The sequence below is a fragment of the Protopterus annectens genome, chromosome 1.part2, assembly GCF_019279795.1.
Source record: "Protopterus annectens isolate FY-2018-M chromosome 1.part2, PAN1.0, whole genome shotgun sequence".
Taxonomy (NCBI): domain Eukaryota; kingdom Metazoa; phylum Chordata; order Ceratodontiformes; family Protopteridae; genus Protopterus; species Protopterus annectens.
This window is the reverse complement of record NC_056727.1, coordinates 1,231,819,655-1,231,891,743: the sequence shown is the minus strand read 5'-3', so window position 1 is coordinate 1,231,891,743 and position 72,089 is coordinate 1,231,819,655. Positions and strand designations below refer to the sequence as shown.

General features: G+C 41.4%; 1 protein-coding gene across 1 annotated transcript; it reads right to left on the bottom strand.

The window, feature by feature from the left end:
* Window positions 1–21,284: 21,284 nt before the first annotated feature.
* LOC122792313 (CD276 antigen-like) lies at window positions 21,285–48,563 on the bottom strand. The gene is made up of 5 exons (XM_044060100.1): window positions 48,216–48,563; window positions 44,694–44,764; window positions 39,246–39,593; window positions 33,497–33,781; window positions 21,285–22,356 (listed from the first exon to the last, which is right to left on the bottom strand). Exons 2-5 carry the CDS (start codon window positions 44,743–44,745, stop codon window positions 22,193–22,195), a joined length of 849 nt encoding a protein of 282 aa, XP_043916035.1. The 5' UTR covers window positions 44,746–44,764; window positions 48,216–48,563; the 3' UTR covers window positions 21,285–22,192.
* Between the last annotated feature and the right edge of the window lie 23,526 nt (window positions 48,564–72,089).

The following is a 72,089-nucleotide window of genomic DNA, read 5'->3' as shown; positions in this document are numbered from 1 at the left end:
ATCGTACATATGCTGATAGAGTCTATCTCTAAACCATTTCTGTGTTTTCCCTATATAGAAACATATACATTTAGTGCACTCTGCCATATATACTATGCCAGTTGTTTTACAAGTAGCATAGAATCTGGGCTGAAATATAAAGGGTAAAGTAGGTTGTTTAAACTCTTGTGCAGCAGAAACATATTGACACATTTTACATTTGTTGCAAGGATAAGTTCTAAACTTCAATGAGAACACAGTGTTCTTTTGCCGATCGTTACATAGTAACTGTTTTAAGTTGCTCTTGTTCTTATATGCAAAACTAGGAACTCTGCCTATACCATTTCCTGTTTCCTTATCAGTTATCAGGAAATGCCAATTGTTCTTAATTATATCACAAACTTTGCTAGTGTCACTAGCATACTTAGTGATGAAACGTACTTTGTTACTATGCTTAATATTCCTTTCTATAATTGAAGATATTGCTGGCATTGCATTTATAAAATTAATTCCTTTAGTATCTGCAACAGTTTCATTCTTTACAGTTTGAAATACAGTTTTATCATACCCCCTCTCTAAGAATCATCATCTTCTTTCAGTTGTTCCCGTTAGGGGTCGCCACAGCGGATCACCTGTTTCCATTTCTTCCTGTCCTCTGCATCTTGCTCTGACACACCAACCACATGCATGTCCTCTCTCACCACATCCATAAACCTTATCTTAGGCCTTCCCCTTTTCCTGTTACCTGGTAGCTTCATCCTTAGCATCTTTTTCCCAATATACTCAGCATCCCTCCTCAGCACATGTCCAAACCAATGTAATCTTGCCTCTCTGGCTTTGTCTCTAAACCTTCCAACCTGGGCTGACCCTCTAATATACTTATTCCTAATCCTGTCCACCCTCATCACACCCAGTGCAAATCTTAACATCTTTAACTCTGCCACATCCAGCTCTAACTCCTGCCTTTTTGTCAATGCCACTGTCTCCAACCCATATAACATAGCTGGTCTCACTACCCTCTTGTAGACCTTCCCTTTCACTCTTACTGGTACTCGTCTGTCACAAATCACTCCTGACACTCTTCTCCACCCACTCCATCCTGCCTGTACTCTCTTCTTCACCTCTCTTCCACACTCACCATACTCTGAACTATTGATCCCAAGTATTTAAACTCATCCACCTTCACCACCTCTACTCCTTGCATCCTCACCATTCCTCTATTCTCCCTCTCATTCACACACATATATTCTGTCTTAGTCCTGCTGACCTTCATTCCTCTTCTCTCTAGAGCATATCTCCATCCCTCCAGGGTCTCATCCACCTGTTCCCTACTCTCACTGCAGATCACAATGTCATCTGCAAACATCATAGTCCACGGGGACTCCTGTCTGATCTCGTCTGTCAACCTGTCCATCACCATTGCAAATAAGAAAGGGCTCAGAGCTGATCCTTGATGTAATCCCACCTCCACCTTAAACACATCCGTCACTCCCATCGCAGACCGCACCGCTGTCACACTACCCTCGTGCATATCTCCACTCTTACATACTTCTCTGTCACTCCTGACTTCCTCATACAATACCACAACCCCTCTCTAGGTACCCTGTCATATGCTTTCTCTAAGTCTACAAAAACACAATGCAACTCCTTCTGACCTTCTCTGTACTTTTCCATCAACACTCTGAGAGCAAACATCGCATATGTAGTGCTCTTTCCCGGCATGAAACCATACTGCTGATCACTAATCATCACGTCCCTTCTTAACCTAGTTTCCACTACTCTTTCCCATAACTTCATGCTGTGACTGATCAACTGAATCCCTCTGTAGTTACTACAGCTCTGTACATCACCCTTATTCTTAAAAATCGGTACCAAAACACTTTTCTCCATTCCTTAGGCATCCTCTCACTTTCCAAAATTTCATTAAACAATCTGGCTAAAAACTCCACTGCCATTTCTCCTAAACACCTCCATGCTTCCACAGGTATGTCATCTGGGCCAACAGCCTTTCCATTCTTCATCCTCTTCATAACTATCCTTACTTCCTCCTTGCTAATCCATTGCACTTCATGATTCACTATCCCCACGTCATCCAACCTTCTCTCCCTCTCATTCTCTTCATTCATCAACCCCTCAAAGTACTCTTTCCATTTGCTCAACACACTATCCTTGCTTGTAAGTATGTTTCCCTCATTATCCTTTATCACCCTTACCTGCTGCACATCTTTCCTAGCTCGGTCCCTCTGTCTAGCCAATCGGTACAGGTCCTTTTCTCCCTCCTTAGTGTCCAACCTTTCATATGCCTTATCCTTAGCCTTTGCCACCTCTCTCTCTTTGCCATGCACCTCATCTCCTTATACTCCTGTCTACTTTCTTCATCTCTCTGACAATCCCACTTCTTCTTTGCCATCCTCTTTATCTGTATACTTCCTGTACTTCCTCATTCCACCACCATGTCTCCTTGTCGTCCTTCCTCTGTCCAGATGTCATACCAAGCACCTTTCTAGCCGTCTCCCTTACTAGCTCTGCTGTAGTTACCCAGCTATTTGGTAACTCTTCACTGCCACCCAGTGCCTGTCTTAACTCTACCCTGAACTCCACCTCACAATTAACCTTTTTCAATTTCCACCATTTGATCCTTGGTGCTGCCCTCACACTCCTCCTCCTCTTCTTGATCACCACCGTCATCTTACAAACCACCATCCTATGCTGCCTAACTACACTTTCCCCGGTCACCACTTTACAATATCCAATCTCCTTCAAACTGTCCCTCCTACATAAAATACCCCCTCTCTAAGAATAGTTGCTCTAAATAATTAACTTCTTTCTCCTTGTCAGTTTGCACATTGCATATGTTACTAGCCCTGATTAATTGCCCTTTGATAATATTTGGGAATATGTGCTTGGGATGCATGCTATTACAATCTAAAAGACTATTTTTCCAACAAGCTTTTCTAAAAAGCCTGGTATTAATATTACCCAAGCTGTCTCTATACACAGAGACATCTAAGAAGTCTATTTTCTCAAGAGAGAAAGATATTGTGAATTTCAGAAAATCTGCTGTACATTCTAAATACTTAAAGAAATCAAATAATAATGGCAGCTCCCCATCCCAAAACATAAAAGTGCCATCAACAGAACATCTATACATTTTGATATGTTTACTATACACACTATTAAATAAATACTGTTTCTCCCAATAACAGACTACCAGGTTCGCATATGAATTTGCACAGGGGGGGTTTTTTGCTTCATTGATTTTCATTTGTGGATGATCTTTGGATTGTTGCTGGTAAATTTGTGTTTGTGCTTTTTGGCTTAAAATATAGATAAGTGCTAGGTGATGCCATATCTCAACAAATTGTCCAATCTTGAGAGTCACATGCAATTGAAAAACATCCATATTTGTGTAATTACTAATGTGGTTTAAATGTAAAAAAAAAAAAAAACTCCCGCCATAGTTTGTTTTTGTTTTTATGCCTGACAGGAACTGTGGTGGAGTCTCCATATTTGTTCAGAACCATATCATCTCTATATACAGTGGATATAAAAAGTTTACATATCCCTGTAATGCCAGGTTTTGTGATATAAAAAAATGAGACCACAATAAATAATTTCAAAACTTTTCCCACCTTTAATTTGACCTATAACCTGTACAATTCAATTGAAAAATAAATCTGTTAGGGAAAAAATATATAAAAAATAAAAAAAAAGTACAATACACTGGTTGCATGTGTCCACACCCTTAAACTAATACTTTATGTGTGCACACCCTTACACTAATACTTTGTTGAAGCACCTTTTGATTTAATTACAGCATTCAGTCTTCTTGGGTAGGAGTCTATCACCATGGCACATCTTGACTTGGCAATATTTGCCCACTCTTCCTTGTAAAAGTGCTCCAAATTTGTCAGATTGCGAGGGCATCTCTTATGCACAGCCGTCTTCAGGTTACCCCACAGAATTTCTATTGGATTTAGATCTGGGCTTTGGCTGGGCCATTCTAAAACTTTAATTTTCTTCTGGTGAAGCCATTCTTTTGTTGATTTGGATGTATGCTTGAGGTCATTGTCGTGTTGAAAGGTGAAATTCCTCTTTATCTTCAGCTTTCTAGCAGATGCCTGAAGGTTTTGGGCCAAATGTGACTGGTATTTAGAACTGTTCATAATTCCCTCCACCTTGACTAAAGCCCCAGTTCCAGCTGAAGAAAAGCAACTCCAAAGCATGATACTGCCACCACCATGCTTCACCATGGGGATGGTGTTCTTTTGGTGATGTGAAGTGTTGTTTTTGTGCCAAACATACCTTTTGGAATTGTGGCTCAAATGTTCAACCTTGGTCTCATCAGACCATAACACATTTTCCCACATGCTTTTGGGAGACGATGTATTGTTTTGCAAATTTTATGCAGGCCTGGATGTTTTTCAATGTAAGAAAAGTCTTCCGTTTTGCAACTCTACCCCATAGTCCAGACATATGGAGAATACGGGAAATTGTTGTCACATGTATTACACAACCAGTATTTGCCAGAAATTCTTGCAGCTCATTCAGTGCTGCTGTAGGTCTCTTAGCAGCATCCCTGACCAGTTTTTGTCTTGTTTTTTCATCAATTTTGGGGGGACATCCAGTTCTTTGCAACATCACCATTGTCCCATATTCTCTCCACTTATCGATGACTATCTTCACTGTGTTCCGTGGTGTATCCAATGCTGTGGAAATTTTTTGTACCCTTCTCTTGACTGATACCTTTCAAAAATGAGATCCCTTTGATGCTTTGTAAGCTCTCTGTGAACCATGGCTTTTGCTGTAGCAGGCAACTGAGTAAATGTCAGGAAAATGCTACTAGGGCAGCTGAACTCTATTTGGGGTTAATCAGAGTCTCTTTAATTGATGTCAGGTGTGTACCCAAGAAGACTGAATGCTGTAATTAAATCAAAAGGTGCTTCAGCAAAGTATTAATTTAAGGGTGTGAACACTTATGCAACCAGCATATTGTACTTTTTTATTTTTTATATTTTTCCCCTAACAGATTTGTTGGTTTTTCAATTTAATTGTACAGGTTATAGGTCACATTAAAGGTGGGAAAAGTTTTGAAATCATTTATTGGGGTCTCATTTTTTTATATCACAAAAACCTGGCATTTTAACAGGGGTGTGTAAACTTTTCATATCCACTGTATATTCCCCAGAGACCCACAAATGGAACTCACAGAACTCCACATCACCTTAAACAGGGCAAACTATAAAGTTATAGCCTACTGCAGGACATCCTGTACATCCCCCTGATAGTCATGCAAAAACTCCATTATATTATAGCAATAACCCACGCCTGGGTGTGGGTAATGCTGGATTTACCCACGGTTGGCGTGGTTTGGTCCCGAGGAGCCCGAGGACCAAACAAAGACAACCATGGGTAAATCCAGCATTACCCACACCCAGAAGTGGTTATTATATTAATGCCATTATTTAAGAAAAGAAATAATTACTTTTCTTAAATAATGGCATTGTATAATGCCTCTTTGCTGCCCTTCCGCACCTGTCTGGTGTTCCGCGGCAGTTCTGATGTACTGCGCATGCCTCGCAGTACATCAGAGCTTTGGCAAAAGCAACGGAGAACGCAAGTTCTCCGTTGCTTTACTCGCTATGTTAAATGGGTTTAACATGGCGAGACAGTTTAAAATAAGCAACGGAGATCTCCGTTGCTTATTTTAAAGCTGTCTCGCTATGTTAAACTCATTTAACATAGCGAGACAAGTTTAAAAAAAAGCAACGGAGATCGCAAGATCTCCGTTGCTTTACTGTGTCGCTATGTTAAAGGAGTTTAACATAGCGAGACAGCTTTAAAAAAAGCAACGGAGATCTCCGTTGCTTTTTTTAAATCTGTGTCGCTATGTTAAACTCTTTTAACATAGCGAGACAGTGTTTTATACTAACGGAAAAAGTCCGGGTGACCGGACCTTTTTCCGTTAGTATATTGAGGGATTTACCACGGGCACGCTGGTTGGGCTGGCCAATCAGCGTGCACGTTTTTATGGTAGGCATTGTATAATAGAAGATAAGTACCCCTCAATAAACTGGTGTACCTATAACTCTAATGTAGTAGGGTATACCCAGAAGTTTTTAGATTAAAAAAAACAAAAACTCCTTATATAAGATAATTAGCAAACCCATCCAGTAGAGGACATAATATTCTCAATATAGTCCTTACAAATATAGCCGCCTCTTGCCCTGTTCCTGTGTTATCTCCTTATCAGGTTAAGTCAGACCATAGACTTGTCATTTTCACCTTCAAAATCTCCAGAGCCCCAGCATGTCATATCTCAGAATTCAAAGATTTAAAATGTGACAAACTTTCAGATTCTATGACGAGGCTTCAAAATTCACTCATGGCAGTGACAGCATCAGCTCTAATGATGACATAACTGGTAACATCTTGAAGGAGTCCTGTGCTCATTTACATAAATGTATAGAACTGTCAGTCATACCTAGAAAAAATATATAACGGGAAATTCAAAAACAAAAAGGAAGAAAAACATAAATTACACAACAGATCCAAAAACCTCACATCAAGGATATTACCAGAAATATTACTAAAACCTTGAAAAATACTATTAGGTCTACTGAAGCAGCCCATGAGCATAGGTTAGCATCTGAAGCCAAGGACAATTATAAATCTCTTCAGCTATGTTACAAAACTAAGAAATTGAACCAAACTTTGTTATGAACTTATTCACAATAGTATTACATATTCAGACCCAATAAATATTGGCAATGTACTAGCAAACAAATTCAATGTTACTTTAACAGCAGAAACTTATTTCCAAAGCCGACATATCCCTGAATCCCTTAAACTGCCTATTACAAAGGAGCATGCACTGAAGGTGCTTTTTAAGATAAAAAATACTGCTTCCATGGTGCCTGACAATGCAATTGGTTGATTAATAAACAGTACTAAGCAGGCCCTGGCACAGCCACTTCTCACATTGTTTAACTTAAGTTTGGTTTACAGGTTTTTGTCCCTGAAGTCTGTCAAACTGTAGTGGTGATGCCACTCCACAAGGAATACCCTACCACTGATCCCAGGAGTTACAGATGCATCAGCCTGACAAGTTTTATCTGCAAAGCCATCGGCCATATTATAATTGAACTTATAAGCTACAGTATCAAAATTTCAGTAGAACTGATGCACAGCAGTTTGGCTTTATCAAGGGAAGATCCTGCCTAATGAATTTGATTAACTTTTTCAAGGGGGTTACACAGGCTTTTGACAGTGATCACAGTGTGCATGCAGTGTAACTTGACTTGGCCAAGGTGTTTACACCATACCCTATAATGGCATTATAAGTTTAACACCTTAAAAATAGAACCCTGTGTGGTAAGATGGATAGCAATCTGGATAAAAGACAGAACCCACATAGTGAGAGAGATGAGTGCCTCGTCAGAATGTATAAAAGTACCCAGTGGTGTTCCCTAGGGCTCACTGTTGGGACCCCTCCTTTTTGATATTTGCTTTTCTAATCTCCAGACTGGAAACCAAGACCTATGGCTTACTAAGTTTGCAGATAACTCCAAACTAGGATTTATTATTAAGTCTTCCTCAGATACCCTAATTCTTCCTTAAGAACTTTCACACACAAATAACCGGTGTACTAGAAATGGGTTCAATTTAAATGCAAAAAAGTACAATATTGTCACATTTGGTAGAGTACTCTTCCCCTCAGCATACGGCACAAACAATACTCTACTTTAAAATGGGAATGTTGTTAGGCACCTTGGATCATGGGTTGATAATTTCATCTCTTTGATCATCATGTGACAACAGTAGTCAGAGAATCTTTCTTAGTGTAGCTAATCACCAAGGGAATATCATCCAGATCTAAAAAAAAATCATTGTTCCCTTGTACTTGGCATTCATTAGGCCAATTAGTCAGCGTTCAGGATATACTTCCCTATACATATCAAAACTACAGAGACTACAGAGGTTCTTAACAAAGAACTACCAAGTGAGACTGAAAAGCATTACCTCTTTATTTAGGATCATATATTCACTTTAGGCCAGATCTGTCATTAGAAATCCAATTGTTCTGGATCACTTGCATCTTCACTAGTCTAATACTTCTACAAATACCAGAACCAGGGACCTAAATCATCACCAGCAGGTAAATAAAATATTACGGAAAAGCAGATTCAGCACACAGCACCTCCACCATCTCTGGAACAGACAACCCCTGCAGATTACTATCATCTTTCAAGGGGACATAGATTCGGATAGGCTCCCACAAATTCACCCTGGTTTGATTGGCCTAACCCTCCTAGAGAAGTATGGCGCAAGACTGGAAACGAGCAAGGTGAAAATGGTCACAAAACTCAGTTGCCTTGAAATTCCTATGAATCCTATGAAAAAGACAAAGTCCAAGTTAAAGATGCTGCGCATAAAAACAGCTGTGTTTTTAAGTAAAATAGTTTTTTTCTATGAAAAGGCAAACTGTGGCTATAAGAGGAGAAACAGTTAAGTATCTTTACTTGAAACTGTTTTTCAAAAAAGAATAGCAAACTTAGTATGAATAATTGATGAAAAGATGTGAAATAAGTTATGGAGCATAAATATACAGTAATAACCACCTCAAAGTAGTTGGATCGACTGCTCTTGTTGAAACTGTTAACACCTGAAAAGCTAAAAGCAATAAAAGGAGTGTTGAATGGGAAATTTGGTCTTCTATCAGAAATATACAAGGCACTATGGGAAATAACAGATGAAAAGCTGATGCAAGAGGAGGAGCATTACTTCAGAAAGTAGATGAACATTTCAACAATGAAGTGTTTCTTAAAGAAACAAAACGTTATTTTAAAAAGTCTTACTGCTCTTCTTAATACAGATATTATGTTAGGCACAAGGACTGCTAAAATATAACTTAAATTTGGGGTTGGGCTTTGGCATAACGGCTAAGGTGTTTTTTCTCAGACACATAAGGTACAAGGTTTGATTCTCAACTTTGAAAAGGAAGTTGACTAAACTTAAAATGGCCTGCAAGAACAGTTAGTCTAGTAATTGCCAATGAAATACTAAAATGAAGTATCACAGCACTCCTACCAAGTTCTAAGATAATTTGGTGCCCGTTATTAACACTTATTTGTTTGTTTCATATGGCCCATTTCAGTCTTCCTTGATGGAGCAGCCATTGCAGTGTGCCTCTCTTCACAATTCTCTTGAGAAGGGAGATGTAGAAAACTGACATCAGTAGGTCTCCACATAGCCAAGTGTACCCTCAGTGCTGCAGATGCATAAGCTAGGAATGTAGATTTTGGCTTCTGCTTCTATAGTATGGCCTGGCCTCCTTCCACTCAGATGTGATATGTCAACTAAGCTCTGCTTTACTGAGACATACTCTTTAGAGAGCCCTCTAACATTATCACAAGCTTTTTAGTTTTAAAGGACGTTCGGTATATAACATCCCGACTTTGCTCTTGCATTTTAATCAATCATTCTACTGGGCCTAGCTTTCATTTGTGGTGTAAAAACTTTTATCTTGTACTTTAGCTCAGTTGGGTGGTTTAAAATGTTAGCCTCTAATTTCCTACACTTTCACACTTCCCAGTTTATTCTTATTGGATTAGTGTAGAGTTTGCTATTTAAAATCAGAACATAGATTATATAATGTACTATAGTCTATTAGCCAGTTTTTGTTTGAAATGCTGAACTCACAATGTTGAAATACTGCGTTCTAACTTTGGTACAAGTTTGTTTTGTTTAATAGGATTGTCACTATCTTCCCTCCTTTATACCTATTGTAATGGATTTTGTTCTGTCCATATACTAATATTTATTTTATTTAGTATATTCTTCAGCATTTCCTCACTTTTTCTTAATATTTTCTTGTGTGAATTCTATTTTGTAAAGGGATTTATAAAGCACTGTAATAAAAGTGGAGTTAAGCAAAGCAGAGATTTTTTAAACAAGTTGCCTAGAATAAATCATTAAGTTTTGTGGTATTAATGGGTTAGAATGGACATTTGTTGTATTTTGATGACTTAATCTGAAAATACTGATAAAGAACATCATTTTTCAGTAATTTAACTGGAATCAAATTGCTAGATAGACTACACTTTTGGCGAGTGCCAGACCTACAAATCAAATACATTGAAAACCACTCTCAGCAAACACTAAACTAAGTATTTTTTGCAGGGGGTAAGCCCCCCCCCCCCTGCATTCCCCATGTAGGGATGGCACCCCAGCACCTTCTAAACATACATATACCAGCTCCACAGTTGTATAATAGTGTGGTCAAAAGCATCCAATTCATAGGAATAACACTTGCTTAAAGAACGCTTGATCTACTGATATGCTCCTGTATATCCATGCAAAAGTGTGCAAGTAAAAGAATTTGTTTCTGCAAGAAGATACTTGTGTAACTGTACAATGGGTGCAGTTTTCATTAAGTTTAAGGGAGAGCCATATTGTTTTATCACAGGCCAGTTGGCTGACAATTTGCAAAATCAAACCTGGAAAATTATGTCCTCCCTGTGTTCACGTGGATTTCCTCCGGGTGCTTCAGTTTCCTCCCACATTCCAAAGACATGCATCTGGAGCATTGCATCTGGAGCATTTCTCCCCAGGCCACTGCTAAAAATGGGTTCTGTCCCAAATGTTAAATAAAATAAATTATATGTAGCTTGGGGTGTGGGATCTTGCCCCTACATTCGGTCACTGTCACTAGTTACACGAGTTCTTAGGAAATTTAAAATTAGCAGCACAATTAAACAAAAATAAAGAGATGTTAATTATTCCAGCCTGCTACCATAAGCAGATATTTTTGTTTTGACAAAAATTAAATACAAAGAAGTTATGTACCTACCATAACGTTCCATGTTAGTTGTCTTCATCTCGCCTTCTTTCTTGCTGGTTGGGATCGGAGCCAATCCTCGGCTCCGAATCGGCCATCTTCTATAGCTCGAGAGCGGTTTACTGGCTTGAGGCTACCCCTTATTCCATGATGCCTAGCAATAGCTACCCAGATCTCGTTTGAAATAGCTAACCCCAGGCATAGCCAGGGAATAAACCTGTCCAAACAAATAGGTTGAGTATACCTGTCATACTCTCTAAGTCAGTAGAGGAAACAAAACAGAGAACACTCAGCCAGTGAAACCAGAACTCCTCTCGGTCCAATAGGACAGGGGGACAGAGGGTGGGATGCAAGAAAGAAGGCGAGATGAAGACAACTAACATGGAACGTTATCGTAGGTACATAACTTCTTTATGTTAAGTTGTCTATCTTGCCTTTGTTCTTGCTGGTTGGGACAGCGTCCCTAGCACCTACAATCCTGGGCAGCTCATTGGAACAGACTCTTCAGAACAGTGGAGCCAAAGTCAGCTCTGCTCCTTGAGACCATATCTAGCTTGTAATGAGAAATAAAGGTATGAGGATTTGCCCACATAGCAGCTGCACAGATAGAATCCATGAGCAACCTAGATTGGAAGGCTACAGACGTGGACAAGGCCCTAGTAGAATGACCTTTTGGTTTGATAGGTAACTCTTTGTTCCTTAATTGACAAATGAAAGTAATAGTGAGAGACAACTACCTGGATAAGGTCACCTTGGAAACTGGGAGACCTTGTTTGCCTAGAGCATAGGAAAGGAATAGTTGGTCCGACTTCCTTATTTCCTTAGTCCTGTGCAGGTAAAAACGCAATTGTCTATGAACGTCCAATTGGTGTAATTTGTACTCTGCCTTGTTGGTGTGGTTAGGGAAAAACACAGGAAGGTCTACAGATTGGTTTAAATTATTTTCTGAGCAGACTTTCGGACGAAACAAAGGATTAGTCCTCAGAGCAACCCTGTCCTTATGAAAAACCAAGTATGGAGGACGAACACATAGTGCCTGAAGTTCAGAGACATGTCTGGCTGAAGTAATAGCTACCAGAAAGAGTGTCTTCCAAGATAGAAACTTAATGGAGCAGGGCGCTGCTGGTTCAAAAGGAGGTAGAGTTAAGGAAGTTAGTACCAAATTGAGGTCCCAAGGAGGAGGGGGATCTCTCACTGGAGGCCTAAGGAGAGTGGTCCCTCTCAAAAAAGCTTTACAGAGCTTATGAGACATAATGTTTGAATTTGACAAACCAACATGAAAGTTAGAAATGGCTGGTAATTGAACCCGGATTGTAGCAGAAAAGGACCTGGAATGAAAAAGTTGTGCTAGGAATTCCAGAATTTCGTGGACTGGGGCTGAAAAGGGATCTACGTTCCTAGCCTCTGCCCAACAAGAAAAACGTTTCCATTTACTAGCATAAGTTTTTCTGGTTGTGGACTTGTGAGAGTTGACAATAATCTCACGTACAGCCGGGGAAATGCTGGGAAGCCTGGCTAAGGTTGGAAGTGGAGCAACCAAGCTGTGAGCTGGAGAGTTTGGAGGGATTGATGCAACCCGCCTGATTGATGAATCAGTAGGTCTGGAATCGGATCCATAATCCAGGGCTGATCGAGAAGGTAATGGTGCAGGAACGGGAACCATATCTGTCGAGGCCAGTAGGGTGCAATGAGGATCATTTTGCAACCCAACGATATTGCTTTCTGTATGAGTTTTGGAGTCAGGGGAAATGGAGGAAAGGCATAAAGAAGTCCCTGAGACCAATCGTGGACTAGAGCGTCTTTGGGTGAGTGACCTGGAAGCGGAAGAAGGGAGAAGTAGTTGCTGCATTTGCTGTTGAAGGAGGTGGCAAAAAGATCACAGCAAGGCTGTCCCCATTTGCAGAAGATAAGATCCGCAACTTCCTGATTCAGAGACCACTCGTGAGGCATGAGGATAGCTCTTCTGAGCCTGTCCGCTATGACGTTGGACCTCCCAGGGATGTGCGTCGCAATCAGAAAACGTTGGGAGGAAATCGTCCACTGCCACAGTCTGAGTGCTTCTCGACACAGGGGGTAGGACCTGGTTCCACCTTGCTTGTTGATGTACCACACCACTGACATTTTGTCTGTTTGAATTGCAATGGTCCCCAGAAGGAAGAGAGTCCTGAAGGGCTTGCAACTCTAGGAGCATGGCTCTCATTTCTAGGACATTTATGTGCAGATAGTACTCGTGAGGCTGCCAAGTGCCTTGGACTGTCCTGCCCTAATAATGCCCCCCCCCACCCTATCAGGGAGGTGTCTGTGGTCACTGTGGCTACCGGTGGGGGCTGAATGAAGGGTCTGCCCTGAGTCACTAGTGGGGAGACCATCCACCAGGAAAGGTGCCTTTTGCATGCTTCTATAATCATGATCATGTGAGACATGGGTAGCTGTTGGAAAGACCACTGTATGAACAGAAGCCACTGAAGGATCCTCATATGAAAGCGGGCCAGTGGGATTAGAAGAATGGCTGCTGCCATGGAACCCAGAGTTTGAAGGACGAACCTGACTTGGATTCTTTTGCTCTGCATTAGAATTTGTACTTGCTGGCGAATTGTAGACACCCTTTCTGGCGGTAGCCTTGCGGACATGTTCCTTGTGTCTAAGTCTGCTCCTATGTAGGTGATAGATTAATAGGGCAACAAAGCAGATTTTTCGAAGTTTATTGTAATGCCTAGCTGAGAGCAGATTGTGATTGTGTAGTCCCTGGCTTGTAGAAGTTGATGCCTGGTAGTAGCAGTGAGGAGCCAGTCATCTAGATATGGAAACACCTGGAATCCTCGACGTCTCAGGCGAGCCGTGACCACTGCCATACATTTGGTGAATAACCTGGGGGCTGTGGTGAGACCAAAGGGCAAAGCTCTGAACTGGTAATGACTGACTCCCAGCCGGAAGCGAAGAAATCTCCTGAAACGCCTGTCCATCTTGATATGGTAGAACGCATCCTGAAGATCTATCGAGCACATCCAATTGTCCTGACCCAGAAAGGGTAGAATGGACTGTAGCGTGACCATCCGAAACGTTGTTCTTTGTACAGACCTGTTTAGTCTGCTGAGATCCAGAAACGGTCTCCAGTCCCATGTCTTTTTTGGTACCAAAAAGAACCTTGAGTAAGTTCCGGATCCGTGCTGGTCTGCCGGGACTTCCTGGATGACTCTTTTTTATAGCAGTTTTGAAACTTCTATTACTGCTTGGTCCTTCAGATAGGGTGGAAAATCTGGAAGGGATTTCTTTGACGGTAAGGGGGGTTGACAGAAGGGAATTTTGTAACCTCCGGATATAATGGACCGTACCCATCTGTCTTGCGTTAAATTTTGCAAGGCTTTTGGGTACAGTGAAAGCCTTCCTCCAACTGCCTCCAGAGGTGAGCAGCCAGGCAACCCTTCAGGGATGCTGAAAGGGCTTATCAGAGAAAGATTCTCTGTTGCCCTGGTTCTGCAGACCCCCTCTGCCACGAGGGTGGCGTCTGTTGTTAATGTTTCCCCTTCTGCCCCTGGAGGAAAAATCGCTACGTGTGTCAAGCAAGGCTCCCTGGGATTTTCGGAACCACACTTTGCCACTCTTCTGACCTTTGGGGTACGGTCTAGAAGGAGTGGAAAAATGGACTCCCACAGCAGAGAGAGTCTTGCCTTCTTGCTCACACCTAGTCAAAGTGTCTTTCACCTGTGGTCCGCAAAGAAAGGAACCATCAAAGGGGGTGTTGGTGAATGACGCTCGAAAGGGTTCCGCAAAATTACACAGACGTATCCATGCATGCCTCCTAAGGGCCAAACCCGTACCTGCGGCTCTACTCGCACAATCTGCTGCATAGGAAATGAACCTCATGGAGGAGTTAACTACAGAATTAAGCGTCGCCAGCTGGAAAGCTACTTTAGCTTGAGCCCCCTCAGCTGATGGATCTTGAAGGATATCTCCAAGCTCTTTAAGGAGATCCCTCTGAAGCCGGGTAAAATGACATAAGTAGTTCAGTGACCTCATAGAAAAGGTCGCTGAAGAGAATATTTGCTTCCCGTATCTGTCCATGGTCCTAGACTCCTTGTTAGGAGGATGGACAGACCAAGAGGTCTCTGCTCTTTTTTGGTGGCTGCTGCTACCACCATGGTATCAACAGGAACACCTTTGGTAAGGAACTGCTTATCCTGGAGTGCTGTGATGAATTTGCCAGGTCTCCTCGGAGTTGGTTCCACTGTATCCGGAGCTGACCAAGCCTTTCGAGCCACCACTGCCATAAGTGGATCGAAAGGCTAAGAAACCCAGGAGGTGGAAGGTTGGGAGTCGAACACATCCAGAAATACAGACTCATCCTCAGTAGGGGCTAGGGGATTCCAGTTCCCCCTCTGCTTAAGCATTTCTAGGATGTCCGAGAAGGAAACATCTTCAGAGGAGGATCTCGGGGACCCTTCCGAATCATCTAAGTCTGTATCAGAAGTGACAGACTCAGGGGAGTCAATGTGCTTCCTCTTGCACTTCTTCTTACGAGGGAGCTCCTCTGAATAATCAGGGGAGACCTCAGAAGAAGAGGAAACACCCAATGGGGTGCCCTGGAGCACCGGTTGCCAGCGCTTGGGGTCTGGAGGAGGGGCAGAGTTGGCACAGGCACTACAGGGGATGGAGCTGGTGGGGCCAATAGTGGAGCTGACTCAGTGGCCAGCACACTCCTCATGACATCGAAGGCATCCCTGCCACAATGCAGAGAAAGCTCCACTTCTGAGGAAATCAGAATCATTCTCCGCACCGAGGGAGATTGCTCTGAGGCCGATGTAGGAGCTGAGCTCACCTGCGCTGAAGCTCTGAGAGGGAGAACGGGGTCGGACAAGGGTCCGATGCCACTTGCCCCCTCGGAGCCGACGAGGGAACCCCGACGCACAGATCCCTCATTGGACGGCACCACCTAGGGGATCGGAGCCATCGGAACCAAAGGAGATAGAGTTATCGGAGCTGACGGTTCCACTACTCGAACCCCAACAAACTCCAGCTCCGAACTCATTGGAGTCGGAGAAGGAACATCGATAGAGGAGGGCTGGACAACATCTTGGCAAGTGCCTGCGACTTTAGCAACCTACTGACTACTCTCTCCACATCGTGATCCGACAGCCTAGAGGATCGAGAGAAGTGAGAAGAACGGTGACTGCGCTCGCTCTGAAGCAAAGGAGACCGAGGAGCTGAATGTACAGATTCCAGTGAAGGGGACCTCAGACTCTTGTGGCTCCGTGAAGGCTCCGAAGTTTCTGATGGAGCCGACGGGGAGATAGTCTTATCGGTGCCAGCCGGAACCAAAGTAGAAGGTAGAGTCTGAACCCAGGACGGCTCCGAACTTGGAGCCGACGGCTTGGTAGATTTAGGGGATTTCACAGGCTGAGAGCTCTTGGCCGGTGAATCCTGGGGTTTTAAAAGACCCCTAAGAATAAGCTTATTCTTACGCTCCTGCAGGACTCTTGGACTAAAGGCATGGCAGATAGAACAAGAGTCCTGCAGGTGCACAGCGCCTAAACAATAGACGCAAGAAGTGTGCCCATCTGTCAGAGACATTTTCTGACAGCATAAGTCACACTTCTTGAATCCAGACACTTTGGATTCCTTTGACATCCTGAAAGAAGGAAACAACAAATACAACCACAGTTACCAAAGCAAAATACAGTCTACACAAAAAACACACTGTACTACAAGACTATAGCTAAAGGTTATTTATTTATTTTTTTTAATAGGAAAGCCTCTAACTTAAACGGCTAGCCTATGAAAGAAAGGTAGAAGCAAAGCCTCTAACCTAAACAGCTAACCTGACAAGAAGAAGACGGGGGGGAGGGGAGGGGGAGAACTCTCTAAGTTAAACGAGTTCTACAAGGAAAGGAAGGGATACTACAACTAAACACTAGCTATCACAAAAAACAAGACTAATCGTTAATAATAAAACACTGAAAATATAAAATTCTACTGTAAGAAAGTTATACAAAAAAACTTTATACGAGCCTGAGCCAGAAAAACGATACCTCGCAGCTGAAGCGGCAAACGAGATCTGGGTAGCTATAGCTATGCATCATGGAATAAGGGGTTGCCTCAAGCCAGTAAACAGCTCTCGAGCTATAGAAGATGGCCGAGTCGGAGCCGAGGATCGGCTCCGATCCCAACCAGCAAGAATGAAGGCGAGATAGACAACTTAACATTTAAGGTTTCAGGACAATATGAGGACTGTGAAGAATAAGATGAATTGTGGCAAATGATAAATATTTAACTATTTATTTGGAGTGAATCAACATGTACACTGTTAATAGGCATCCGATCTTCCTAGGAGAAATTGTTATGTATCCAGTTTGGCAATTAAAAATACTTATTCATGAAGAAAAAAACTAGTGGTTGGATAATGATTACACTGTTCACATTATCAAACTTGTAAAAAGTGCATGAGCATGGTTATTAAGATTTATTAATGTTCATGTTAAGCACTGTTGCAGCAATTCTTTCCACTCCTTTAACATAAGACAGAGGACTTCATGGTTTTGATATATACCGGAAAACTATCAAAACATTGTTAAAAGAGAGCTGCTGGGTCTACTAAACCTGGTCATCTTTTGTAATTTAATAAAAACTAATTTTCTGAAGAAAATTAAAATGATAGGGAGAGAGTTTCCAACTGTTATTTTAGAACAAGGAATGATCAATTAAGAAAGGAAAAAAAGAAAAGATAAATCATGGAAAATAGTATTAACATATGAAACCAAACAAGTGTTCGAAATGCAGGAGACCAAAAGAAATGTAAGAAAAGTACAAAAAGAAAGCAGATTAATTAGGATGGGAGAAAAACTGTACAGTACAATTACACATTTTTGTGGAGACTCCAGGATTATGAAAAGTAAAAAGATCAAGAAGGGTATTCATTGACTTAAGTATGCAAGACTGACATGATCTGACTTTTTTAGAATACCCTTGCAGCCCGAGATGCCAATGTGTGCCCTAGACAGCAGGGTTTGGTGCAGCATATGTGAATGTGGCACTCCATGGGAAGAGGGCTATTTAAATTACCATGAATGCAAGCCGTATTATGCTTTAATGGAACATGTGCGTGCATGCGTGTGCATATTGGTGGGACACTGTATGGTTGTCTCCGAGTGCTGTGACAATGAGGGATTGGATCTGTGGGTGGCTGTGTGTGAATGGCTATTTTAAGTGCCACATTAGTGTGGGGGGTGACCGTACACATGCACTGGGATGAAGACTCAATACCTGTATGTGTTCCTCTTAGTACCTGTACTAGAAAAGGCAGTACGTGTTCCACTATGTATTTTTTAAACTGCACAGTGGAGCGAATCATACATGAGAATTCCCCAGTAATGAGATATTGTTCTTTAGGGAATTTGGAAGAATGTGAATCGGTACTTAGCACTGCTGCAAAAATCAATTTGTTAGTGCAGCGTTACTTGCACCTCTATGCTAATTATTGTGAATCTTGGCCCAGAATGAATGAGCTGAAGGGTATACCTTTACCTAAATGCATATGAAACATTTTAGGCATAAAAAAAAAAAAAAAAAAAAAAAAACATGACGAAGGAAAGCTGGAACATGAAATCTTGCAAGAAACATGTCTTACAGCAGAATGTTAAAATGCAAAAGAAATTTGTGAACACTATTACTATATGAAAGGTTTATGCGTACATCCAAAGTGTTTTTATATAAAGGAAGCTATGTATTAAAATGTGGACTGTACATGGTGTTAGAAGTCAAAATCAAGAAAAGTACTGGCAGAATAAAATAAATCAGCCATGAAACAGTGTACGTGGTACAAAAGATTCTTGGTCTTGTTACGCCACACAAAAAACTACAGATACATTTTGTATAAAGTGTATTTGAAAATGTGGAAGATTAGGTGCTATAAGGAATTTTGACTTCAAGCATTTTAATGGGAGATTCTTGCTAAATATACATTTACTCTTTTTGAGTAATGCAGTGGATTATTTCACCTCTGCCTGAACAGTACCAGCATTAAGAAATGAATCACCACCGTAATGTCTTGTATGTCTGATGGCCCAGACCACCCTCTTATACTAAAACAAACACTCGCATGCCAATGAGTATTAAGCGGAATCTCAAGTCTCATTTCCTGAAGGAAGACACCACCAGCACAGTACCCCTCCTTACCCAAATGCCAGTACCCCAGGTAAGGCTTCAAGCTATATGTAGGATTAAAACCTGCAGACTTAGTAGCTCATCCATTTCCAAATAATAATGGAGCCACAGAAATGTCCTGACACTGGGCACGTGTGTGTGTGTGTGTGTGTGTGTGTGTGTGTGTGTGTGTGTGTGTGTGTGTGTGTGTGTCTGTGTATATACATCCCTGGTGGCTGAAGTGTTAAGAGTACATTTCAATTCTGGTTGTTAAACAGCACACAATCAGCAGCCATTCTTGCTGCTGCTTGGGAAAGATTAGCAAATCCCATTATAGGTTCATAGGTTCATACTAGGCTATCTGCCCTAGGGCATTTATAAGCCTAGCCAGAATGTGTTTGGCTTTCGCCACCCATTTTAAATTTATTTTGCTATGCCCTTTTTCGAGGTTAGTATACTGTGCCTCTATCTAACAGTGACACAGAAGTGATACCCGGGGTAAAACCTACGATCTCCCATCCACTCATCAAGATTCCTCTTGAAGAGAGTCAATGAGGGACTCTGCCTAACCTGGACTGGGATTTTATTCCAGAGTGAAGGGAGCCTCTGGGTTATGAATCTGTCCCTCCAGCATGTCCTATTTATTTCAGTGCTGAGGTTCAAGTCTCTCGAGCGCGTAGCTCGATGGGATTTGGATTTTCTGAGCTGCAGCATGTCCATTAATTCCGGGTTGGACATGGCTTTATACGTCAGGCACAGATCGCCTCTGAACAGGCGGTATGCCACTGAGTAGAGCTGGAGTTTCTTTAACCGGGCAGCATATGGCATCTGTTTGAGCCCTTTGATCCTCTTGGTGAGGTACTTTTGGGGTCTTTCCAGTTGCTGCAGGTGTCTGGTAAGGTACATCCCAAAGGACATTGTACTCAATTATGGGCCTGATGAGGGATGAGTAAAGAGGCACGATGACCTCCCTGATCTAGATGTGAATCCCTTCATGATTAGGTGGGCTATATAAAATGTTTTTCTAACCACTTTGGCCACGTGGTTGTCAAATGAGAGATTGCTATCAGCTTGGGTCCCCAGGTCCCTAATTACTTCTTCTGTACTTAATGGATTTCCACCTATGTGGTAATTTGTGGGCACTTTGTTTTTGCCAAAGGGGATGACTATACACTTTTTGGCATTTAGCTTGAGGCCATGGCACTGGCACTAGTTGTCTGTTTCTATGAGGCCCTTTTGGAGGATGCTTGTGTCGGCTGGAGAGTCGATTATGGCACCCAGTTTGCAGTCATCTGCGAACTTGGTCAGCCACAGTCCTTCTGTGTTGGCCTGTACCTCCGAGAAATATATACCGAACAAGAGAGGTCCCAGGACTGAGCCTTGTGGGACACCACTTGTAACTGGTTTGGAGTCTGACATGGCTCCAGCAATTCTAACCATGTGGGTTCTGTCCTTGAGCCAGTTTGCAATCCATCTAGTGACATAGGGGTTTATATTTAAGCTGGTGAGCTTATCTATAATGCCCGAGTGGGGTATTGTATCGAAGGCTTTTGCGAGGTCCAGGTAGGCTGTGTGGACCACCTTCCGCTCGCCAATGGCCTTGGTGACTGTTTCAAAGAAATCAACCAGGTTTAAGAGGCAGGATCTGCCCTTAACAAAGCCGAACTGGGTAGGATCCAGTGTTTGTAGGTCCCCAATATCTTTATTTATGAGGTCCATGATGATCCTTTCCATAGCTTTGCAGACCAAGCTAGTCAGGCTTATGGGGCGATAGTTTTCAGGATCCGTTGAGGCACCACCTTTATGGAGAGGGACCACTGTTGCTGTACGCCACTCTTTGGGCACATATCCTGTAGTAAGGCTGAGATTGAACAGTAGTTTTATGTTTGGGTTTAGCTCTTCTTTGAGTTCATGTAGGACGCAGCCCGGGACACCATCTGGTCCCATTGATGCTGTGTTTTTTGCTTTGGAGAGGGCGGCTCTTACCTGAGCATCTGAGATGTCAGGGGGGCAGCACTCTGCTGGGATAGATATTTGCCCTTTTGGTGGGGAGGGGGGGGAGAAGTTTGCGCTGAACCTAAATGTCTTATTTCACTAAAAAAAAAACCTCCATTCCCTGAGCCCGTGTGTGCCAAGTGAGCCATTCCTATGACTCTGTAGCAATTGCTCTGCACCAGGCAGACAGTGTACCACCACTCAAAGACTATACTCACACAACATCATTTATTCATTGTGAACAGGCTAAAATCAATGTGAGTTTTAGAAAATGAACACAGATGAGAGCAAATCAGACATTACACCATGAATGAGACGAAAATCACAGCAAAAATAGAAAAATATATTTTATTTGTCAAAGACTAGAGTGAACAAGACTAAAATTGCAGTAAAAATATAGTTTGACACTCTTACACTGTACTCTCTATTCTTTCTTCTGTATCACTAATACACAATTAAAAAAATAAACCACTCGCTTAAATATTTCATAACACACAAATAAATACACAAATAAAGATAGCACTTAAAACACATAACTCATCTAAGTTAAACAGTGGTATTACTACCAAGTAATACATTTACTGCAAAATACAGAACATAAAGCTTATTTATTTTCCTTATGGCTTTGCTGCCATTATGGTTTGTAACTGCTGCATTAAAACTCTACCTTTTCATACACACATGCCCATTCATGCTTAAAACACTAACATTCCAGAGGATTGGCTGCATTTTTTTCACATTAAGTTAAGAACGTGGTGTTACATGTCATTCCTATTAAGAAAAACTGGACTCTGTATAGCAAAGGTATTCACGTAGTCTTTAAAACGTCCTGACATCTTCACCTTTACAGAAGCCACAGAGGAGTTTCAGAACCAAGGACACAAGCCATATGCAATACCATCTGTATTCCGATAGACCACAAAACAAGAGCAATATGTGGAATTCTTTGAAGTGCAGATCATACACAATACAACAGGACAGTGGAAAATATTAAATTGGAGTCTGACTGCATCTAAAGTGCCAGCAGTACTCATCCTGCATTCCTTTCATCAGACGCTGCGATGCATTCTGGTCCTGAGCTACAGCACTGCACTAGGCCAGCTCACAGTTTTGCTACAGAACCGTACTAACCTCTTTTCATTAATGTTAAAATTACACAAATGGTCCCCATAATGAAAGCATGTTTTCTTAGTGTTGTGAACTAGCACCTCAGTCTTACCAATCCAGACTCGAAGGGAAAGTTTATACTAAGTTTTCTCTGTTGAAGGCACTCCTGTGCCTTTCGTTACGATTCACTGACTTACAAGTTTGGTATTTTTTTGTAAATAATAATATAATGAGCAGAAGAAGCATTAAAATACAGGCAGTAACAGCCACTCCATTAACTGAAGATTCAGCCAATAACTCTAGAAAAAAAACAAAAGAAAAACAGGGAGGTAAAATAATCATGTTTAAACAGAACAGCAAGAATTAAACTGCATGGTTATCTTCTAGAGAAATTAACAGCAGCAAACTTCAAACTAGCAGTTTCACGGGGATGCATTTTATTTTGACAGAGATATTGAACATCTGTTTGTTAATGCTTTCATGGGGCTACAGGATATTATGTTAACTGATATGACTTAGTTATAGCTTTCAAGATCCTTCTTACAGCATATTTTTGTTAGGATATGAGTGTGTGCATTGGAACTGAAAAATTACAATGACCAAAATGCCAAACATATACAAACCAGCATGTAAACATACTATCCCTTCTCCTTACGTAGATATAAGCTACACGTGTGCAATCTGTACCCAATGTCCCCTAAACACTGTACTCAAACCACGATGTGCATGTACAAGACTCCTGACAGTAGGCAGGGGTATGCTAAAGAAGCAGCATAACAAGTACAGAAGTACTAACAAGGACATCCTGTTTTGTACGAGCCTGCAAGTACTAACACATACCTGAAAGGGTTAACACACCACCACTACTACTAGCAGTAACAATCATTGAAGCGATAGGTACATGGCATCTAGCTAGGCAGCACATAGAGCTGGCATTAATCATTGATCACGGCCACCAGATCTAGGAACACTCTGAATGAGACGTAGTTAGCATTAATGATAACCAATGCGTTATGTATGGGCGGATAAGAATCTGATCCATAGTGTAGAGACTGAAATACTAAGATGCAGATAAAGTGGGTTTGAGTAGTGATTGAAATGCTGAAGCAGGGGTTGAGAAGCTAATGCCTGGTCATTTATGTTGGGAATGATGGTCATGACTTGCCTTACACATATGTAAGCTAGGTGGTTACCTAGGATGTTACTCTGGTAAGTGCACTTTTTGCCACTTATTTTCTTAAAGCAATGCAATGTTTCTTCACTTCAGGAAAAATAAATAAAACATGAGGCACGCAATGCCCCTACTGAAGATGCAGCAACTGCAGCACACTAGGGAGAGAGTGTTGTAAACTTCACCGTTCAGTTTGTTAGCCTTCTGCTGTGTCCCATCATAATCTGCCCAGACAATGAATCTGGGAGATTTATAAGTGTAGGGGATATCTGCATTATGAAAAGTTGTTCCATCAGTGACATGATCACGGAAGTTTGTTTTTTGTTCTTTTTTTAATATTATTATTGGCAAGCAACCAGACATTGTTTTATTGTTTGGTAAACCACTGGGGATTACAACAATTAAAATGCCAGACAGTGGAGTTCGACTCTTACTAAACTTCAAAAATGTTCATTAATAAGTAGCCCATTGTTCTATTAACTACGTGAATTAGAGTAGCGTACAAAATGCTGGCCTGTTTGAGAGCAATATCACTCAGGAAGCACTCTGACAAATACATTGAGTTCACAGGATTAATGTGATTTATGTGAAGCAACTTAGAATATTTTAATGTGCAGCTACCATTTCTATTGAACAAAGTTAAAATGCAGTACAATACATGACCATCATGTTATGCCAGACAACTGAAGTGCACACATGTTGGGTGGGAGTGGAAGTAATTGACCATCTTTGTTTGCTCAATTTAAACAGTCACTATACCAGTGTGCTTTTGTGTGAAGAAAGATGAACTATTTTACAGTGATTACTTTGAATGTGAAACTTTAGGTACATTACCATTTATATACTATGTATAGTAATATATTTATATTATATATAGATATATATATATATATATATATATATATATATATATATATATATATATATATATATATATATATATTACTATTAATATATATTATATGCACTCACTCGAGGCACACCTTAAAATGGAGAACATTGACATCTGTGCAGTGACAGAGACCTGGTTCAAAGCTCCAGAGAGCATCCCTGCATTACCAGGCTTCAATTCATACCACACCTTTCGGCCACCTAACCCAGAAAGCACTAAAGGTGGAGGCGTGTCCATATTCATTAAGGATATCCACACCTCCAGGCTAGTTGCACAGCATAATGCATCCGAGATTATCCAAGTGCAACTAACTCTGGGCAAGACCGCAATCCAAATTGTAGCTTGCTACAGACCCCCTCACCATGCCCCAGGATTCACACTCCTCATTTCTTGATACACTGGAAAGTATTAGGGTACAACCCAACACCCTAATAATGGGCGATTTCAACTACCCCACCATTAACTGGAAAACTACTCATGTACCAACTCTTTTGCTCAAATTTTCTAGAATTCATAAATTCCAACGCCTTGGATCAACTTATTCACACCCCCACCAGGGGCAGCAATATCCTAGACCTGGTCATTACCAACATGGGAAACCGGTGTTCCACACCAGAGGTCAATTCCTCATTGGTCAGATCCGACCACAAGCTAATCAGCCTAGACATCCACATCCCACCCCCAGCCCCAATTAGTGAAACCATCGTAAAAAACTTCTCAAAAGCCAACTTCACACTTCTTAAGACAGAAGTGGCAAACTTCATGACACCCATGCAGACGGACAATACAGGTACGACTGCCGAATCCTACACAAATGCACTTTATAAGCACTTACACGAGTGCATGGATCATGCTATCCCTAATAGAACCAGGATGTTATCCTCCAAAAAAAGGAAGCCAATCTGGTGGTCCTCTGCCATAAACAAACTCTACAACAGAAGAAAGAAACTGTTGCAAAAAAAGAGTAAAATCCCATGACTGGAGGAACTCCCTGGTCAACCTCAGTAAGAAGCTGAGATCCCTCATAAAATCCTCCAAATCTAGTTATGGAAACAAAATTGCCACTGACTCTAAAGACAACCACAATGCATTATATAGCTATGTCAAGAATCTAAATGGGAACACTCAGATCTGCTCTGAGTTACAGCATAATGGCACTAAATATACAGAACCAACTGATATTGCCAACATCCTAGCAGATAGGTTCAGTGCTAACTTTACCCCCCTCTCACCCCCTAGAGGGCCCATCTCTATACCGGAAGAATGCAAAGTTCCTATAATCACGGCTGCACAGGTAAAAAACACACTCTCCAAAGCCAAGAACACAGCATCCATGGGACCTGACAATATCCCAGACTGTGTTCTACACGAACTACAGAATGAACTGGCACCCTACCTAAGTACCATGTTCAATCACAGCCTCACCTCAGGCTTTGTAACCACTGAATGGCACACTGCGACAGTTATCCCACTCCACAAAGGGGGAGCCACGACGGACCCTGGTAACTACCGCCCCATTAGCCTGATGAGCCTGGTCTGCAAGGCCATGGAATGTATCATCGTGGAACTCATAAACAAAGACATTGGTAATCTCCAAACTCTGGACCCTACTCAGTTTGGGTTTGTAAAAGGCAGATCATGTCTCCTAAACCTGATTGACTTCTTTGAAGCAGTCACCAAAGCCATAGATGAGGGTAAAATGGTTCACACAGCTTATCTAGATCTCGCCAAGGCTTCCAACACCATCCCCCACTCTGGAATTATAGATAAGCTCACTAAACTAGGTATAAATCCCTATGTCACAAGATGGGTTGCCAACTGGCTCACGGACAGAACCCACACTGTGAAAGTAGCGGATTCCAAATCCGACATCAGACCAGTGACAAGTGGAGTACCACAGGGTTCAGTCTGTGTTGTTTGGGGATATGGAAGGCATGATGTTTGTTTGTTTGACAGCAATGACTTGCAATATATGTTTGTGGCCACTAATAACTTCACTTTCACTCCAATCTAACACTAAAAGGATATACAGAAAGTGACTTTTTGAAGGGGTAGGGAAGCAGGTACTATTCCCAGATATACATTTATGCATCACTCACAAACACTTGTCTTCTCAGTTTACTGTGACCTGCTCCTTTGGCAGCTAGCTAAATAATTAAACTGATTAAATAACTAATTGATTGATTGATTACTTAATTAATAAAAATAAAGAGTAGGGGTCCACTGAAAGAATGCAGGAAAAAGCAAAATTTAATAGCAATTTACAATTTTATTCAGACCATCTTTGAATGAAAAAACTAAAATACACCTTAGAGCATCTAATTCTCCTTCGCTTCTGGAAGCCTTGTAGTTCGCAGACCACCAGTCTATTCAGTTATATTCTGAAGAAAAATATTAAAATGTGACTTATCCATTATGCCTGCCCCAGGGACAAGGAATATTGATCCTTTTATGTACTTTATGTAGTCAGGCATCTCTACCCCATTTAAATGCATCTAGAATGCTGATGCACTTTGTCTTTCATCTCCTGGACAGTGCTATAGTTTAGTTTTGGCCAGAAAGACATATTATAGTCACTGTTCACTCCTCTTTTATGTGTGAAGAATTTTTTTGTCTTGCATATGCAAAATGTAACATGCACATTCAGAGGGAAACATTCTACGTTGCATGCATGCTTACATATGCACAACAGCTCATTACAATTACATACCTGCAAATATATGTTTACCTTGCTTCAAGAATGTACAGAGTCTTCCTTTTCATTGTACAAGGTAGCCTTAGGTCCCCATCTGTATTTTTATGCTAATTTCATACAGAACAGTGGCCAGAAAACTACACCCATGGGGATCTGCTACCTCCTTCACAAATAAAGAAGCACAGTAATTTTTTATCATTGAATTTACCTATATGTTACTTTCTTACTGGCCATGTATTCATTTATGTAGTAGTCAATATAAAACTAGTTAATGATGTGCTGAGATGATTTATTTGAAACATCAGGGCAGAATCCCAGTATGTTTCCATGGTTACATAAACTTAATAAACCAACATTTTCCAGTGGTAAAATCTAACAGGCAGATTCCAAAACAGTTTAAGCCTATAATGCATGCTACTCTGAGCTTCTGTGGTTTGCCTGAACCTAGAAGATTCCAAGACGGGTCTTTGTCATGTCTTCACTGCATACTAGGCAAATGAAGAATTATGCACATCCTTATGGGAGATGTATACAGTACATCCAATACCTACAACTTGGCAATCCCAAGTACCACAAACATTGGTGTCAAGTATAAATTAGAGTTTCAGGATAATATGTGCTATCTTCTATATGGTACTGCTTATGTTAGCCTATGCAGTGGTTCTGTGATGAGGACAGAAGCCATGTTGGGTTGAAACAGAAGATGGTTATACATTAAATAGTAATGAAGTTGAGAATAAATACATTTTTCCAATATCTTTGATAAGGGAAAATAAAATGGCAATTGGTCTACAATTTTTGTAAGATCTTCATTATTTTACTGCTCAAGGATGAAATAAAGGATTTTTTCACAAGGAGACTATTTTTCAGATGTGGATCGGTTTATCAAAATTGAAACTGGATATGCAATAGCCTCAGCTGTTCTTTTAAGGTATTCACCGGGTATATTTTTAGGGGTAGTTGTAGTAGGCCTTACTTTTTTTGATGGACATTTACACTACAGCATATTATAAGTGTGACGCTGGTATGATGGTTAAGGTCTTTACCTTATAGACACAAGGTACACGGTTTGATCATCACATGGGGTAATTGGCTAGTTTTAAAATGACACACAAGGGCAATTAGTCTAGTACTAACCTATGAACATCATTTTGAAGTGTTCAGGGTCGGTATAATGATTAAGGGATTTACCTTACAGTGATAAGGTACAGGTTTGGTTCTCACCTTAAGGGTGGGAGGTTGGCATAGTGTTAAGGTGTTCACCTTATAGCCACAAGGTGTAGTGTTTGTCTCCGATTATGTCTGCTGGTCCTTCTATACCGTTGCTTTCGGTGCAGACATCATCCTTCTTGGTACTGACTAGTTCGGTGCAGACTTCCTCGGCACCGATGGATATATCGGCGCAGTCATCTTTGGCACCAACAGAAGTTTCGGCACAGACGTCTTCGGCACCTACAGTTTTCTCGGTTGAGACGCTGTGGGCACCGACAGTTTTCTCAGCACAGACCCCCTCAGCAACAACAGTCTTCTTGGTGCAAACCCCTTCAGCACCAACAATTACTACAGTGCAGGCTTTTTTGGCACCGATGGTTTCGGTGCAGGCAACCCCCTTTTTGACATTACCTATACAAACATCCCTTGTCAGTGGTCGCACTAGCCCTTTTTTGGACAGACCCGAATCGCCTTCAGGGTTTTCAATGAGGTCTACCAGAAGACTTTCTGAACATGATGTGGTACGTCTTATAGACCAGCTGCTTTTGGCCAGAGGAACACCTGGCCCTCCAAAAGTGCCTCTCCCCTCTGGAGTTGATCACCCTTCTCCACAGACTCCTACCTACTCTCCTTTGACCTCTGTGGAGACGCCGAAGCATCCCTCCTCAGGCGGACCAACCATACAGTACTTGGGAAGGACATTGGCCATTGCTCCTCGGCAGCCTCAGTCGGGGACTACTACTTCCTCTGAGCCTCAGCTGTCTCAAATCACAACCCCTGCACATTAGGCGCAAGATTCTCAGGCCTTTCCCCCCAGGAAACTCCGTCTTTACAGTCTTCCCCAGAGTCTTCCACTGAGGAAGTTCACTGCAAGACTACGTGTAAAAGGAAACACAAGGACTCCACAGAGGAGACACAGACTATGATGATGGGGAGTGGTCCTCACATTCACCTTCTGATGAGGTTTCCTGTGTTGACATCCTTGAAATTTTAAAACAGAGAGGTAAATGGAAATCCTCTAACCCTTCCTCAGTGGAGTCTGTGTTTCTGCAGGCTTTTCGCGCCCTACCCCCGACCTCCAGGGTTATCCCACCTGCCGATGAGCTCGTCAAGTTCATTGTGCAGCATGCGTGGAAGGCACCAGACTCTGTGGAAGCCATACCTCGTAGGCCGGACAAAATCCTCTCTCCCTCAGAAGAGTGCCCCCATTGGTCAAAAGGTCTCCCTGTAGATGCCATGGTATTGGCAGCCACTACAAAAAACGAACTGGCAGAGGAGAGCCAGACTGTTCACCCGCCAAATAAGGAATCCTGGGCAGTGGATAGATTAGGGAAATGAGTCTTTGCGTCATCGACCTTTGCTGTTAGATCCTTGCACTACCTGGCACATTTCACTAGGCTACAGAGAGACTTGTTGTCTGAACTCCGAGACCCTGGCAGGAGCAGTTTCTGATGAGGACCATGACAAAGTGGCCTTTCAGTTAGCAACCCTAAAATCGGTTTCCAATTCCTCAGTGCCTTTGATATCCCACGCTATTGAAGGAGCGGCAAGAGCTGCGGGTGTAGGCATAGTCATGAAATGCCATGCCTGGATGCACATTTGTGATTTTGCGGACCTCTTCAAGGCTTCCTTCCTTAACACCCCTATTGAGACCATTACTTTGTTTGCGTCCAAGGTAAAAAAACATACATTGACCAGATTTGAACAGGACGGTAAGGCCCTATCTGCCGTGGGTGTCCGTTTATCTTCTCCTCAGCGGTTCTATTCTAGGAATCAGAAGAGTGGAAAAATGTAGCACAAAAAGTCCCAGGGTCCTTTCCGTGACACTCAGGCCGAGTTTTTCCTCAGAGGCAGAGAGGAGAACTCTAACGGAAGACACCCCCTTTCAGGGCAAGGGAGGTTCATGAAACTGGGGCTCCAGAGGATCCTTCTTTGGGCAGCCTTATCAGCACTCCTAGGGAGCGGCCCGATTGCTTTCCTCTGGAAGCTGTCGGGGGTCATTTTTCCTTGTACCATTCCGCCTGGCAAACCATAACGACAGATGCTTGGGTACAAAGGATCATCACCAGAGGATACCATATTCCATTATTATCCACTCCCACCTTACCCAAAAGCTTACCCGATGTGCCACCCAGTCAAAGGGAGGCTGCAGCTATAGAGATTTCAAAGCTGCTTCAAAAAAGAGTCATCCAAATGGTCCCCCCAGACCAGACAGGATCCGGCTTCTAGTCAAGATTCATTTTGGTGCCAAAAAAGACCGGGGACTGGAGACCAATTCTGGACCTCAGCGCCCTAAACAAATTCGTAAAGACAAAAAATTTCCGGATGGTCACGGTTCAGTCTATTCTTCCACTTTTGGAAAAAGATGATTGGATGTGCTCCATAGAGCTTCAAGACGTGTACTACCACATAAAGGTGGAAAGGCACTCAAGAAGATATCTTCGCTTCCTGGCGGGATCCAGTCATTACCAGTTCCGAGTACTGCCCTTCAGACTCTCTACAGCCCCCAGAGTGTTCACAAAATGCATGGCAGTAGTCACACCTCATCTGCGGCTTCAAGGGTTCCAGGTGTTTCCTTACCTAGACGACTGGCTCATTATTGCCCCAACAAGACGTCTACTGGATCAGGCTTTGATTTACACTCTTGGTACTGCTCAGCAGCTCAGAATATCAGTAAACTGGAAGAAGTCACACCTTACTCCGTGTCAGTCATTAGAGTACATTGGAGTAATTCTGGACACAATGACTTGTACAGCCTCCCTACCAGATCACAGAATTCAGAGGATCAAGCAACAGGTTCAGGCAATACTGTCACAAAATCTAGCCTCAGCTCGATCTGTTCTTAAACTGCTGGGATCGATGGCAGTCTCCATCACGATAGTTCCCCTTGCAAGACTACACATGAGGCTTCTTCAATGGCTACTTCTTATTCAGTGGTACCCATCCTAGCATCCCTTATCTTTTCTGATTTGAATAACCAACATTTGCAAACAGGACTTTCTCTGGTGGATGTCAAACAACTCTCATCAGTGGTCTCGCCCCTTCAACCCTCATCAGCCCAACGCCACAGTGACCACGGATGCCTCTGTGATGGGGTGGGGGGACTGTATCAGGGAAGGACAGTCCAAGGCACTTTGTCACAGATGGAGGCCCATCTGCATATTAGTGTCCTAGAACTGAGGACGGTGCTTCTAGCGTTACAAGCAATCCAGTCGTTCCCTCCGTCAGGGACTATTGCAATTCACTCAGACAACATGGCAGTAGTCTGGTACATCAACAAACAAGGGGGAACCAGATCATACCCACTCTGTCGAGAGGCCATGAGAATGTGGCAATGGGCAATAGCCTCCAATCATTTTTTGATAGCGATGCACATTCCCAGGAACTCCAACGTGATAGCGGACAAATTGAGCAGATGCAGTCTACAGCCTCACTAGTGATCTCTCAATCCCCTTGTGGCGGCGAAGATTTTCAACCGCTGGGGCCAGCCTTGCTGCGCTCTGTTTGCATCCTCGTCCAATCAGAAGTGCAGCAACTACTTTGCCCTGATCCCCCCTCGGGGACACTTAGCAAGATATGCTCTAGTCCACAATTGGCTCTTGGGTGTACTATATGCCTATCCTCCAATACCCCTCATTCCCCTGTTCCTCAAGGAAGCACATCGGTTGAAGAGCAAAGTGATCCTCATTGCCCCATACTGGCCTCGACAAGTTTGGTTTCCATTCCTCTGGCCTCATTTGTTAGATCGACCATGGATTCTCAATCCAGCTCCAGAGTTGATCTCTCACCCATAGAACCTGGTTCATCCAAACCTATCCAGCCTGAAACTGACAGCTTGGTTTCTCCACTTCCAATGATTGTCAGGCAGCATGACCTATCTTCCCCTGTGCGTGACATTCTAATTGCCTCTCATGGATCATCCACCAGACTACTCTACCGCAGCAAATGGAAGATGTTTTCTCTTTGGCTACAAGATTAACAACTGGACCCTTTTTCAGCCCCTGTTTCTGTTGCACTAGAATATCTTTCAGACCTTTTTAAATCAGGGGTAGCAGCCTCCACAGTTTGTGTTCATTTGGCTGCAATTTCTAATTTTCATAATGGCTTCCAGGGCTCTTCCTTAATGTCACACAGACTTTGTAAGACCTCCCTGAAGGACGTAGCTCAACTAAAACCTCCATTCAGAGAACCTGTTCAATCTTAGGACCTGGCCTTAATCCTTCAAGAGTTGACAAATTCTCCTTTTGAGCCTGCATCTACCTGTGACCTAAAGTATTTATCATGGAAAACGTTATTCTTAGTTGCTATTACCTCTGCCAGATGTATTTCTGAATTACAAGCCTTGTTTATCAAGCTGCCCTACCTCATCTTTCACAAGGACAGAGTTTCATTAAGGACCAATCCGGCCTTCTTGCCCAAGGTCATTTCTGAGTTATTTATCAGACTATTGATTTGCCAATGTTCTTCCCAAATTATTCTAACAGAGGGGAATATTGCCTGCATACCTTGGAAGTACATAGACAAATTTCTTTTTACCTAGACAGGACTAAATCTAATAGAAAATCTGACCAGCTGTTTTTAGCCTTTTCTGATTCCAGATTGGGTTGCCCAGTTTCTAAATTACATTAGCCACTTGGCTGAGAAATTGTATTACCTTAATTTATGGCAAGAATGGTATCCCTTTACCGGGCAGAGTAAAGGCCCACGCCACAAGATCAGTGTCAGCTTCGTCAGCCTTCCATACTAGAACATCTTTGAATGACATTTGTGCAGCTGCAACCTGGGCTAGGCCTCATACCTTCACTGCTCATTACAAATTGGACTTTACCTCCAGAGACAGAGCTTCCTTTGGCTCTATGGTGCTCCAGAATGTCCTTCCATAATGCCGCCCAGGGAACGAGGTAGCTGGGGACTCTGTCCCATACGTAAGGAATAAACGAAGATTAACAACATCAGATAAAGAAGTTATGTCTTACCATAATGTTCCATCTGTTTCATCTTCGTTTATTCATTACGGCCCACATGCCTTCCACCTCTGAAGGTTTCTGGTGGATCTCATCTGCCCTTCTTTCCAGTTGTTAGGTCAGGTCTGACCAGAGGTAGCCTCGGCTTCACTTTTCCAACTTGCAAACTAGATCTGAGGTAAATGGGAGAAGGGCATGATGGGTAAAATCTTAGCTCGAGAGGTTTGTGGCTGACACGAGCTTGAAAAAAGGCCAGCTCAGTTCCGAGGTCGGAACTGGATCCCATACGTGATGAATAAACGAAGATGAAACAACACAGATGGAACATTATGGTAAGACATAACTTCTTTTTTCATATAATGTAGTACCCCAATTATTATAAATGGTTTTTAATTACAGCATGCATCCTGTAGTATTTTGACTACTGAGCCCAAGGAAACTTATTTTAAGACTAACATATGAAGCAGCAAACTGTAAGACAAAGCATCTGAAAAAAACACCTTACCTGTGGAGAAATGTACTGTTCTGGTCAGTGTCTGATTCAGGATTTCATTTCTCAATACAAATGTGTAGTTGTGGAGCAACGACAAGTCTTTTACCTCGAGTACACTCTTAACAGTCAAAAGGCCCCTGTCATTAACAGAGGAGAAATTCCCAGTTCCAATATCAGTAAGAAAATCTTCTCCTCTGTGCCAAGAAAAGTCAGCAATGGGGTACCCTTCTGACTCCATTACAAAGGTGACACTTGTCTTCTGAGCCTTGATCAGTAAATGTGGTTCTGTGTAATAGGCTGAAAAATACAAATAAAACACAAGTTAGATCTAAGGATATGTCAAAACACTACCATAAGCCCAACACTTGGCCACCTAGAAACAATAAGGATTTCTCAAAAATATTACCACTAACACATCTCGTGATCATCTAGAAACAGTACACAGCAAGCTTCCAGATACACATTCACTGTTTTGTTTCTACCCAAATATAAATATTTTTGATCAGCTGTGACCCACTTTCATGCTGCATTAATTATCACCTGGGCTATATACACTGAAGTACAGAATACATGACAAACTGCAGTTTAATCTGCACCATTTCAGTAAGTAATACCGAATGCATTGATCTGCCTTTCTGTGAATGTAAATGTAATGTCAGCAGCCCTCATTTCAGGTACGACAACTCAAGGAAACCTTAAAAGGTGCACAGAACAAACACCAACAGTTATATACTGTACATCTAAAGCATTTATGTGAGCCAAAAAAGAGAGAGTGAAGAAAGAAGGAACCATCTTTTAGGTTGGCACACAGACTGCAGGAAGCCTCTATCTTTTTGTGCATAGATAAGACAGCTAAAGAAGCAACATCTATTTCTATTGAGCAGTGCAAACCCAGAAATACAAGTGACCGGCAATGTCAAAAAACAAACTAAACAGTTCTGACCTCTACCACACACAAAAAAAAGAGGGAAAACATACATCTGGAAATAAGTTTTTAAGGATCTAAGGCCCATTCTTCTTTTATTTCAGGTATAGTACATTTCACAAGGCTTACAGTCAGTTAGATCACCCATGGTCATATTACAGCTGCCCAAACTTAAGGGCTAGAGCAGTTAACTACTACTCACTGTTCCTGGAGTCACATACATGTAAGATGCTACTACTTGTATTCTGCCCACCCTGCCTCACAGACAATAGTGAGGCAGGCTTTACACTTCCTCTTAGGGACTATTCCTTCTCTAAGGTGCAGTAACTGCTAAGTAAGAATGAAAGTACAGGGGAATGTGAAGGGGCAAGGTCTCCTGTATGGAGGGGGTATTGGGAGTAATATGGGTTGATGCAAGGAAAGAGAAACCTCCTGCATGAGGGTGTACCCTCCTGTAGAAAACACTTATTTGTTAGGTTAAATTTGCTTACATTGTCACAAACTCTACTACATATGTTCAGTGTGTGTTCAAGCTCCTGACATATGACAATTTTTCCTAAGCTTTTGTGATGCGACCTCAGAAGACCTGAAGAGACATAGTGGAATAATTTCAAAAATGTTAGACTCTGGCAAACAAACTACTAATTTTAATGAAAATAGAGCAAATTCAAAAATGGAGCAAGAATAATATTGTCAATGTTTTTAGTCAGGAAACAATGAAGTTGTGAGTACACTACACAGCATCGTGGTGACACTATGTAGGGAGCACTATCCATACACACGAGGAGGACAATGACAAAATGTCCTGGTGCTCACTGAACTGCACACAAAGAAGAACTGTCTCAAGTGCGCCATGTGTTGTCAACAGCAAAACTGCTTTAAAGATGCCACCAGGATACACCGCTGGAACAGTGAGATTTCTGATTGCAACACTGCTGAGCTCTGTTCAGGAATTGGGTCATTCTGCCTGCTGGCCTGTTTGCGAGGGGATGCATGCAGGGTGCAACATCTTCTATCAGTTTCAGGAAGGAGGGGGGAGTAATTTGTCATGGAGATAAAATGACCCAAATGTTGGCAGTGGCTGGTAGAAGTTCTACAACACAGTGACAGGAATTGGTAGATGTCTGTGTACTACAAGTCATAATGAAGCTAATACACATCCCACTTCCAGTGGAATTTAGAAATGGGAAAGGAAGTTAGATGGGACAAAGGATGACAGCTGTCTTTTGGTTCAGGTTCCATATACATGTACACTCACAGTACCATTAGCTAATCATTGTGGATAATTCCACCAGTAAATGACAGATGGTAGCCCAAACCTTTTGAAGTAGATTAGAAATATAAACTGGTGGTGGTGACACACTTAACAAACAAGGGAACAGAAAAAAATGTAGGAAGACTTCAGAGCACCTTGCGCACATGGCGTGGCCATCCTCTACTCAAACAACCTTAACCTCTCACCATACCCTTCCCCAATTCCTGACTTCCTCCCAGCTGAAATCATCATTCTTAACTGTCATCTGAATCCCCACAAAAAAAATTGCCTCCATCTACCTTCCTCCTGGTAACAATCTGCCCATTCCTGAAAACATCCTATCCTGGTTCTCCCACAACATACCATATGAGACACATCCTTGGTGATGTCAACATTGATTGGTCCAAACTCACAACTGACTCCCCCCAACTCAGTATCCACCTACACAGCTTCCACCAACTTATAACATCTCCCACTCGCTTCCATAAAATTCCACCTCCAGCTCCATCACAGACTGGATCCTTACCAATTCCCCCCACCAATACCACAATCCCACCACCTTACCTGACTCCCTCAGTGATAATCTCCCTACCACCATCTTAAGACACTACTCCCATATTCCTAAACCCCACCTTATCAAAGACTGTCGAAAACTATCGACTTTCAATTCATCCCAATTTAACTCCATTCTCCACAACACAGATTGTTCCATCCTAAGACACCGCCCCCTAAACGATGCTGTAAGAACTTTCAATAGCATCTTCATGAGTACTCCAAACTCCTTAGCTCCCTCTAGGAAGATCAGTGTAAAATCAAATCATGCTCCCTGGCTCTCCAAGGAGACTAGGTCCCTTAAGAAACAAAGAGATAGTGCTTGGAAAACCTGGACTAAAACTAAACAACCACCACTTCTTCAAAAATACAGGCAACTGGGGAACCTTGCAAAAAAACATACAACTAATGAAAAAAAGTTATACTATAGCTCTGCTCAGCTTAACAAATCCAATCCTCGAAACTTTTGGTCAACTCTCAACAACATCCTCTATCCTGAAAAGCCCTCTAATCCCTCCCCATACCCTAACTCTTCCTCTCAGGAAACAGCTACCCTCCTGAATAAACACTATCTCTTCTATCCAAAATTTGGTAATCTCTAAGCCATACTCTACTTCGACACCCACCCCTCCAAGTCCCACTAACACAACTTTGTTTTCTTTTGAGCCAGTTCCCATTACTTACATCAGATCTCTACTATTCAAGCTAAAACCTTGCTCTCCTTCCACTGACAATCTCCTACATTCCTCAAACTTGCTGCTGACTCAATTGCCTATCCTATATCTATACTAATTAATCGATCTATTCTGGAATCAACTGTCCCCATTCTTTAGAAATCTTTCTTTACTATCCCTCTTCATAAAGGTGGAAACTCCACTGACCCCTCAAACTACCGACCCATTGCCATTCTGTCCCCTCTCTCCAAGATATTAGAAAAATGTATTCACTCACAGCTCCTCAATCACCTCCTCACGCACTACTTACTTACCCCTACCCAACATGGATTTTAACCTCACCACAGCACCACCACTGCCCTCCTCTCCTTCACTCATATCACTGCAGAGGCCCTAGACAACAACAAACTCATTTCCTGTCTCTTCTTAGATCTCTCCAAAGCCTGCGATACTGTCTCTCATCCTCTACTACTATCCAAACTCGCAAATCTCCACCTATCCCACTCCGCACTTGCCTGGTTTAATAGTTCCTATCTGGCAGAGAACAATCTGTCAAATGGCTCTCATCCTCCTCACCTTTCCTTCCCATCTCCACTGGTGTTCCCCAAGACTAAATCGTGGGACCCCTTTTGTTTAACATCTTCACACCTCAATCAAAAAATCCTCCCTTATTCAGTATGCCGACGACTCCACACTTATATCCATCTCAAATAACATTCCTGAACTACACTCACTGACCCAACAGGCCCTACTATCCACTGAACAATGGCTTTCTCACAACCTATTGATCCTAAATCCCAAAAAGACCAAACTCCTACTTTTCCTTCCCCATTCTCTTTCTCATCACAAAACCTCCCTTTTTATTAAATCTTCTAACAACACAACTATCCAACCTGACACTCACACAAAGCTCCTAGGGGTCATTATCGATGACTAACTAAAGTTCAACCTACACACACTCCGATGTATATTAAAAAAAAAAAAACAGAAACTAGGTCTGCTATATCAGAACAAAAAATTCCTAAACCCTGAATCTAGACTTACCCTGGGCCAGGCACTCCTCCTCCCCTCCCTCCTATACACCGCCCCAGTTCTTACCAATATCCAAGCCTGAACTCTAAACAAACTCCAACAGCCTTACCATAAAAATAGCCAGATTCATTACTAACTCCCCATACAACTCACACCACTGCATTTCTTTAAACTCTCTTCAATGGCTTGAACTTCCCCAATTTTTGCTATCTTATCAGTTTCATATGCTACACTCTATTCTTTATAAACCCTCCTTCTGTCCATCTTTATCTTCCTTAGTCTCCATCTACATCCCATCCCGGACCCTCCGTACTTCTAACCAACAATTACTTGATATCTACCATCCAAAAAGGTCAGTAGGCAAACTATTCTACAAACACTCCCTTGCCCAGGCTTGGAACAAACTTCCCCTTGACTTACGTTCAGTCTCCCACACTTCACACTTTAAAAATGAACTAAAAGCTTTTCACAATTTAGAACCTGCCCTTGCCATGACCCCACCTAGTCTTCCTTCCCTTTATGTACCCTCAAAAGGACCATACTTAGTACCTCATTACAACCCTCTCTCCAATGTACTATACTTTATACAAACAAAAACATTTTATTGTTGACCTCTTGAACTATATCAATGTAAAATTATGCTACTTAGCTTCATTTTAATGAAACTTTAACTTTATGCATGTAACCCAACATATTTGAATCTTTTTGCTATAACTGCTATTATATCTATATGGTTTAAAATTGCACTTGTTTAAAAATGTACTACTGGAGCTTTTCTCCTCGGGTCTCCTGAAAATGGGCCACAAGCCCAGTTGGACAAACCCAGTTAACAAATGCCAATAAATAAATAAAAACTCAGAAAAGCATGCTGCTCTCCCTACTAACTTCCCCTGCACTTCCCTACTCACTTCCCCTGCACTATTAATTAAGCTGTAATCCTGCAGTTCATGCAGTTATTCACCTCGGCCTTGAAGGGTATTTCTCTTTTCTCCCAGGGTTGCATAACCATAAAGTTAGTACATGTATATTAATTAAGAGGGGTATGGTAAGAAAGCTTCCATTATAGAGGGTGCAGTTGCTTTGGGGAGTGGATTGAATCCTTTAGGGCTGACTAGTTTACATCTGTGGGCAGGTTGTCAATTTTTCCATTGCCATGTTTTGAAGCATGACACTAGAGCTGACTGCACTACTTAAAGGTAGCAGATAAACATTAAAATATAAAAAGTCACAAATACAGAAAGTTAAATGTGTTAAGTTCTCCTTTAAAAAGATTACATATACATTTCCTCCTGTGATATGCACAGTCTGAAGACCAACACATACCTGCTGTTTTGAGTACAACAGTCGCAAAATCACTCCCTTGTAAATTGCTGACGTAGCACTTATATGTGCCAGCATCTTCAGGATGCACCCCTTCTAACTTTAGGGAAGCATTCCCATTTTTAAACTGTGCTGGATACAGACTAGTGCGATTGGCAAAATGCAAATCCTGCTTATCAAGCTGATCTTTATCGTAGTAGTAGCTGTGGACAACTTCTGTTCCTCGCTGCCATGTGACAATTATTTGCTCTGTTGATGAATTTCCGTCAGCTGCAAAAATGCAACCTAGTACAACAGTCTGTCCATGAACAACTGTTAGCACTTTGCTTGGCATCTGTACCTGGAAAGCAACTAAAAAAAGAGAGAAAACTGTCAATATTTGTGTTTCTCTGAAGCAATGTACTTTTGTACAACTTGTTTAGAAATCATTTATTTTAGCTACTTCTAAATATATACTTTTAGCATTACTTGTTCAGTAATTAATTATGCATTAGTTACGATTTCTGCCTTTATTAAAAGACTGATAGTCCATTTTCATCTCAGATGTCAAGCATATTTCAATAAAGTCCAGTTTTTTTTTTTACATACCTTCGTTTAAGCTACAGACAAGCATCTTGTTGACAACTAGACAATAATGCAAACCATGAGGTACCTTTTCTACAGTTGACTCACCCTGTGAAAACCTACCAATTACAACACTTTGTGTTATCAGACTTGGACACACAGGTTTCAGAAAGGCATTTCTGTGGATCTGGTATATATGACCTGGTGAAGTGAGTTACTTCTATGAGATACAGGAAAGCATGGTGGAGCAGGTGGTGGCCAAGTGACACCACAAAGGCAATAACAACAGCAATCAATCCAGAAGTGAAAGTAGGAACACGTTGGATGCCCACATGAAACATATCACTCAGGTCTTCAAAATGTAAGCTTTACTAGTTATTAGACAGCTTACAATTAGAACAGAAGTAAAAGTAGGAATACAGAAGGCGGCTACATGAGATAAATACCGATCATGTCTTTACATTCAAAAGTTCAAGTTATTAAACACATGCTGTACAAACATGTAGCTATATGTGTATGTGCATCAGTCTCTTTCCAAGTTACATGTAATTACCGATGAGAAAGTCTGAGCACAGTTCATTCTGGGCAATAGTCTTAGGCGCTGTTTGAGCTCTGATTTAAGTGTTGTGAATCTTTAATTTGCTTGAGGGGGGGAGGGATGAAGTTCTAGACTGGAGTGCATCACCTACTTTATTTTGAGTTTTACTAATAACAAGTAAGGATTTAAGTTCGACACTGTAGATTTCTGCCTATGTTATAGTGCTGGATTAGAGACTTGAGGGCTGGACATTTGTTTGGGTTGTGTATTAAGTTATGTACAATTAAAAAGTGAGATTGATGAAGGATGCCAGTAGTTTGATCCAATTTAGTATTCTAACAGCTTGACAATGGTGGGTATAGTAATAAGAGCTTCCAGTAAACGTTATTTTGTTGTAACATCGTTCACACTTCATCTTCTGGAATACTGTTAGATTTCTGAATATATGAGAGGGGCATAACAGCATGAGGATAGTAAATAGCATCTTGCAACAGTCTTCCTGACTATCTGTGAGGTATGGCTTTGCTCTATGTAGCAAGCTTAGCTTTTTTGACTACTGTTTGGATGTGGGGGTTGAATTTCATTCTATCTTCCATGTCGTCTTCTATAGGACATCCATAAGGTTGGTATGTGAGACCACTTTGGTCTTAGTGTTGTTGGAAGAAGTAATGTTAAAATGGTCTTATTAAGCTGGGGGTAAAGAGGAGAAGCTTGTTTTTTTAGGGTTCACTGGGAGATGTGAGTTAGCTAGTCAAGTTTCAATAGAAATGAAGGCTTTTTTGGGTCAGTTCTTGAAATGTATGCAAGTTAGGGGAGAACAAATTATTGTAGAATCATTTGAGTACTTTCAGTGTATCATGTTTGACTCTATTTAATGAAGATCATTTTTAAATATATTAAAGATGGACTCCTGTGTTTTGATAGGCAAGAAGAAGAAATACTCAGTTTGCCACTTGACAGTTTGATACCTGTCTGATAAGCATCTTTTAAATCAGGACAGACAATCAGAGAGGGACAGAGACAGAGTGACATAGAAAAGAAAGTTTTTGAAGAAGCAGATGATGGGAGACTGTGTTGAAAGCTTTAGATAGGTCGCCAAATAGTGAGGAAACCTGATTGCCAGAGTTTCTGTTATTGATGACACTGGTAAATTGTAATAAGTTTGTGGTAGTGCCATGTCTGGAGCGAAAGCAATGTTGTGCAGGGGAAAGAATGTTGTTAAACTGACAAAAGAAAAGAGAGTACTCCAGCAATTAGATGTGTTGTACATTTTTGCTAACACTGGCTATGAGAGGTAGTACTGTGATTTAGCATACAATCATTAGAACAGCCTCTTTTGTAAAGAGACACTATGTACGCCTTTTTCCAAATGGTAAGGTCAGGACATTCACTGATGGATGTATTAATATCTATACATACAGCACACACTATTATAAATAAACATATACATACATGTGAGTATATGAAACATTTCAAATGCTAACCATCAAAAGAATGATCATTTCAGACTGAATCTAAAATGATTACAAACAACAAAAATTATTTTTTTGGAAGGGGGGGCAAATCCCTCCTACACCCCCTGCTAATTATATACACCAACTCTGAGATCATACAACAGTAAGGTAAGGGCAAATTCCCTTACCCCACTCCACAATGAAACTATGCAAAATGCTGGCAACAAAAATTCAATTGAAAACAACGTTCGCTCATATCAGCATTCAGAGTTATTTACAGCCAGAAAAAAAAATTAATTCGTATGACCATTCGATGTTTCAGCCTGTAACCATACACATGCATGCTGTATATATGTATCTCGAAAATGAACTGAAACCAAGATACCAAAAAGTACTAGTAACCAAATCCATAAAAGTACCCAGGAAGGGCAAAAAAACTGCAATCCACAGCTTCGAAGCAAAAGATTAATATGAACCACACCAACACATAAACGCTTTCACAAATACTGCATTTCTGTCCCTAGTATACAGACTTCATCCTATGTGGTTTTTAATGCTACTATACCACATAATAGATTAATTGACAGTTGGCATTCAAATCAGAAAGATAAACTGCTACCTGGAAGTTTGGTAAGCCAGTCTAGGTAAGGACTGAAAAATCAAAGTGGTACAACCACGAACCTATTAAAATGATATAGTAATATAGATACACAAGCATGCCTCTCAACCTTTTAACCCAAATAATATGGACAAAGCCTGACATAATGGGGGTACAAAGGCCCAAACATAGGGACAGATTTTAAATACCGCTCTTATACAAACTTAGAAAGTTACTAAAATAACAGATATGTATTAAAATGCATTTTCTAAATAATATAAGTCTGAAACTCAAATGTATGACAATATGTACTATATGATCTTATGACAAATTGTTTATTCTTATGTAAATGTTGTTTTTTTAACTTTTATGTACCTACTACTGTGTTTTGTCTTTTCAACATTTAATAATTGTAACTGTAACTCCTTGTAGCTGTAATTCTTGAAGCTTTTCTCCCCAAGCCTCCACTGAAAATGGGCTCTTTATGGCCCAGTGGACGGTCATCAAACAAATAAATATTTACTAATTTCACTCCTCAGATCATCCCAGTGATTTGCCAGAAAACCAACAATTTTATGAGGAGCAGACTGAAATTTTGAGGCAAAAATCTGGACACTTGAGACTCGAGGTGCGTATAAGTAAAGTACAGATTAAGTCAATACGCTTACTGAGCAGACAGAATAGGAGATGGAACTTAGAAGGAAGGTTTTACTGGCCTGTCTTAGGGTATGTGTGAACGTCATTTACATCATGGAACACAGCCCTCATTTAAATAGGTAAATTTGAAGCATCGGTGGAAAACAGAAGAAAAAAAAAAAAGAAAGAATGTTCAGCATAAGCTGATGTTTCCTTGGGGAGTTGGGATTCCTATCTGTTTTCCCCCTATTTTCTAAACTCTGCACACTGTAATCTTTCACCAGAATAGGTCATGTTATTGTGTTAATATAATTTTACCTGTATCAGTTAAGTTTTAAATTCATCCAAGAGGTATTAGGTATGTCATTCTGTTGATGTCATTTTTAGCTGCTTCATTTCAGTTTTAATTCATGATTCCCTAACACTTTACAGATGTATGAATTCCTGCACTGAAAAGTTAGCAGCCACCACGATTTTTAGCAGCTGGAGCTTTGGCAAGGATGGATGCTTCCTTTGACTAAACACCTAAATTTGAGTCCTCATTTCAACACTTGAGCATCCTTTTTATTCAGTTACAATTATAGCTATTACTATTTTATAATATACATTGAAATATAACTAACAGACTCAACACATGTATGGTTAATAAGAAAAATCCACAATCTCTGGACTATTAAAGTTGTATCAAATTCTATGAACATTTCAGTCTCCCGTCTCATTTTTCCCTCACTCAGAAATGACTCGGGAACATACCTGTAGCTTTTTTGTAAACAAGCTAAGCTACTTTCAAACTGCAGTACCTCCAAAGGGCATATGGCAATTTGCACACTACCTTGTTAACCAGTGGACATGAAACAACCATGACATACAACTTAGGACTGGTTAGTAAGGCACACTATTATCAGATGAAAAAATATATTCATTTGTTAAACAGGAGAAAAAAAACACAAACCACAACCATCTTTTCAAGGGAGACCTTGGAAGTACTGCCTACAAAAATGATTTGCTAGGAGTCATAGCAGGGAAATGGAAGCTGAAAGTACCAAGCCCCCAACTACAGAGGTAAAGCTCATTACCAGCTCGCAGCCCTAACCCTGTGCACTAAGTGCCAGATGATGAGTGATACTAACACTAATTATAGGTACAAAATGGAGAAAGAAGTATCATCCCATGTTTTGTTTTTGTAGTGCTGATTTGTACCACAACAACTACTTGAAATAACAGAAACAAACTGCCAAAAATGTTTAACCAATCAAGCATTCTAATGGACCATAGCAAACTACATAATAGGCTAGTTTAACTTGCACTTTTCAATTGCAACATTTGTGTTCTGAGAAAAATAAAGGTAACAAAAATCAAGTTATACTGGCAGGTAGATGTTTTGGGCTGTGCTTCATAAGTTGTGCAATACAGAGCACTCTCGTCACCAGCACCTTGTAAATTATAGAAGATGCATTGCATACTCACTTCTAGAACAACACACTCCCTTTACAGCAAAGGATTTTAACCAGATTCTCCAACACGGATCCCCCCAGTAACTGAAGTTCATATGGCACACCCTACCAGAGCATATTTAGCATACTCAGATACACACTCCAGAGTGGGCAAGAGCAAAACACCAAAACAGAAGGGTCTGACGTGTTTACAAACATTGAGCTTACCTGAAGATGCAAGGAGCTGAAGAATCGGTAAACAGGTGTAAAAGGGGATCATATCAACAAGACAGTAAGATCTGCAGGAGAAAAGAAAACAAAGAAAACATTTTTATACAGCAAGTTTGGGGAAAGGGACTCTGCAATAAGTCATACATATTTACTTGAATGCAGTGTGTCAACATTATCTACAGCACATAGGAAAGCAAATATTTTGGATGGCAGCAAGAATAGTGGTCAAGGCACAAATGGAGACTGGTTACAGACACTTGCCCTCCAACTATTGCCTTATTATGGTCTCTTGATAGCAGTCCAAGAGTATGTAGCCTTTCCCTGCTGTTTTTGTCAAAAGGTAGAGCAGAAGGTTTACCTGGGACTAACTGAAAGCCTGACATGAGTAATAAACCTTTGATTTTCCTCCAGATGTTGTAAAATAATATTTCTACATTAACACTAGCTACAATCCTACTTCACCTCCTCCCAATCCACCAGCCAACAATAATTGAGCAAAGAGAACATGTACATAGTGAGTTTTGTATATACAGTGCTAACCATACAACTCCCATTCATATCAAGTTACCCAACTTCTAATGATACGGTCTGCTGTATTTTTAATTAGGCTGTCTGTTACTTTCTTACATGTGTATTCTTTCCTCATTTGTATTGCACTTTTCTTACATTTATACAAAACTTTCTCAGGCCAAGTCTAAAACTGGTCCACCTGGATCTGTGCTCTGTCCTTGTTAAAGAATAAAATAAAACAAAATACGTACTCTATAAACACAAGAAAAAGACCAGGACAGTGAAGCGGAATGCAATTAATCAATGGCACATCTCATTCTAATACTTCCTCACAAACCAGGCCATTCCTAGACAGAATCCTAATATAACCAATTCCTTTATGCATTATCCAACACACTTAAGTGATCATAGCCCCTGCTGATCCTTCACGTACTGCATACAAACCCTATTATAATTAAAAGTCACACATCTCCTCCAGATAAAGGCATACCCATATCGGACTTGCTGCATCATACTGACAAGGTCAGACTGTATGGACCAAACTGTATAGCATCATGGATTTGGATTCAGCTCTAAAAAATTTTCAACTCTGCTCTACTCTCATTCACTTGGCCTTCTACATATCAAGGCTGCACTACCTCAGGGGCAACAAAAGCCCTTGGCTTACCTGCAAGCTCCCAACAACTTCAGCCAGAAACAATGCATCAAAAGACTGGAATATATGAAGCAAGATAAAAACCTTTATGCATCTTAGATAGTGATAAAGCTAGTCAGAATACCTACCAAAGATAACAAATTAACGAATCACAGTAGCAGAGAAAACAGCTTTTTTTTGATAATCTTAAATGCTGCTGGTCTGAAATTAAATTGCTCATTTGGGAAAATGTCACACTGCTTAAGTATGTGCTAGGACTTCTCCTCATCTCTTAATGGACTGTGCTGACATCTTAATGGTCCACTTTATAGCACTGACACCTCTCCCTCCTGCTTTACCAACATCCTCCCCTTCCTCCAAAGTAACGGCTTTGATTCACTTGATGGCTGACTTCAGTTTCACTAGATTCATTTTAGAATAGTTTCATCACAAGCAGTGCATAAATATTTTAAAAATATTCCCAGTATTGCCTCAGGTAGTGAAACTGAAATCAGTCACAATCAGCCCACTTCCAGATGTTAAAAACATTTCATCACCTATTATCACACAATAGCTAACAGCCAGTAGCAAAAAGCCTTGAAAAACGTGTTTATAAACAATTTAAAACAATGACTGCTACTCAATTAATAACTCACATGATGGAGTCCTACCAGTCTTTCAATATCACCACTGCCATGTTCCAAGCAACTGACTGCACTCATAAATATAAAAGGTCTACTTACAGAAGTACTTTTTTTTATTTAAAAAGAACCTTTGATCAAGTAACTATTACTTTCTCAGAACTAATTATGTAAAGATATCATCCTCGGAGGACACTGTACTCCAGTTACACAATTATCTATCCAAACTTGGAGATGCAACTTACCCCTGGTGCGCCTTAAGTTTCTGTAGTCAGTCAGTCGTACAATCTTTTCACTATATATTAATGATTTTCTTTACACTAATGCTGGCCTCTCTGCACCAACTTACTGATGTGTGCTACGAACGATCTTTAAAGGAAAATGCTATGACTCCTAATGCTCAGGCTAGGGATCCCTGTTGCTCATGACATGTTTTCTACACAGAACTAATAAACGCACTGACATTACTTATTTCTCATTGTTAACAACTCCCAACAAAACAGCTTACTATACCTACCGGGAACGGAACAACGTGGGCAAAAAAATGACATACTGTAAAGAAATGCGGGAGTATTTCCAATATTCACTAATCCACACGTAAAACGTGTGCATGCCAATCCCATTCAAATAATCCTCACACGTATATAATTAGTAGTACTTTCACATTACTTCAAATGTCATTCAGCTAATGTTAAAAGTTGTTTAACACCTGACACGAAACATCTAATAGCAGTAATAGGCGGCTTCTCATTGGTGTTTGGTAAAAACAAGATCATATACGGCAAATTCCGTATAGCAGTTTGAAGTCACCTAACCTCTCGACTGTTACTGATTTTCAGGGATTGATTTTAACTCAAATTTTAGCTCTGTCCCTTGTAGTCCTGAATTTTGGACAAAGGGTGGTGAGTTAGACTTATGAAATAATGACAGTACTTAATTATAGACGTCTTTAACTTCAGAAAATGTATAGTAATTCACATTCTCTTATTCCGTCATTGTTTCAAGTTAATAGTATTAATATTCTAAAAGTCTCCCTGATTATTTCTGGACGTGTCCCCGATTTTGATGAGATTTGTGGCCGACTGGTTGGGAGCTCTGCTTTGAACAAGCCTTATATAATTATACAAACCATTCTCGCCACTGGACAAATGTCAACAGATAAAACTGCCAAGACACACATCAGCTGTAAACTAGAGAAATTCTACGTAACAAACAAGGTATACTTCCATGCGCTGTAAGTACAGTAACCCAAAATGTGTAATATTATCAAACTCAGCTCATGCCAGAACTAATGCAATAGGCATTGCGATTTGCAGGACTGTCGAGTCACTAACAGAGTGAGCGCGAAATGACAGCAGCCACGCGAAGTGGGGCACCAAAACAGAGGCTCAAGAGGTGTCAGACATTCCTTATCCACGGCTCACAGGAACTGTACAGTGCAGCCCAAAGCTGACAACATCAGCAGCCAAGACGTATTTGGTACCCTTCCAGACGTCTCCGGCACCTTACAAGGATTAAAAAGCTACCTTCCAGGACCGTGCTTGTAATTGTTAAACAAAATTGTTTCACGCCAATGACGTTGATGACAACATGAAAATTATAGCTATCAGAGATCCATTCTTCATTTTATTGTTACAAGAGGGTGCCAGTTGTACAGTGTAGTCGCTTGTCAGTGTTACGGTTAAAAACGAAGTACACAAGGATTCACACAAAAACAAACGATATACGACTCACCAAATAATGGTCTGAAGACGCTCCAAAATGTGCCCAGCAGATTTGTAAATTCACACAACTTCTTAGAGAAAAGGCTTCTGACAAGTCATCACTTATGCACCCATTTTATCTTCCCCGGGGGGGATTTCCAAATGCACCTGTATACGCTGGAAATTCCATCCTGTTTCCCTAGGTTATTTTTCCTTTCTTGCATAAAATACTTTTGAATCTGAAATACCTAAATATTATCTTGAAACAGTATATTTAACACCAATACTGTAAAAAGACCTTTTTAATTTAGCAAAAAACTAGGTTATATTGAAAATAAGAAACCCACCCTGCGGGTGGCGGTCGTCGGCTGAAGGGACCTCGCTTACGTCACACACGACGTCACGGGGCGGAAAGGGGGCGGGCTTAGCCGTTCCACACTAGTGAGTAAAGGGTTTCGCTTTGTTTTCTTTTTCTTTCTCTCGACATCTAATAGGGAGTTGGGACAAAATGTAATTTTCTGTGTCATCGATCACTTTTGGTAAATGTATATTATATTCATCGATCCTTTTTCAACGAAATAAGGAACGATTATCCTTTGTCTATGATTCGCACGACTGTAAGTCTGAGTTGGAGTTGCGATTAATTTTCCGTATTTTATTTATCGAACCATTTCATTAAAATAAGAAACCATTACATTTTTGTACTATATCCGTTGATTCTTTTCATTTGAATAAGAAACTATAATCTTTTTCATCTACTTCTCAACCTCCTAGAGAAAAAATCTGGATAAATCCATAAATAAAATTGGGGCAAAGGCCCCAAAACAAGGACAATTTTTACATATCACTCTCACAGACTTACAAAGCTGATAGAGGAACAGGTTGGGCATTAGCATGATTTTTGTGAAGGGTGTGTAATCTGTAAAGCAAATGTCTGTCAAGAAATCTGGTCAAACCATAACAAAAAAGGACAAAATATTACTCTTGCAACCATGTTGTGCATAACAAGGTTTGTGTAAACGTGCATTTTCTGAAGGATTTGAGGTCTTCTCAAATGTATGCATTATTTAGTGGCATAAAACCTCCATATTATTCCAAAATGGTGGTCGTTTGAGAAACACCCTCTCCTCATAGCTCTGACTTCATATACTAGGTTTTATTACTAAATGCAGTAATCCTTAGCTATAGACTTCTTCATTTAAAACCATACTTGCTGGAGAAAATTAGAGCTGAAATCTAAGCAAATGTAGTGGATCTGTGCCATAGATCTACAGCATCTATTCAGTTACTAGAAGAAAACGATCCTACACGTGGACACATAGAGGCCTGAACTTTCAGCACCACACTAAATGACAGTACCCACAAAAAGAGAAACGAAGCTAGCAATGCCAAAGGAAGTCGAAAATATGGAGTTTCAAAGTACAAAGGCTAAACTATCTGCTATAACTACTTCACCGGAGAAAGAAGCAAAAAGACTGAGATCATCCAAAAGTGCACAAGAACAAATAAAGGATCCAATTAAACAGAAGACTGAAGGGACAATACAAATGGACGAGCTGAAAAGCGCCCTACTTCCCTTGCAATCAGTCATTCAAGAACTATATGGGAAAATTAATTCCTTCGGATCAGCAATAAATAAAATTGTTGAACGCTTGGATCTTGTAGAAGATAGATCTAACTCAAATGAATTAGAAATAAAGCGTCTAAAAGAAGAAATCAAGTCAAGAGACAAAACAATCTATGACATTCAAGCGAAGATTGTAGACCTAGAAGCTAGAAGCAGACGCAACAATCTGATAATCAGAGGTCTTTCTGAAACATACGAATCCCATCAACTAACCGAAACCATTACACAAGTATTTAACAGCCTTCTCCGTGTGAGCAATCCTTCAACCACGTACACTATTGAAAGAGCACATAGAGCCCTACGGAAACAGCAATCAACTTCAACTCCAAGACCCATTTATGTAAAAATGCTCAATTACCAAGATGTGCAAAATATTATCTCTGCTTACAAAAAATCCAACCATTTCACTTGGAACAATCAAAATATACATATCTCACAGGACTTACCTCTAGAAATTAGAGAGAAACGTCGCAAACTCTCTCCCTTCCGTGCTGACCTTATAGCCCGAAAAATTAAGTTTCAAATGAGGTTTCCTTGCTCCCTGTCATTCTCCTTCAAAGATACTAAATTCTCCATGTCCTCACCCAAAGAAGCGGACATGATTTTTGTTAAATGCTTTGGTGCTGCACCGCCTACATCCTGAATGCTTCCAAAAGTGGCCTTTGTTTACCAAAGACTGTCTGATACTTCCTATAGATATTCCAGTTATCGGGTTACTTTCTAGATAATTATAACTCCTGATTGCTGGGTTATTTTCTTCAGAACGCTCTCCGGTCTACTAGGACCATTCCTTTCGGTTTCAGTTACCCTGAAGATCACCGGATGTAACAACAGATGCAGGTCATAAAGGTAACACACCCAGACCGGGAAATACAAAAGCGAACTTTCACCTAAAACTATACTGCACTGGTCTTCCTGGAAAATGAAAATAAATAAACATTGCTGAATTGCATCAGGCAATCTACCCAGTGGACAGGAACAAAGAAGCAAATAGATCCATAGTGCCCGGTAAAGTGAAAGTTGAATGTTTCTTTTTTTTTTCCTTTCTTCAACTCGACGAAGTTACTATGCAGAACTGGACTGTCACAGATCATCCCCTGGGTCCTAAAACCAGTTTCATTACGCCTGAAATCTGCATTTGATGCTGTATTCCTGACTACATACTGCTAGTTTTAAAGATAACTCTATACTCCATAGTCTAACAGTTGAATGCAGCTTATATAATTAAGAGATAGAGTTTGTGTAAATTGTTGTAGCTTTACCTCCTAGATCTAACATTTCATTTTAGTTTGTAGTCCAGCTGATCACTGTTACAAAATATTCCAGTTTACATATAGTAATTCTTATATAAAGAAATTCCCTAAAACTAATTTATTAGATACACCATATCATTTCAACACATATAAGCCGAACCCTGTTTAAATATTTTGTGTGTTAAAGAGTGAAATCTTGTGCTATAACTGGAAATACTAGAAACTGTTCATATGCATGTGTTAGGTTAACTCCGCTATAATTAACCATTCCCCTTATGATATTCCACTCTACTTAGAAGCTATTTGGATAAGATAAGTAGGGCTTCTGATGACTTCATGGGGAATCAGTCTGATGTTGTATATTGAATGTAAATATTGTTGGCATTATACCTTGTTCCTACGATTCAAATGTTTAGTAAAATTATGGTTTTTTAGTGTACATAGATTTACTTCTCTCTCAATTATAGGGGTTATGTGGATAGGCACGGGGATAGAATTGAGAGACTTTTGTGCCACTCCTCTATGTACTATTCTATGCTACAATACCAATGAAAACTACTCTCTTTTACCCATCCTACATTCCAGATTCTCCTATATTATTATCCAGACCCTAATGGAAAATGGATAAAATCTGGAATATTACTTCCTGGAATGTCAGGGGATTACAGGAGAAAAACAAACGAAATTTGGTGTTACATCTATTCTGTAAATCCCAGTCAGACCTTTGCTTCATTCAGGAAACTCATATGAATAATGATGAATGGACCAAAGAAAATAATAGAAAATGGGTTAGGGACATTATTTCATCGGGCTTTTCTAATAACTCCAGGGGAGTTGCGATCATTATTAAAAAGTCCTTTAAGCCTGTAATTATTGAAAAAGGTTTTGACCAGGAGGGCAGATGGTGTTACTTTACATGTCTATCTTATAATTTAAACAAACCTGTTTTATTTCTAAATCTATACGGCCCATGCTCAGGACAGCAGGATTTTATCATGAAGGTCTATAATCTCTTACTTAAATTTCCAAACCATACTATTATTATAGGTGGTGATTGGAATATGGTAATTAACCCCAACATAGATCGCTCAAGTAAGCCAAGGGCTCTAAACTCCCAAGATTCCCTAGCGCTGAGAGAATTAATACTTGACTTTGATTTGATGGACCCTATTACATTTGACCGTGACTCTGGAAACGAGAATAGTTTTACTTACTTTTCAAAATGCCACCATTCCTGGTCACGTATAGACTTTTTCCTAATATCTGACACCTTAACAAATAGGCAAATTAAATTTCTAACAGAACCCAGATTCCTCTCAGATCATTCAAGAATCACCCTAGAGATAGGCTTTAATACTAATCCATCCTTAACGTACAAGAACTACAACTGGGCTTTAAATAGCAATTTACTAAAAGACCAATCACTAAATGAAGAAATCACCCTTACTCTAAAGGAACTTTTCTCCCCATCCAGAGACAGTGAAATCCCCTTTGATATTAGATGGGCGGCATGTAAAGCTGTGATGAGGGGAACTTTTATCAAGAAAGCCACTTTCCTTAAGAAACTGAACAAAGAACTGGAAAGTAAACTAATATCAGAGATCAAGACTTTAGATGACAAACTTCTAGAGAACTACTCCTTAGATATAGAACAACAACTACACATCAAACAAAAAGAACTATTTGAACACCAGCAATCCATCCTTACCCTCCAAGAATTGAGATATATTGCTAAATATTCAGAATCCATACAAACCCCATCCAAAGCCCTAGCCAGATTGATAGGATGCACACCCAAGTCTTCTAGAATCACATTCATTCAATATCATAACACACTTTATAAATCAAATACACAAATTATTCAACTATTCCACCAAATTTACACAGATATGTATGCCACCAACAACACACTTCCTTCTCATGCTGAGATGAAGAAATTTCTGTCTAACCTTACTTTCCCAAAATTAACCAAACCCCAGGAAAGTGCCCTCTCAGCTCCTCTAAGGATATCAGAAATCCATGAGGCTATTGATAACCTTAAATTAGGGAAAGCACCAGGTCCAGATGGTTATACTCCCGAATTTTATAAATTATTTAAAAATAATCTGGCCCCCATTCTGCTCCAACTCTATGAACATATCTCATCTAATGGTATTACTGACCGATATATTAATCACTCTAAAACTATTCTAATTCCTAAAAATACTCTAGACACTTCCAACATAAATAACTATAGACCAATATCTCTTATGAATATAGACATAAAATTATTTCGCCATTCTAGCAAATAGGCTCAAAAAATGATACATACCTTAATTTCTCCAGAACAAACAGGCTTTATTCCCAACAGACATACCTGGGACAATACCTTAACACTAGAAACTATAATAAACCTTACCAAAAAAGAAAGAAATCCTAGATATGCCCTGATTTTAGATGCTTGTAAAGCCTTTGATAGGGTAAACTGGAAATTTCTGTTCTTGACATTGTCTTCCTTTGGCATCCCCCCAGACTTTATCAATATTATCAAAACACTATACAGTAGTTCTTACACTAGGCTATATATGAACAGACAATATTCTCATCCGATAAAGATTGCAAATGGCACTAGACAGGGATGCCCTCTCTCACCACTGTTATTCAACTTATATTTAGAATCCCTTTTCTTGTTTTTATTACAGAAAACCTATCATTCAATTCCTAAAATTCTTAAAACTAAAATTAGCCTAACTGCCTTCGCTGATGATCTGAATATATATTTTGAACATCCTCTATCTGATATTAAAAAGTTGGTGAAATCCTTAAATACCTCCGCCTCTATCTCGGATTACCAAATTAATCAAAATAAATCCTTTATCTTCCCGATCAACCCTGCATCACATAAAAAATATCTATTCCCAGATGTCTCCTTTCGCTTAGACTACTCCCTTAAATATTTAGGAGTTTTGTATGATCATACCTCATCTTCTATCCTACAGACTAATTTATCAAAAACATGGCTTTCCATTTCCCAAGATATCTCAAGATGGCAACAGTTAAAACTCCCCATGCTTACAAAAACCTCTATTATCAAAATGAATATTCTTCCTAAGCTTCTCTATCAGCTTAATGCATCTCTCTCTTATACTTCGAAGTCTTTCTTGAACAAGATACACAAAGCATTTGCAAAGTTTATTTGGTACCCTAAATCGGTTAGAACTTCATATCAAAGACTTACCATGCCAAAAAATATGGGGGGTCTGGCGATGCCTGATCTACTTCTATACTACAAAATTATCCAAGCAAACAGGATATTCACAATCGCAAACTATCAACCGAACTGCCATACTTGGACTCCCCTGTGGGTCAAATTATTGAACAATCATGCCCTAAATAATGACATTAACCCAAAAGCTCTACCCTTTCTAAGCAAAGTAAACCTTAAAAAGCTAAAGTTACACTTTTCCCTAAAAGGGTTAATTAAAACATTTCAGGAACTATTTCATTCCACTAAACTAGGAAATGCCCTCCTCCTTTTCCAGCCATTCCATCTTAACCCAAATATAAACCTGAACAATAAAATGATTAAACTAAATAACCTTCCATTAGTCAAGGATTTTACCCTATGGGATATATATAAATACAATCATCTATCCCTAACAGAACTCCGTACAGTGCTAGACCTACCCAAAAAATATAACATCACCCTGAGGCAATTAAGAGAGCTTACCATATCGACATTCCTCAATTTTCCCAGTACTGATATAGAACAAAACCAGGTGGCCACCCTACTTAAAAACCTAACTAACAAGAAAAATATGGTATCTGTTGCCTACAAGACCTTCTCCACACTTCTTAACCAAGGAAAAATCATATTTGCAGAATACTGGGATCAGCAGGGCTTAAGCCTACCGATAGAACAGAAGCTTCAGGCTATTAATTATACACTTATGTATTCGCCCTATAAAAAACTTTACTACACACAATTTATGATTACCAATAATCTATATCTAACCCCAGTACACTTAAATAAATTTGATCCGAATATCTCCACTGCATGCTCCTGTTGTTCGTATCCACATGCAGATATCATGCATATTCTATGGTCTTGTAGATACTCTCACAGTATTTGGTGCTCACTCAAGGTTCGTCTGGAGAAAATGGGGTATCATAAATCTACACTGTCCTGGGAGATAGCACTAATACATATCACGAGTATTTACATACCTAAATTTAAGCTCCGTGCCCTAATTATTCTCTGCCTCCTGGTCAAATTCTACATTACCAAACACTGGATGGATCGCTCCAAAATATCCTGGAGGGACTTTAAGAATCTGGCCATTAAGTACATTACTTCCCAAAAACTGCTAATAATTAATTCCCGTAAGCGGGCTACATACCAGAGATTATGGGACTTTATCTTTATACTCTTGTCTAATGATTAATAATTATATCCTTATAGATACTTCAACTTACCTTTTCTACCCTTGACCCCTATACATACTCACTTATTCTTTAACATCTATCCTGCTATATTGATCTTGGAATTGTAATGGTTTGAGATGTAACCCCCTCCCTTCCTGCAGGATTATATGGATGGTTTAAGGAGCATTGTAGCATGACATATGTTTATCCAACATTACTTTACCAATATGTTAATGGTGTCTTTTTGTTTTCTCGAGTACATATGTATATATGTATATATAGGTTATATTTTGATTTACTTGTACTTATCTGTGTAAGATTAATCCACTAAATATTGCAATAATGTTTATTTTTTCCTTTTGTATCTGTAAATCAATAAAACTGTGTTTTAAAAAAAAAAAAAAAAAACCTCCATATTATCCCAGTGATTTGCTAGAAAACCACACGTTATGAGGAATAGACCGAAAATACGAGGCAAAAATCTGGGCAGTTGTTCCTTGATTTGGCTACCATGTATGTGTCATTTCAGTAATAAAATATGAGTTTTGTTTTTAAATTAATAGTTTGTATTTTATAGATAAGCATAAAAATAATAAGTTACAAGTTAAGTTACTAAAACTGAAGTTGTGATGTGTAGTTATGTTGCTGAACCCATTTAAGAACTTTCCTTTACCTCATCTTTGTCATCTTCCCCCTTTTTCCCATTCTCTACATGGGGTCGGGGTATCGTGTTAATTGTCACCGTCTCTCTCGATTCTTTTTGCACACTTCTGCCTTCTTCGACACTCATGCCTGACTGTGACAGATCTTCTTTTACACAATCCATCCACCTGTTTGCTAGACGTCCTCGTTTTCTCTTACACCTTCGTCCTGTCTGTCTCAAATCTTCTTCACCAGATTGTTCTCTGCTTTTCTGCACATGTGTGCAAACCACCGTAATCTGTTCTCTTTGATCTTTTCTGCATTTGGAGCTACTTTGGCTTCTGCCCTTATGTTGTCATTTTTTCTTCTGTCCCACATTGTGCATCCTACTACCCTTCTCAGGCACTTCAATTGCATCACCTCTAGCCTCTTCATCTGCTCTGCCTTTATTGCCCAGGTTTCTGTACCATACAGTAGTACTGGTCACACAACTGTTTTGTACACCTTACCTTTCAAATTCTGTAGCATTCTTCTGTCATAGACTATACCTGAGATTCTGTCTCAGTTGACTGCAGCCCCTCTGAGTCTAGCTTTGACCTCCTCTCCTCATCCACCCCTCCCAGATACTTGAAGCTATTTACTTGTTCCATTATCTTTCCTTTTATCTCAAGTCTCAACTTCTGATTCCCCTAATTTGCTGCCATTGCCACTGTCTTATCTGTGCTTAGTTTCATCCCATTTGCATTCAGTATTGAATTCCATTCCCCTATCATTTGCTGCAGTTCTTGCTCAGAGCCTGACTGTAATGTCACATCATCTGCATACAGCAACTTTGTTGATCTGTCCCCTCCCACCTGTTTGCTAATGTAGTCCGTCATCAGTATGAACAGCAGTGGGCTCAGAGCTGAACCCTGGTGTACACCCACTCCCACTGGTAACCCCTCTGTGAGGCTGAACACTGTTCATACTTGAGTCATTAGGTCCTTGTACATAGCCTGCACTTATTCTACCAATCTTTCCAGGACTTCAAACCACCACAGTACTGCCCAGATCAGCTTTCTTGGGGCCTTGTCATATGCTTTCTCCAAGTCTAGCAATGCCCAGATGGACTGTTTTCTCATCTCTAGCTTCTTCTCAACTATCTCACTGCAAACATTGGGTCAGTTGTGCAGCATCCTGCTTTGAATCCGAACTGTTCATAGGTAAGTACTAGGCTATCTGCCCTAGGGCATCTGTAAGCCTAGCCAGAATGTGTTGGCTTTTGCCGCCCCCTTAGATTAGTTCCCTGTGCCTCTGTCCAGAAGAGCCATTAGTTCCCTGTGCCTCTGTCCAGCAGAGCCACTGCAGTGATCGCTGGGGTAAATTTTCTGTTTTCCATCCACTCATCAAGGTTTCTCTTGAAGAGTGTTAGTGAGGGACTCTGCCTAATGTAGATTGTAATCCTGTTCCAAAGCATGGGGAGTGTCTGGGGCAGGAATCTATCCCAAGTCGTTGTGGTGAGGTTTAGATCCATAGACCGTGTGGCTGTCGGGGATTTTTTTTTTTTTTTTAGGTGGAGCATGTCCATCAATTCTGGGTTGAACATGGCCTTGTATGTCAGGCAGAGATCACCTCTGAGTAAGCAGTATGCAACCGAGTACAGCTGGAGTTTCTTCAGTCGGGCTGCATAGGGCATCTGTTTAAGGCCAGTAATCCCCTTGGTGAGGTACTTCTATGGTCTTTCCAGCAGTTGCAGGTGTCTTGTAAGGTACATCCCAAATTGGGTGTTGTACTCTATCATGGGTCTGATGCGTGATGAGTAGAGGGGCACAATAACCTCTTTTGTTCTAGATGTGAACCCTTTTGTGATTAGGTGGGCCACATAGAAGGATTTTCTAACCACCTTGGCAATATGATTATCAAAGGAGAGATTACTATCTACTTGGGTCCCCAGATCCCTTATTACATCTTCTGTATTTAGGGGACTACCACGTATATGGTAGTTCGCGGGTACTTTGTTTTTTCCAAAGGGGATGACTATGCACTTTTTGGCATTTAGCTTGAGGCCATGATTTTGACACCAGGTATCTGTCTCAGTGAGACCCTTCTGGTGAATGTCTGTATCAGCTGGGGAGTCAGTTATGTACCCCAGATGCAGTGTTCTGCGAACTTGGTCAGCCATAGTCCTCCTGTGCTTGCCTGTACCTCTGAGAAGTATATACCGAACAGGAGGGGTCCCAGGACTGAGCCCTGGGGGATGCCACTTGTAACCAGTTTGTAGTCGGACCTAGAGCCTGTAACTCTCACCGTGTGGGTTCTATCCGTGAGCCAATTGGCAACCCATCTCGTGACATAGGGGTTTATATTCAGGCTAGTGAGCTTGTATATAATACCAGAATGGGAAATGGTGTCCCAGGACTGAGCCCTGGGGGACGCCACTTGTAACCGGTTTGTAGTCGGACCTAGAGCCTGTAACTCTCACCGTGTGGGTTCTATCCGTGAGCCAACTGGCAACCCATCTCGTGACATAGGGGTTTATATTCAGGCTGGTGAGCTTGTATATAATACCAGAATGGGGAATGGTGTCGAAAGCCTTTGCGAGGTCTAGGTAGGCTGTGTGGACTTCCTTTCCCTGGTCTAAAGCCTTGGTAACTGTCTAAAAGAAGTCCACCAGGTTTAGGAGGCATGATCTGCTCTTAACAAAGCCAAACTGGGTAGGGTCCAATGTTTGGAGGTTCCCAATGTCTCTGTTAGTGAGTTCCATATGATGCATGCACTCCATAGCCTTGCAGACCAGGCTAGTCAGGCTTATAGGGCGATAGCTCCTGGGGTCCGTTGTGGCTCCACCTTTGTGGAGCGGGCTAACTGTTGCTGTGTGCCACTCTGTGGGTACGTAGCCTGTAGAGAGGCTGAGTTTGAACAGTGTGTGTAGGTGAGGGGTAGTTTATTTTGGAGATCGTGTAAGACACAGCCTGGGACACCGTCTGGTCCCATTGAAGCTGTGTTTTTGGCTTTGGATAAGGCTGTTTTAACCAGTGTGTCAGTGATTGCTAGGGCTCTACATTCTTCTGGTATGGTTATGGGCCCTTTAGGGGGTGAGAGGGGGGTGGAGTTTGCACTAAACCTGTCTGCCAGAATGTTGGCAATATGTCAGTTCATTGTATTTTGTGCCATTCTGCACTAACTCAGAGCAAATCTAAGAGTTTCCACTTAGGTTCTTGACATAGCTAAAGAACGCTTTGTGGTTATCTTTGGAGTCCTTGGTAATTTTTCTTTCGAAGCTAGCCTTGGATGATTGTATGAGGGATCGTAGTTTCTTGCTGATACTGATCAGGGATGTCTTTCCTTCTTGGGATTTTGCTCTTTTCTGTACTAGTTTCCTTCTTCTATTGTATAGCTTGTTTATTGCAGGGATCCATCAGACTGGTTTCCTTTTCATGGAGGTGTGAGTCCTGGTTTTGCTTGGGAATAGCATGATCCATGCATTCTTGCAGGTGCTCATAGAGTGCCTTTGTAAGGGATTCATCAGCTTGGACAGCGTTGTCCTTTAGCTTGGGGCTGTGAACCTTTCCACCTCGGTCTTAAGTAATGTGAAGTTTGCTTTTGAAAAGTTTTTCACGGTGGTTTCCTTGATTGAGGTTGGGGAAGGAATGTGGATATCCGTAGTGATTAGTCTATGGTCTGATCTAACCAGCGAGGGATTGACCTCCTGTGTGAAACACTAGTCGCCCATGTTGGTGCTGACCAGGTCCAATACGTTGTCACCTCTGGTGGGGGTGTTGACCAGTTGATCCAGGGCATTCGAGTTTCTAAATTCTAGGAAGCGTTGAGCAAGGGACTTAGTACTTGAGTAGTTCTCCCAGTTAATGTTTGGGTAATTGAAATCACCCAGTATTGGGGCATTTGGTAGGACCTTCATATTTTCCAGTGTCTCCAGAAATGCAGAATGGGGGTCATGTTGTTTGTCTGTAGTAAGCTACAATTTGAATTGCAGTTTTGGCTGTTGTTAGTTGCACATGGATGATCTCTGAGACATCGTGCTGCGCCACTAACCTGGAGGTGTGGGTATCCTTGATGAATATGGATACACCCCCCGCCTTTTGTGTTTTGGTCCAGGTTCTGTGGCTGAAAAGTATGGTATGAATTATAACCTGGTAGTGCTGGGGTTCTCTCGGGAGCCTTAAACCAGGTTTCTGTTACTGCACAGATATCGATGTTCTCCATACTGAGGAGTGCCTCGAGTGCATGCATTTTGAGGTTTAGACTTCTGGCGTTGAGTAGCATTACCCTCAATTTTTGGTTACTTGTGCTATTTACGGTGGTGGGTTTGTCTTTTGAGCCTTGTATAAAAAAGGCACTATGGGGGCGGCAAAAGCCTTGGCCAGTATTTGAAAGCTTAAGGGTGACCGGTGCAAGCCATCTCTCTGAGATGTTCCTGGCTCATAGAAAGGAGGGCACTTGGAGACCTAGTCTGGATCTCTCCCTGCTCAACACTTTTCTCAAGGTCCCCTGTTTTTAGATGCCTACTCTTCAAACAGTGTTTCTTCTTTTACTAACCTAGGCTTTTCTCTTGTCTTTGGATCTGAAGGATGCTCACCTTCATATCCCTATTCACCTTCTTTTAAAGAAACTTTTTACATTTCTCTGTTTTTTTTCTTTTCATTTTCAGTTCTTTGCTTTTACTTTTGGACTCTGTACCGCCCCAAGGATATTCACATAATGCCTACCTCCTATGTGTGCTTTCTGCAGGCACCAGGTCATTCAGATTTTTCCTTATCTAGACGACCTTTTGCTTTAGCCACTTTCTCCCAGTCACCTGTTACAGGATCTGGAGTTCACCATCCCCCTTCCTCAAACTCTGGGGTTCACTATCAACTTTCAGCACTCAGTCCCGACTCCCTCTCAGGATCATGTGTATCTGGGATGTAGGATTCAGACAGTGCCAGTGTTGGCCTCTCTTCCACCTCCAGCAGCTTTGCCATTGATAGTCTTCTTCCTCTGACTGCCATTCCATCCAGAGAGTTTCTTCTGGCCATGGGATTCATGACCTCTTCTATTCCAGTGCTTGTTCTTGTCAGACTACATATGCAGAATATTCAGTGGTCCCTCAGCTTGGTTTGGCTGCAGCATTGCCACTTTCTGGATTTCAGTGCACCTCTCCTTCCTCGTTTAAAGAAGGAATTGGAGTGGTAGATTCAACAGTTTGATCTCAACCCCAGCCTGCCCTTTCATCCTTCATTCCCTTCTTAACAACTGTTCACCAGTTCCTCAGACTTGGGGTGTGAGAGTTTCATGTGCTCACCTGGACGTTTAAGGTCTCTAACCCCCCATCAGAAGTCAGACCATATCAACTTCAAATAGATGAGAACTCTGATTCTGGCTCTTCATGCTTTTCACCCCATGTTCTCTACATGCCCCTTCAAAGTGTACACAGACAATATGGTATGTCAACATGCAGGGAGGCACAAAATCTTGCCTACTCTCTCTTTTTAATTTCTCCAATTCCTAAGTCAAAGTATGATCAACGTTTATGAAATGAGTATTGTTTCGATCTTTGACATTGGCCAAAAGTGCTCTTTGCAGCACCCGCAATGTGCCCAGCAGTGACTCCTTCTGCAATTCATATGGAGTTACATGTATTGGTAACATATTTGAGTATAACTGTAAATTCTTTTTTATGATTTTTATGACACCCATTTCTCCTACTGCTACTGGAACTATCTGGGTATCTTTCTTCCACATTGCCCTCATTCCTGCCTGTAAATCCTGGTATTTTATGACTTTGTGCCTCTCTGTACATGAGACACTGTAGTTGCTGGGTATATCAATTTCAATAATCAATGTTACTTTTGTCTTCTTTTCATGGACTACTATATCTGTTTTTCTCGCATCTATTTTTTGAACTCTTGGTTATGGGTGATCCCATGTGATATAAACTTCATCATTTTCTGTAATAGTTTCTGATTCATGTTTCCATTGTCTTTCAGCCACTTCAATACCATAATGTTTGCACAATCCCCAATGCAACAATCTTGCCACATTATTATGCCTTTCAGTATACAGTCCTTTTGCCATTAGTATATTACAACCAGCTACAAAGATGTGCAACTGTTTCCAGTTCTGTTTTACAAAACCTACATTTGTCCGTTTCTCCCACAAGTTCAATGGACTGTGTAAACCAGCATGTAAGTAGTCCACTGTCTTGTGCCGTCAATATTAACCTTTCATCTTTTGTTTTAAATTCACCCCTCCTTAACTATTCCTGCATTTGGTCCTGATCGACATGAGGATGCCTGCTGTCTTGGGAGGTGACTCTCAGTTATCAGTTAACTCTTCAGTCAATTTACATTCCTTCAGTGCCTAATCTACTGGTGACTCTGAGCAGGTCTAAAATAAAGGTTCACAAATGGATGCTTCACGGTGATGTGTTTCTGTACATTGCTCATCGGTGGGATTTTTCTCATGTAGATCTTTTTGCCTGTCCCCTGAAAAGGCAGCTCCATCTCTTCTTCTCCAGAGTGCCATGCCATCTGGTGTGGAAGTCAGATGGTCTTTCTTTTCCTTGGTATGGGATGATTCTTTATGCTTTCCTTTGTCTTCCTCTACCTTCAGGAGTCCTGCAGAACATTCAGCTGGACTATCCCAACATTTTGTTGACTCTCTTTTGGCAAACACAACACTGGTTCTACCTCTTAATGCATCTGGCCATGGACAGTCACAAGTTACCTCACTGGTTGGGCCTTCTCACATGGGACAAGGGGGTCTCTCATACATTCTCAAGGTCCACTCTTCAACTAACACTTAAAGCAATAGGGTGTTGATCCCTTTCGAGCACTTTTTTTCTGAGAATGTGCTCAGGGTTTCACTGGAGGCAAGGAAGTCCTCAACCCGAAAATCTTAATTGTCCCAATGGAAATTGTCCCATTCTCAAGGTCCACTCTTCAACTAACACTTAAAGCAATAGGGTGTTGATCCCTTTCGAGCACTTTTTTTCTGAGAATGTGCTCAGGGTTTCACTGGAGGCAAGGAAGTCCTCAACCCGAAAATCTTAATTGTCCCAATGGAAACTGTCCCATTCTCAAGGTCCACTCTTCAACTAACACTTAAAGCAATAGGGTGTTGATCCCTTTCGAGCACTTTTTTTCTGAGAATGTGCTCAGGGTTTCACTGGAGGCAAGGAAGTCCTCAACCCGAAAATCTTAATTGTCCCAATGGAAAAGATTTTCTGTCTGGTGCCGTGCTGGTAATCAGGACTGTTTTTCAGTGAGGGTCTCTCTGGTCCTGTCTTACTTGTGTGAGTTTCTCCAGTCTGGCTTTGCCTGTTCTTCTGTGAAAGCCCATTTGTCAGACATGTTTGCTTTCCTGCCCTTGAATCTTCCCTTGGCTTGTCGTTTTGAGGTAAATTTTTTTTGTAAAGCCATCCTGCATATTAGGCCTTCAAGGAAATGTATTCCTCTTCCCTGGGACCTTAATTTTCTTTTAGAACAATTGAATCAGGCCACTTTTGAGCTTGCAGATTCCTGGAAGGATGTTTTGTTGCTGGCTCTTCCTTCTGCTTGGAGGGTTTCTGAGCTCCAGGCCCTTATGGCTATTCTTCTTTTTTGTTTATTCATAGGGTCAAGGTGTTCCTTTGTACTAATCATTTTTTTTTTGTAATGCCCAAGGTAGTAAATGAGTTCACCTTGAATTAGTCGGTACAACTCGCTTCTTTTTTCCTTCTCCTCAGTCTGCTATTGAGAGGGTCTTTCATACCTTAGATTTGAAGACAGCTCAGGTACTACTTGGATAAAACTAAGGCCATTTGTAAGTTTGACCAGCTGTTTGTTTCCTTTCATCCCAGGATATTAGGTTTGCCTATTTTTAGGCAAACCATCTCCTCCCAGATATCTAAGGCATTTCTTTTTGTTATTCTTTTCATGGCAAATCTTGAGTCTACTTCTGTTAGAACTCATTCCACTTTGTCTGTTGCCTCTTCTGGTGCTTTCTTCAAGGATTGGACACCAGTTCTATCCTTGAAGCTGCACCTGCTTTTCGGTCCATACCTTTACTAAGCATTATAAGTTGGAAGCTGGTTCTAAAGACAGAGCAGATCTTCATAGAACCATTTTATGTGGATTTGTTGAGGGCTTTTCTCAGCCTTCCATCTCTCACTCTGTTTCTTTAGCTTTTATACTGACCCTATAGCAAAGAATAGTGCAACAGTGATACAGAGGGACATAGTACAGTTGTGTAAAATCTTACCATAACAGTAGATGTTCTTCTCTTCATTGTTGCAGTACTCACTCACTCCCTCCAAGCCCCTCTTGTTTGTTCTGCTCTCTCTTCTGCATTTTCTTGTTCTGGATGTACATGGACTCCTTTTTCCTATGGATACTGTTTTCTGCTGGGACAATTCTGTTCTGGGTAACTGCGTCCATACATCACTTTATGCTTTACATTCTGTGCAGGAAGCATATCTGAGATGTACAGTGCATGCAAGATCATAAGGCTTTTATGTACTGGCCAGATGTCAGGCTGCCCTGGATGGGCATTCTTCTGTTCACTGTTGTAGTCATTTCCATAGAAGCATGCCCCACCCAGGGCAGCCCGATGCTTTGCCAGTATGGAAAAGCTTAAAAAAGATCTTTTATGCATATGTCACATTTATGCTTCATGTACAGAACATAGGACATAAAAGGGCCATGGGTATGTAACTACACAGAACTTAATCGCCCAAGAAGGGAACAGTCTCCATAGGACAAACTAGTCCATGCACATCCAGAAGGAAAAAATATAGAACAAACAAGAGGCAGTTGGAAGGAGGGAGTGAATGCTGCAGTAGTGAAGAGAAGGATATCCACTGTTTTGGTAAGATTTTGCATAACTGTACTATGTCCTTCTATACCACTGTTGCAGTATTCCACATAGAAGGGAGAGTAAACAAGCTCAAGAAACAGAATGGGAGGTGGTCGTCTGAGAAGAGTCCTCCACAAAGCCACTTGAAATGGTCTCGGCAAAACCTGCTCTGGCCCTAGAAACCATTTCCAACTTATGCTTAGTACTGTAGATGGTGCAGTGGCATAGCAGTTAGCGTTGTCATTTCACAGCAAGAGGTTCTCTGGTTTGATTCTCGGCTGGGGTGCCTACTGTGTGGAGTCTCCCTGTATTCATGTGTGCTTCCTCCGGGTGCTCCAGTTTCCTCCCACATTACAAAGACATGCACCTGGAGCATTTCTCCCCAGGCCTTCACTGAAAATAGGCTATGTTCTTATTCGGACTTTCCCAGTTAACAAATGTTAAATAAAAAAAATAAAAGGTATGCACTGAAGACCAAAGTAGCATCTTCAGGGATGGAATTGGTGTCCAATCCCTTGATGAAGGTAACTGAATAGAAAACAGCCCTATTGGAATGAGCTCTAACAGAAGTAGGCAGAGATTTGCAATGAAAAGAATAACAAAAGGTAATGGCCTTAGATATCCAGGAGGAGAGTCTTAACAGCCAAACCCGAATGCCTAGAATGAAAGGAAACAGAAAGCTGATCAGACTTGCGAATAGTCCTAGATTTATCTGGATATTACCTGACCTGTCTGCGCAGATCCAAGGTATACAGGACCCTCTCACTAGCAGACTGAGGAGAAGGGGAAAAGGAAGGGTGTTGTGCCGACTGATTAAAGGAAACTCAGTGAATACCTTGGAAACAACAGAAGGAGTAGAAGCAGCACCTTGTTCCAATGAAAGACAAAAAGAGGAATGGAGCCTGATTCAGTTTTTGCAAAAGAAAATAAAGGTCCCAAAGATGAGGAATATGTTTTCTTGCATGCCTAATATGCAGGACGCCTTTAAGAAATGGTTTGACTTGAAAATGAGAAGTTGAAGGAAGATTCAAGGGCAGGCATGCAGAAATGGAGAACAAATGGGCTTCAGACAAGAACAGGCCAAGCCAGATTGAAGCAACTCACTCAAGTAATAGAGGACCCCAGGGACTCTCACTAAAAAGGGGTCCTGGTTACCAGCATGGCACCAGACTGAAAGTCTTTTCTATTCGGACACGTATGTTTTTCTGGTTAAGGTTTCCTTGCCTCCTGTAAAACCCTGAGCATATCCTTGGAAAAGAAGTGCCTGAAAGGGATCACCCACAATGTCTGTTGTAGAGTAGACAAGTTGTGATGAATGAGAGACCACTTGTCCTGTGTAAGGAGATTCAATTGGTGAGGTAACTTGTGATGCTGGCTTGCCCTGGCCAAAAGAATTAAGAGGCAGAACCAGTGCTGTCTTGGCCAAAATGGAGTCACTGGCAAGAGTTTTGTGGAGTCCAGCTGAATCTTCTGCAGTATTCTTGGAAGTAGAAGAAGAGATGGGAAAGCGTAAAGAAACATTCCCTTCCAAGAAAAGGAAAGGGTATCCATCTTCCACGTGAGATAGCATGGCACTCTGGAACAGAAGAGAGGAAGCTGCCTACTCAGAGTGGAGGCAAAAAGATCTACCTGAACAATACCCCATTGATGAATAATATCCACAAACATGTCTGTGAAGCATCCATTCATGAACCTGTGTTTTGGACCTGCTCAGACAGGCTGCCTCTGCACTGTGCTCTGAAGGAATGTATACTGCCTGAAAAGTTGACTGATAACTGAGAACCATCTCCCAAGCTTGAAGCAAAATCCTGCAGAGAAGATAGGATTTTTGTTCTCCCCTCTTGTTGACATACCACATAACTGTAGTGTTGTTTATGTACACTTTCAAGGATCCTGGACAGAACATGGGGTGAAAATTCTGAAGGGCCAGAGTCAGAGCTCTCATCTCTTTTATCTTGATATGGTCTGACTTCTGATGGGGGAAGAGACCCTGAACTTTGAAGTGACCACATGAAGACCTCCACTCCATGTCTTAAGGCATCAGTGAACAGCTCTTGAGGCTGAAAGAGCCAGCCTGGGATAACAGTGAACTGCTAAATTCACCACTCAAATTCTTTCTTGAGACAGGGAGTGAGAGGTGTATTGAAATCCAGAAGGTGACAATGTTTTAGGCAAACTGACTAGACATACCATTGAAGCTTCTGCATATTGCAGTCAGCAAGGGGAAGCTTTGCAATAGGAGAGGCCATTAATCCCAGAACCAGAAGAAAATCTGTAACTGGCACTGCAGTCAGAGGAAGGACAGACTGAAAGAAGGCTGTCAATGACAATTCCAGGCCAGTATTGGCACCGTTTCAATCCTGCATCCCAGATACACATGACCCTGAGAAGGAGTCAGGATGGACTTCTGCAAGTTGATAGTAAACCCCAGACTTTAAAGATGACAGATGGTTAACTGCACGTCATGTAACAATAGACTGTAAGAAGGCATCTAAAGCAACAGGTTGACCTAAATATGAAAAAAAATCTGAATGCCTTGGAGCCTGTATAAGACAATCACAGGAGCTAGGCATTTTGTGGAAATCCTTGGGGCAGTAGAGAGGCCAAAGGGCAAAGCAGAGAACTGAAAATGAGAGGAAGAGACAGAGAAATCTAAAAATTCCTAAAAAAGAGGGTGATTTAGGATATGAAGGTGAGCGTGTTTCAGATTCAAGGACCATAGAAAAGCCTGCAGTAATACAAGAGGAAACAGAATTTGACGAGTAAGCATCCAAAAAGAAAGGATGTCTCGAGAAAAGTATTGAGCCATGAGAGATCCAAATTAGGTCTCTAAGTGACCTCCTTTGCAGGAGCCAGGAACATCATGGAATAAAAAACCCTTTCCCCTTGTGAAGGGTGGAACAGGTTGAATGATTCCTTGGCTAAACAGGGCCCCTCAAACAACAGAGAAATGATGAAGATGAGGAACCCTGGAAAAAGGAGGGTACAATTTCCATACCATGAAGTAATCCTGATGGATGACAGAAAGAACACAAGAGTCTGAAGTGCTGAGACATTGATTTAGAAGGCAAAGGGAGAGCCAAAGGGACAAAGGAATCTGGGCTACAAGAAGGGAAGGGGTGAATTGTCAAAGAGAAGCAGGCTTATTAGATAAAGGAGGCTTATGGGCAACAGAAATCTGAGAGGCCTTAACAGACGGTACCTGCCTCCCCCTCTTCCTGCCCCTAGAGGCCTGGTAGGGTTGCCTGCAAGAATAATTCCTCTGGAACTTCTAGGATAGCTTTAGGGCCATTAAGACAGAAAACAAGCCTTGAGTAAACTCTTTCCATTCCCTTTGAGGATCCTTAGGTCAAACCAAACCATGCTTCAGGTTTTTTTTATCTTGGATTTGTATTAGTGTAGTACCTCGCAGGATGAGCAGTAGCAAGTCCCACCTAAATGACACCCACCAGGCAGCAATTCATGAAGTCGCAGTTAAGAAAATTAATATTCATACAGCCAGCAGTATGAATATTAATAAGGTTCTTGAACTGTACTTGAAGCAGAACGATCACTATGTACACTGGTGCTCCCTTATGGACTTCCATCATGGGAGTGCTCTGCCTGACCTAACTCACCTGGACAGGAGCTCTCAAGGCCATGTCACCATCTCCCCGATACTCCCTTATGGACTTCCACTGTGGGGGGGGGGCTCTGCCTGACACACTTCACCCAGGCAGGAGCTCTCAAGACCCCGACACTGTTCCCCCTGTGCTCCCTTATGCATTTCTATTATGGGGGGCTCTGCCTAACCCCCTCACCTGGGCCAGAGCTCCCCAGGCTCTGACACCATCTGCTGGACCCTCCCCCTTACATTTGTCTGTTATGGGGGGCTCTGCCTGACTCCCTCACATGGGCAGGAGCTCTCCAGGCCCCTGCCTCCATCTGCCCTGCGCTCCCTTACTCACTTCCTTCGAGGTCACCCCTTCAACCCAACTGAGAGACCTCCATCCCTTGCCATGGTCCTCACCTTGCCTCTGAGAACCCTATCATCTCCTGGAGACTGCCTAATCGTGCCAGATCGGGCATGCCCTGGAGCCTCTCATTGGAGCTTCCCTCCAATCCCAGCTGGCATTGTGAAACTACTCTCTGCTGCCCTAAGGCAAATAAGCTGTCATCAGGGCTTCCGCATACCCCTCCTTTCCAATCCAGATCCTCATGGCCCACGTCTTATGCAAGTCTCCTGCAGGCTGCCTAATTGTGCCAGATCGCACGTGCCCTGGAGCTTCTCAGGGAGCTTCCCTCTGATCCCTGCTGGAATTGTGGAACTCTCCTCAGCTGCCCTGGGGCAGATCTGCTCTCATCAGTGTTTCCATGTCCCCCTCCTTTCTGATCCAGAGCATCATGGGGGACTTTTTTAATTTTTCAGGACCACCCTCAGGTATGGAGCAAGGTTGGGCAACATCCGCCTGAAAAGGAGCCCTCCCAGCCTGGCCAATTTTCACCACTTTCTCCCTTCTGGAATTTTGTCCCAGAGGAAGTACTGTCTGGACTCTCTTACCAGAGTGGAAGTACTCCCAGCCTAGCCAGTTTCCATTGCTCTCTCCCTTTCCTGGAGGGTCCAGATCCTCTCACCCATGCTGGAACCCTCCCAGCATGGCCAATTTTCACCAGTCTCTCCCTTCTGGACTTCCGTTGCAGATGGGGTACAGTTCGGACCCTCTCACTTGGGTGGGAGCCCTCCCAGCCCAGTCATTTTCCACCTCTCTCTCTCTTTCCCTTCCAGACTTCCATAAGTATGGACCTCCTCCGGGCTTCTGCTTGTACGCAGCCGAGAGAGCTCTTTCCTGGCTTACATGTCTCCTGCATGCTGTCTAATCATGCAGGATCAGACATGCTCTCAGAACCTCTTAGGGGAACTTCCCTCTTATCCTCCCAGCCTCATGGAACTCTACTGGGCTACAAGGCAAGAAAATATCTATCATCCGGACTTCCCTGACGTGGTTAATCAGCATACCTGTCAATTATGCATGTATTTCATGGTGAATAAGCCTGTCAATCATGGCAGCCATGGCCACTTCTGGACAGAACAAGATGCAAGGTACTAAGCCTTTGTTTTCTTTTGAGGGATATCAGCAGTAACACATACCAGAGTTTCCAACTCTTGGTAAGATTTGATAAGAGAAACCAGAACTTTCTCTTTGAGCAGTATTTGCGGAATCCATTTAGGACCCTCCAACATTATCAACCATGCGTGCCCCTTGAACTCCAGAGCAGATGCCTGCAAAGCGTCAGATGATGTGTGAAAAGACACTTCCATGCTAGCCTGTGGTGGGGTCATGGCAGAAGACTCTGACTTAGATGCCGATCAACTCACAGATCTATTACCTGCTTCTATAGGTACATGTGTTGGAAGCTGGACAGCTAAAGAATCCATTCAAGACTTCTTGGTTGTCTTTTTACCTAGCAGGAGTGTCTTGAGTTTAAAATGTTCTGCCATACTACCCTGGGCTACATGTTTAAGCCATTTGGATCTCAAGATAAACTACCAGGGAAGATATACAGCTTCTGAGTGTCTTAGGCACCAATTCCTTTACAGACACTACAGGAGGTATGGTCACGGGAAGCAGCTCAACAAAAAAGGCAATATTTGTGACAATCCTTATAGGGAATATGCCTCCCACACTGACATTGTCTCTTATTGAACAACATAAGTTTTAGTTATCATAATAAAATACAAAACCAAAAAAAAAAAAAAAAAAAAACAATGAGGCACCTATCTGGTGGCAAAATATTGTGCAGCGACAAGATGCTCAGACCAACTGGCAAAAGTGGCCTTTGAACTGGTGGCAAAGATGTTCTGGGTAGTTGCATCTGTACATCCCTTTTATGCCCTGCCTTCTCTGCAGGTAACATAAATGTAACGTACAGCACATACAAAATCCTTTTTATGATTTTGCATTCTGGCTGAGCATTGGGCTGCCCTGGGTGGGACATCCATTTATCCAATACTGCAGCAGTGATAAAGAAGGACATCTACTGCTTTGGTAAGATTGTACACAACCCTATTTTTTCTGCTTTTTCATAACAGGGGCATCCATCCCAACAGACCTTGGTGGATCTGATTCTTGCCTGGAATCAATAAGATTGCAAGGGAGACACTTTTAAGATGGATGCACATTCAGTGATAGTGATACCTTCATTTTAGCTCTCCCAGTGTGAAAACAGAAACTCAGCTGAGAAGGCCAGTGGACGTCTGCATTTCTGGGTAAAATTCACTCACTGTCTACTAAGTGCATTCCCTGGATGCCAAGAAAAAAATTACAGATGACCAAAAGTAAAATCAGCTACAAAAGGTGTGGAAAAATCACTGACTGGGAAAAGTACTGCAGCTGTTCAGCAAAAAACAGTGCAACTTCCAGAAATGACATCCAGTAACCGAGAGGAAAATATACTAAAACTGCACACAGACCCAGTTAGAATAAATGAAACACTTTTGGAGTGTGTGATGTCATTCTGTAACCAGCCTCAGAACTTGAACCAAAGCTCCAAAGGCAGTGGTGTTCCCATATTCATAAAGGATGTGCACATCTCCAGACTGGTAGCCCAACATAATGCATCAGAGATACTACAAGGTGCAGCTAACATTGGGTAAGACAGTTCAGGTCATAGCCTGCTATAGGTCCCCAACCATATCCCAAGACTCACACTCCACGTTCCTAAGCACCCTGGAGAATATTAGGGTCCAACCTAACACTCTCATACTGGGCAACGTCAACTATCCCTCCATTAACTGGGAAAACTACTCATGTAACAATACACTTGCCCAACATTCCCTGGAATTCATTAATTCCAATGCCCTGTACCAGCTCATTCTTACCCCCACTAGAGGTAGCAACATCCTTGACATGGTCATTACCAACATGGGCGACTGTTGCACTACACCAGTGGTCAACTCTTCCCTGGTTAGATCCGACCACAAACTAATCGCCTTGGAAATCCACATCCCTCCTACCCCCCACCCCCACCCCCGGCAAAGGTAACCACCATGAAAAACTTCTCCAAAGCTAACTTTGGGCTCTTAAAAACAGAGGTGGCTGACTTCACGGCACCCATGCAAATGGAGAATAGTTGCATGACCGCTAAATCATACACCAATGCACTGTACGAACACGTATCCGTATTC

Bases quoted from the DNA above. Each gene is read 5' to 3' on its own strand.
- LOC122792313 (XM_044060100.1), bottom strand. From the start codon at position 44,745: ATGATCCCCTTTTACACCTGTTTACCGATTCTTCAGCTCCTTGCATCT. The intron at 39,594-44,693 runs GTAAGCTCAATG...CTCTTTTTTTAG, and splicing joins TCAGCTCCTTGCATCTTCAG to TTGCTTTCCAGGTACAGATG. The intron at 33,782-39,245 runs GTATGTGTTGGT...TGTATTTTTCAG, and splicing joins TGTTGTACTCAAAACAGCAG to CCTATTACACAGAACCACAT.